Here is a 67639-nt window from a genome sequence, read left to right as displayed (position 1 = left end):
TTTGTGTAGACATGTAAATTTCGTTGCATACAAATGATGCATTACAAGGCTCTAAGTGACATATAACTCATCACAAATGGACAAGTCATCAATAACATGTGGCACAAATCAAGCAAGGGAAGAATAAAACTTCCCCAAAATTCGGCAAAAGGGGGAATCTCTCCTTAAAATTGGCAAGGGATCCAAAGTGCTCCTAAAACCGAAAAGCAAGCTAAAGCATCTTCATAAAACAAACAAGAATTGAAGATGGCTCACAAAATAGGCAACAAGCCCTATAGATTTTGGCCAAGCAAGGGGAAGTGGTTGAAATTAAGACACAAAACATGTCTAAATTCTTCCATGGACGAATCAAGACACAAATCAAAGCCAAATCCATCCAAATGCAAGCTTTGAGTCTATAAATACAAGATCCTCATACACACACAAAGGTCGACAATTTTATACATTCAAGGTCGAAATTCTCACATTGAGAAGAACCTCTGCACAAATCTTTGAAGTCTAATATACTGCCAAAACTCTCTTCGAAGAATGTACAACCAAAGTCGAAGCATTCCCTTGAAGAATCAACAAACACTTGTGCCGATTCCTTCAAGACTTTGTTACGAGTTCAAAACTTGTAACGACATTCGATTCAAGATCAAGTCGCCAAGACCCTTGAATCAACAAAAGCTAACATCCACATCATCTTTGCCGCAGCCCTAAACCTGAGGTGAAGACTATCCATGCATTGTTTCAAGCTCAAAGCTTGAAGCAATCGTTCAATTGTTCGTCTGAGATCAAGTTATCGTGACCCTTGGATCGACAATCAACCATCTACATCAAATTTGAAGATCGAATCAAAGGAAAAGTTGTAAACAGAGATTGTAACCTACAAATTCATTAATACAAATCTCCTTTGTACACGTGTTCTCGTCTCATTCGTTACAGAATTTTTGTGTTTACAGTTTAGACCTAAAATAAGTTCGGGCCTATACAAGGCCAAATGCCTTTATTATGTTACGACTAGTCCTGAAAATATTTCTATTTTATTCTTGAAGGTGTGAAACGACCAAAATGCCCCCTAGAAGGAAAAGTGTTAACTTGTGTTGACCATCGTGTCAAGACATTATGACGGATTAGCTGAGTATATTCTTATAGTGCTCATTAATACGAACGCGTGGACGCAAACAAAATATAATTTGAAGTTAAAACAAAAAATTCTACAGAACATTAAATTTGAGGTATTTTTGGTAATTTCATCCATTTATGAAGAATTCTATTGGATTGTATAGGGTTCACAGGGATCCACATGAAATTATTATTTTTCTTTTTATTTCTCTCTTTGGATGATCTCTACCTCATCGACACTTCCCCTCTCGGTTACACACAGTCAACACCTCTCAATATTCTCGAGGAATCGAACCACATCACCACCATTACTTCTTCTCCTCGTCACCATGACCTTGGGTTTTGATTCGTGAAAAATGAAGCACAAATGTTTTGTTTTTGGGAACTCACAAAAGAACTTTTCAGTAGGTCACCTATTCTGGAATTGCTCTCGTGCAAACTCGCTTAACTTCAGAGTTTCTACGAAATCCGAAACCAGTGAGCTCTCAAAAAATCTCGTGCTAGGTAGAGATGAGAATATACATATAAGGCATAGAAGATTCACTTCCCTGGACAATATAGGATGTTACATCTAACCCAATTATACTAAACTAAACAATTCCTAACAATTAAACTAAAACATAAAACCTCAATTTAAACCCCTAATTGGTGATTAAGACAATCACAATTCAATTATATAATGGGTTCATAACAATATTCCCCCCTTGAAAATTAGTCTTGTCCTCAAGGCTTAAAAAATGAACCATGGGAACTTGTTTGAACGAGCAGCACTTAGAACATGTCTTCAACGAATGATCGCACCAATTGGCAGCTAGGATTTTCTTTGCTACAGAGAGCCATTGGCCTTACCCACGATACCCTTCCTTCGTCATCGCCCACCCCTTTTGTATCTATTCATTCGTTAACAACATTTGCTTCACCAAATTAATATCAATGGTGTCGTGAATTCCCGTATCGAAAGCAAGCTTAAGCTTCGTCCAACGCCATCTGTGCAAACATATAGTGAGAGAGTCCCAATCAAGACTACTTGTTCTTAAATTTTAATTATTTATTTCTTATTTTGATTGTGAAAATTCCAATAAGATTGGCAAGCAGCAAGCCAAAGCAAAGTTTATTCTTCCAAATTTTCAGAAAACTATTTGGTCCTATTACAACTATTGATTCATGTAATTGATTTAGTAGCATATGATACTCTTACTATTTCTGTAAAACGGTTTTTAGAAGCAAGATTATATGATACTATTAACAAAAGCTTTGCATGCGTGATGGACTTCATAGTTTCCTTATGACCTTACAATGATTTTGAACCTCCAATTTGATCCAACATGTACTTAGTGTTCGGTATCGGTCTTGGGAGGGTGATTGAATTTAGTTATGCCTTTAATCAAATTAAAGTGTGTTTCCCTATTGGGGGTTGTACCTAACTACTCAAATTTCCATCCATATCCAACGAGACATAAAGGAGTACATAAAGTAAAGAAGGACTTATACCCTTTTACAACGTACTTGATCTGATCAAATGATTCAAATTACAACCAAAATCAAATCTACGAATTCTCATAGTTCAAAAAAATTTGATGACGGCCGATCACATAACTCAATCATCATAGGCTTAGGTTCATAATCACCATTTCTATAATTAACCAATCACATTAATCAATTAAACTATAATGACACAAATCAATTGATTTTTGGACTCATGGATATAATCTTAAGGGAACTAAGTACAAGAATCAAATTCTCATCAAATGAGAAACAATTTGCCCCTCATCAAACTTATGGCTTAGGTCTTAAAACTATATGCATACTACCCGAAGCTTTGTAATGTTCGATATTTGGTAAGAATTCATACGTTTAAACTTCTTAAATGATCAGTGTTCAGGGAACTTATTCAACAGATATGCACTTGTAGTAGCACGAGACCATGCTAACCTTAATGCGCTACCAACCATTCTTGATGGTCAATGTCCAGTTACTGTGCATGAAACCAAGAAGATTGGGTTATAGCGGTTCTCACAATAAAATACATCATCCGATCCAATTATATCGATTTTAGAATGTATGGATTTGATCGGAAAGTATGGATTCAACTGAATCCGGCAAATCGTTGAACCGGTGAAATACCCCTACTAGACCTTGAACACCCCTACTAGTAATTCCAACCGCAAGCAAAACTTGCCATAGTAAGATGCAGAAGTTACCATTGAAATTTACAAAATCAGAAACTAAAATCGGAAGAACTTGGATCGAAGTAACGTTGATTCAGTGTACGAAACAAGATTATTGTCAGAACAGCTCAACTTGAAACCCTGCTCGAGGGAAGAGACTCGAGAATTCCGTCTGATACATGGATTAAAGGTAAACCTGATTCCGGTATGTGCTGCCAGTTGTAAACTGACCCAATGTCCACCTTCGATTGCTGGCACTCCTTTCCATCTGTATAAGTTGCAACCGTTTGCCTGAGGAACCAACAATCGAAGCCTCAGCAAAGCGAACCAAGCACTGCCATTCCAATCATGGAAAATGGATCTATCTTTCAATAACGCGTCTGCTGTTTCTAAATTCTTCAGGCCCCCTGTCCTTGTCCCTCCCATAGTCATTAACCCTTCCACGCTCCTGCTTTCCCAATCCTTCTCTTCTAGGTCCCTTAAATTTATGTGTATCGGCCCCTCTGTTACTCATTCTTTGCCCATCAAAATTGTTCCCCCGAAATTCTTTGTTACTGCCGCGAGATCCTCGTGCTGATCTATCAAAATCATCATTGAACGAGTTCCTCCCACCACCCTTTCCAAATCCTTCTCTTTTAGGACCGTTGAATCTCCGTGTATCACTACCTCTGTTACTCGTTCTCGGCCCATCAAAATCATTCCCTCGAAACCCTCTACTATTACTACGAGACCCTCGTGTTGATCCATCAAAATCATCGTTGAAGGAGTTTCTCCTACCCTTCATTCCATTGGATTCAAATTGCGTCTCTCTGGTAAAGTTAGGGCCGCCACGACCTTTGAAATTGTTTTCTTTATTCCTTCTTGGCCTATTTTTATGAGATTGAAAATCATTGTCTGATTCTGAACCAGAAACTGAATCATCTTCAAAATCTAAATTTCCTCTCCTCTGAAAACCTTTTTTCTTAGAATCCAAATTATTTGATTTACCTCGCCTGGCTCCAAAGTTTTGATCTAGATCATCATCCGACAGCCCAAGTTCATCATCAGAACCGAAGCTTAATCTCTTGGATGGACCAGGTTTAGTTCTACCCCTGCCTTTTGATCTAGAATCAGCAACATGACTAGATTTCCAGTTGGGATGGACTGAAAGCTCTTTGTCAAAATCTACATCAAGTTCATCATCATCCGAAACAGAGAATGCTGCCCCTTGACGTGTAGGCTTAGATGGCTTATTGTATGGCGATTTTTTTCTTTGACGACCTTGCAAGCTATTGTCAGAATTTTCAATGTCTTCTGTTTCGGGCCCTTCAAACTCAGAAAAATCAATTGAAGCATCCTGTGCTGAAGTTTTATTGCGAGTGTCTAACTCGTAATTGTCAACATCATCATCTTCATCATCAAAATCATCAAACCCTCTCCCTGGCCTAATAGTATCAGCATCGGAGTATTCTTCATTGTTGACCCTTGGTACTCTGCTATCTTTACTCAAATTGTATTCACGGTGTCCAAAATCTTGTCCTTGAGCCTGGTTACCAAGAGAATTTTCATCCCTAACAGAAGAATCTGCATACTCAAAAGCAGCAACATCTGCTCCATCTGACTCATTGTCATCAAAATCAAAATTCCAGGCATTAGCATCCCCATGAAGAACAGCCGTCTTCTCCATTCTTGTCCTAGGGCCACGTTTCACTTCTTGCACTTTGTTCTCCAGGTATTCATCCGGTGGACGCTTGCAATCACAATGAAAACATGCCATATTTCTCCTGTAATTTAAGAAGTTGCACCTGCCATGTAACAAGACATAAGAAAATCAATAATCTCATAAACTAAAAATAGAATAATTTGTATTTGGGAGCAGATCTAAAAGATCGTGGGAGAGGCCAAAGGTGAAAAAATGCCAGGTGATGATGACAGCCAAGTATAATTGATATCTGAAATTTAAAAATACTAGAATGTACCCAGGGCATTCCCATTCTCCTGGAAGCAGTTGTCTCTTGGGACGTTTGGCATCACATTGAAGGCAGATGTTGTTCTTGGCAAAATTCATGAAGTCACACCTGATACCAACATTCAACATCGTGAGCAAATTGTAGAAATCATAACTTTCATTACAACAAAGTTTTGGAGAACATATTTAGCTAATTCAATTCAACTGTACTTCTTAACAAAAAAAAAATATTATCAATGAGATAAGTCAATGGAAAGCCATTTATGGGATCTAAACAACGTAACTATTAACGATTCCTCAACGAAAGTCAACACTACAGTCCCATTATTCTGGTCCGAAGAACTTCCAATGATGCCTAAAAGCTTGAAATGTAAAATATTAGACCTGGCAGAGAGAGATTTTTCCCAAGGAAAGTGGCATATAAAAGTATATGTATTTTCCATAAAATCACCACTGGAGTATTAATTGAACAAAACAAATAAATTGGCCATGATCCAGAAGAATAAAACTAAAGAAATTAGAAGAAACATACTTCGAGCATAGCCAGTCCCCTTTTTTCATCTCAATGTCATCCCGTCCAACTCGTCTTCTTGGAGGCGGAGGAGGCTGCTTTACTTTTGGTGGTGGCTTTTTGATTACTGGAGGTGGAAGATTAGGATCGATTGGAACTGCACTCAGCTTGACAACCTGATGAAGCAACTTACGGACCACGGTCTTAACAGATTTTTGTTTCAGAAGTGACTTATTGGCCACTGATCCATTAACAGGATCAAATCCATAAGTCAATAAAACACGCATTACATCAATAGTCCGTGCCTCGTCCTCTTTGTTAGTAATCAGATATGCTCTTTCACAAGAACTCCTTAAACTACAGGAACTGCAAACCTGGCATATGAATGAAATACTCATTACTTAAAAAGAAATCATATGTATGAGCCAAAATAAATATGAGGGCTGGGGCAAAGAAACTAGACCCTTCAGAGAAGCAAATTTGACAAAATGGCAGCAACAAGTAATGAGATGTCAGTGGTTAGACACAAGTTATATAAGCAAGCGATACCAGGAAATATTCGAAGTAAAACTCACATCTCCTTCATCAAGGTGGGTATGCTTCCTTAATAGTTTTGAAGAGAAAACCACCTTCTTGTCCGTACTCGGGCATCCAAAACCCACCAAAACTTGAATATCCTGTCTCGACAAGGACCTGAAATTACTCTACCGTCTCAGAATTTGTCAACCATACTAGCATTAAGCCCAACATACGAAACTGATCACATACATAAGCAACAGCTATATATAGAGAAGAGAGCACATTGTGATCTTATGGAATCAGTCAATCGATTAGTCGAAAAGAAACAAAGTTTTAATCATATCACTACTCCATTCACCCTTCTATCAGTCACTGAAGAAACTACGAAGGATATCGAATTACAGTTCAGTATTTGTTTTTCATAAAACCAAACTCAAACACCATTTCCTTTAGCATTACCTTATGATATCGAATCGGTCCTTCCCGAAATTAAGACACGCTGTGTGAACAGCCTTGAAATCTTTGAAATCAATACCTGGGGCATCCTCCTCTGCCGCCAAAGCATATTCAGTTGGATCAAAGCCGATATCTTGGACCATTCTGTCCTCGTCCACCCTCCTATGATCAAAGTAATTCTGCTGTACCAGCCTCTCCATCAGTTCAATCCACTCTGGCCACGGATGTACCACCTCCACCTCCTTCTTAGCCGCCACCGGCTTCTCCAGCCTCTCCGACCCGGCCAAAACAGATACAGAATCAACCAAATTATCATCAATTCCACTGTGATTGGCAACTCTCAACCCTAATTCCGGGTCAATTTGGGATTTTTTCGATTCGCGCCAAGCTCTGATTTTCTGGAGGGTCTGATCCTTCTCAGAGCGTGCTTTCTCGATGGCGTCAATTTGGTCGAAGACGAAGCTCAGGCGGGCGGAAAGGGAGGAGGGTTTTGGGTCCGGGGAGGAGGTTGGGGTCGGGGAGGTGGAGAATGGTTTTAGGAGAGAGAGGAGAGATGGAGGGGGTTTAGGGTTTGGGAAGCAGCGAGAGAGGCGTTTGAGGAGGAGCAGGGAGTATGGAGTCTGCGCCATTTTAAGAGAGAGAGAGAGAGAGAGAGAGAGAGTAAGCTCAAATCCTTAAACCCTCCATGGATAGTGAGGGAAGAGAGAGCAAGGAGAGGACGAAGGTAAGCTTAAACCCTACATTGGGCTATATTTTTGGACAATATACAATGGGCTCTTTTAGGGGAACAAGAAGCGATTTGGGCTTCTATTTTCATGTGCAACTTTGAGGTCCATGTTAGTCCATTTTGACTATTAGAAACCCTTGGGCACATTGGTGAAACAGTGTGGTTATTCATAACGTTATAAAAGTGTATACAATTCTGGAGGAGGACATCCTGGATTAACTCCGGGGCTCCTCATACCAACAACTAGCAAAAATAGAAATTAAGGCCAATTTAGTCATTCTATGCCGCAACATTGACGAATCTACAAACATAACAAATTATTGAGGCAAAAAAATCTGTCCTAAACTTGTCCTTAACTTATGATTACCTTACATGGTGCACACATGCCGATATTTAATGGAAATTTAGATGGAGTGCGGAGAAAATAGACAGTAATGAAAAATTGTCCAAAAAACATTAGTTTAAGTTCTTAATTTTGTAAACGATAAGTTATGCGGTGAAATTGGATGTTAGGGACAAGCTTTTAGGGGTGTTATGACAATTTACTCTTTAGTGAACCATACTCATCATGTTGATAATGAGAATGTAGTTAACTTCCTTGTACATCCCTATCAACAGAATTGAATCCGCTCCAGACCTTAGTGTCCGGAGCCTAAGGATCAATTCATCTGGACCGCTGATTGATATGTAAAAGAAATCAGAGCCATTGATTTTGTGTGGTGGGCCAGGAAAATGAGTTAATGGAGACCGTTGGATTGAATTTGTGCTGCCCAGATGAATCGATCCCTAAGCTTTGGACACTAAGGTTCGGAGCGGATCCAATTCTTCTATTAACCTCCATCTTCTTCTCTGTTTCACTGTGATTTAGGGCCCTACAGAGTGGAGGCCCTAGGTGGCTGGTCTACTCCGGTCACTTTCAGGGCCAGGCCTATTTTGTGAAAAAGTATAAATTGCAAACTCTCTCCCATTTTCTGTAATCTATTCAACTTAGAAGATCTCCTCCAGAGATTTCATACAAACTAAAGAAAGCTTTACCGTCCAACCAAAGAAAACCCAAAACCCTAGAGACCATCTCTCCATCCTATCCTGGCGTATAGCTTTGCAGGAAGCACTTGTATAAATAACAAAGGAAGGGAAAGATAGTAAGTCTTAGACTTAACATTTTCAGTCCGAGAAATATTCCGAAAACATGGTACAATGAAGCTTCGGATTTTCAACGTCGTTCTTCCACCGCTGAAAGAGTCAGCGGTGGACGGTTTTCTACAATCAGTTTCATAAACAGGGTTCTCCCCAATGCTACTTTTGCAGTCAACAGCTTTCAAGTCTGCGATCAATACAACTCCGGGTGGAGAATTTGAAGTCAACCTTCCTTTCCATTAAGCACCACTCTGAGCTGAGAATTCGGGTGCTCGGCCTAGGGGTGATATACGATCCTTGGTAAGCTCGTAGCATTCTGCAGTCATCTGGGAACCATCCATCACCTATTTGGCCAAAACCAAAACCAAAACCAAAGCCACATGCACAGGTTAACGTTTTTGTTTTAAAAAGCTCGTGAATATACAATGTATAAAACTCGAGAACCAATGGTTAATACGTCAATTACTACAGTCTAAGCATGCCTAGATTTCGCTGATAAGAAAATCGAAGCACATTTTTGTCTAAATCTTCTTCTGTACATCCATTTTTGTTCTCTTGTGTGTAAAATAAATAAGTTCACGAGGCAAAGTAAAAGAAACATATATCGGGCCGTACCTTGTGAAACAGCGTCCTTCTATCCGGCATGCATGCGTGGACCGAGTTCAGGAATCCTGCAAACAGCAAGACACAGTTTGCACAGTACGTGACTCAAATGAAGAATAATTCCTAGGGCGAGGAGAGCACAGCCTGTCGGGACCCAATGGTTCAGTCTGGCTGAATGACCCTGTAATCGCAGACAGAAGAAAAATGAGTTCCGAGTCTTGCACATGCTAAGCACTGAATATACAAATCAGAGACTCAACCTTCATATGTATAAGCACATGTCCGAAATGCACTCCCATAATCATGGAGAGAATTGCAGATATAGAGCTGCAGGTGGAAACAAATCCACATAAAACTTCTTAAAGTGTCTCATTATTAACATCTATCGGATTATCATGAAGCAAAGGACTAATATGATCTCTTGATTGTCCGAAACCAGTAAAGGACCGAGTGGTTAAACTCCGTCACAGGCAAGGGTTATATTTACCTTAAAGTTCCTTTGGGTTCAAAAGGAGCATGGCACAATGATGGGGCATTATTTCGGAATGGTCCTGCATATGGGGAATTCTCAGTGCAAGCCTGCAGCATTTCAGTGTCCTCCTATCCGGCATGCGAGGACCGAGTGCAGGAATCCTGCAAACAGAGAGACACTCAAGGAAAAGAAGAACACCCGAATCTGCGGTTTGCTCTTTTCTTGGATCTTCAACTTGGAAATCCCGAATCTCCCCCAACCCCACTTTGCCTTTGTCAAAACCCATATCCCCAAAAGCCCTCAAGACCCTCTTAACTTGGAGGCTGAGCAGGTGGGGCTTGTGAATCTGCACTAGACTGCTTAAGTCGAAATCCAGGAAAACATGTATGAGCGTTTGGTAGGGAAGCTGGTGATTGCCTGAACCTGCGATAGACTATGCGAGCATTGGAAGTCTTCTCGCTTTCATTCAAATTCTTCAGATGCCCCTTCCCAAGGCCTAATGGATGAATAATCACCATTTTCCTCAGGCTTTGAGCATCCTCAAGGATAAACCTTATGAACTCAATTTGGTTGCTCCCGTAGAAGTGTCGATTAAGGGCTACGGTTACTTCCTTAAGCTGAGAGAGGAAAGGAAGCTTGCTTGATCTCCAGTATTCCATGGTAAGACCTGAACACTGAGAAGGAAGCAGGTAGATCAATTGCAAAGTTCCAAAAACATATCAAGAAACTAATGATAATTGTCAAACCGAACATTTTACTTACTTCATTTAGAAGGCAACGGGGCGGCGTTGAAGACTTCACGTCCAAGATAGTTAAATTAGGCATTGCCCGAAGAATAGGGACCAATGCCAACACCAATTCACCACTAAAGTTTCCGATTTTCATAGAGAAATCACGAACGTTCTCTAAGGGTGGTATTCCTTTTCTGAACAAAGCCTGCAGTTTATTTAAAAAGAAGAATTAAACATCTCACTCTAAATTATGTTTCATATAACACTTTGCCAGAAGAGTAGTGCCTTTACCTTGATGGTATTGTGATTTAGAGTTAAAGCTTTAACCCGGTGCACGCTGGTAAGGAAGTCAACTGCCTTCACATCAGGTGACAGATCTCTACGTATGACATCGGCCAAAGAAAGCTCGGCCCTTTCTAAGGTCCCGAGCTGGTGGTTGACACTAATCCCATCCCACTCCAAATTCTCAACATCTGAAGCAAATATGCTTACTGTTGTACACCACTCCGAACGCCAATCTATGCGAACATCTTCAAGCTTATGACCGATGATTTTCAGTCGACGAACTGTCCAACTGTTGCTCGAAATACTGAGTGATTTTAGTGATGAGCTCTCAATGGTGATATCACCTACCCCATTTGCTAGATGGATCCTACGGATATCAAGGTCAAGTATTTCAACCTTGCACCTTAAAGCATTTTCGATCCACGAAATAAACCGACGTCCTACCCCCTCACAAATGCATGGGGTTTCATTTCCAAAAGTATGTTCACGGACGTCGAATCTAATACCAAAGTGAAGGATTCTGTTCTCCCCACGATGGTTTAAGAACCTATCCACAGCATTTGCGAACCTAGACCACTTATCACAAGTTGATATATCAACTTTAGACAAATCTAATCTGAAAGTGGGAGTTGACAAATGGAGCTCCTTGCAGCGTTTGGATAAACTCCCAAAGCGAGTGAGGTCTCCAAATGGAAGCAACGAGAGGATTCCATGAGTAATTTCGTCTGGAAGACTACTCAGCCTATCCACCCTAAACTCCAGACTAACTCTGGGAACCTTTTCACTACTCGTACTTGCCCTACAAGTCTCCATTTACCTGCTCGACAAAATAACACAGTATAAGGATGCCTTTGCTAGCCGGTGGAGAGATACAGAGAGAAAGAGAGGGGAAGAAAAGCTTACCTTTGCTTAACGGTCGCAAGAGGGTGAAGAGGATGAGGTTGTTTTCAAGGATTTGCAATGTGACGGGTGTCTTTCGGGAGTCAAGAGTCAAAGGTGAATAAATAATAAATATATATTAAATAATATAAAATATTATTATATTATTTAATAAAATGTTACTGTATATGTATTAATTAATATAATATTATAATTCCTTAATTATCTTGTTTTTTAGTCTGCTAAGTTAGTCCAATTCAATCTAATCTAAGCCAATGATCAAGCTACAAAGGGGCGGCCGCACATCCTCTCATCGGAAATCTAGCTCAGGAGCGACAGTCAGCCCCTCTGGGGTCGTCAGAAAACCTGCAAGGTGAAGTCGTGGCTGCTGTAGGCTACATATCTATGCAGGGGCTGCGTTTTCTTTTGTTATAAACAAGTCCATGAAAATGACGCATCGTTTCGTTTGCTTTTAACATTGTAAAAATAATAGACGTTGGAAGATGTTATTTGGGCATAAAAAATAAGAGAAATTAATGAAAAAATTTGAAAATTTTGAGTTTTAATGATATTGATAAAATAAAAGGTAAAGTGAATAGTATCAGGATTGACTTTTAAGTGTAAAAATGTACTTTTTCATTAAAATAAACAGTACCGTAAATTTTTCGTGAAAACTCTCGAAAAAATAACAAAAAAATAAACACAATCGAAGGGGGACCACTCGTCCCCATTAACCCTCGCATGTTCACTTCTCCAATTCCCACCCCACCGTCGTGCCCTTGTTGCCTTTTTAAAATTTAAATGGTTAATTCCTAATTTAACATTAATGTTTGCTTAATTGACTTTCTTTATAAGAATTAACGTAATATGTGTATTGATTATTGATATGAATCATATGATTATTGATGAATAAGTGGATATGTTCGTTCCTGCTTGGAATTTAAAGAATTAAATCATGAAGCATTTTTTACCTGATTTTTATTGTAATTTAGTATTTGATTTAGACTAGCTTTTTCACCAGTTTGATCCTTCATTTTTGCTGCTAATTTCACTGTGGGAATCAGATGGTGCCTCAAACTCGTAGATTTTTAGGCAAAATTTAGCTACCAATTTTCGAAAGGGTGTAGCTTTTGTCAAAATTTAATGCTTGGAAAGGGTTGATGCATCAACTATTGGTTAAAGTTGCAGTTTTTATTTTGAAAAAAAAAGTTAATTTTTATTAGGTAAATATGTTTGCAAAAAACTCAAATTGATATGATAAATCACTGTTTTCACATTTGGCATATCACACTAGAGTTGTTTGTATAGGCTTCGTTTGGATTATAGGATTTTATTTGAATGGACAAACCTGTAAATTCGATCCTCTTGACCGAATGAGGCCTTATAGTAATATGATCAAGGAGATGGACATCACTACAATGCCCCCTTCCCTTAAAGCTATTGAACGAGTAGCAAATTTACAGCATAAAACTTCATCAGCACTTGTTTGTCTTGATAAATATATGAACAAAATTAATTTTGTCTATTATATAAAAGAACTTTGGTTGTCTACATTTATTTTGGAACCCTTTACTTTTTTAAATTTCACCCACATTAGTAAGTGGATGTCACGTGTTGTATTTTAGAGAGGCTACGGACACAACGTGGCTTTTTGGGTGCAGAAGATTTTCGTCTCCCTAAAATTCATACATGATCACTTACCCGCACACTTGAGTTCACTCGCTTGCCAAGATCCGCTACGGCCTTACCAGCACCTCTCTCAGCTCTCCGATCTCGATGCTTTCCTCTTCCGGGTCCTCAATTCTTCCCCCCGCGATCTCACACTGACTAATCACGCAATGCTGCAATCCATTCCTCCCCCGGGGAGTTCTATCCGGCAAAGGCTTTCATGGCGGTTTTGGATATAAGAAATGTGCTCGATAGCTTGAGCGTATTGTATTTGATGTTTATATAGAGATTACAAGTAGTGTTTGAGTGAAGAACAAACTCTTCAAAGTAAACTAAAGATAATTTACAAATAATACAAATAATAAATAATCTATTTAAATTCAAACATCATTCAACAGCCAGAGGATTTGACTGTTGAGAAGTTTTAGCCAAGTCTTCCTTTTGATTGATTCGGTTTTGATCTTCAATGAGTGTTGTGGCGGGAAGCTTAGATTTCGAACTTTGTTTATCACACCCCCCAAGCTGAGCGGTCACCGGCGAACAGGATTTTGACATGGATGCCTAGGTTTTAAAAATTTGAGATTAAACATTTATGCTTTTTTAGAGTTTTGATTAAACACTTTCCTACAATTTAGGTGCCACATGGATTAGAAGTAGTCTTTTTTATAATTTAAATTCCCAACTTGCCATTAAATAAATATACCTTTTAATTCCTAGATAATACATCAAAACTCCTAAAATATTGTAGATAAATATTATAGAATTTAATTCCAATAAAAAGTCTTTCAAAATACTGTGACATCCCACATCGCTCAGGAGAGTGATCCTTAAATGTATATTCCCATCCTTACCTAGCACGAGGCCTTAGCTCACTGACTTCGGGTTCCATAGGAACTCCGAAGTTAAGCGAGTAGCGCACGAGAGCACTCCCAGGATGGGTGACCCATCGGGAAGTTCTCGTGTGAGTTCTCAGAAACAAAACCGTGAGGGTGTGCTGGGGGCCCAAAGCGGACAATATCGTACTAGGGTGGTGGAGCGGGCCTGGGAAGTGGCCCATCCCGGGCGGGGATGTGACAATTTGGTATCAGAGCCTAACCCTGGTCGTGGTGTGCCGACGAGGACGTCAGGCCCCTGAGGGGGGTGGATTGTGACATCCCACATCGCCTAGGAGAGTGATCCTTAAATGTATATTCCCATCCTTACCTAGCACGAGGCCTTTTGGGAGCTCACTGGCTTCGGGTTCCATAGAAACTCCGAAGTTAAGCGAGTAGCGCATGAGAGCACTCCCCCGATGGGTGACCCATCGGGAAGTTCTCGTGTGAGTTCTCAGAAACAAAACCGTGAGGGTGTGCTAGGGGCCCAAAGCGGACAATATCGTGCTACGGTGGTGGAGCGGGCCCGGGAAGTGGCCCATCCAGGGCCGGGATGTGACAAATACCCATGAATGCAACTTGCCATTATGTTTAATATACCTTTTAATTTTCTTAGATAATATCTCAAAACTCCTAAAATCTTGTAGATAAATATTGTAGTATTCAATTTTAATAAAAAGTCTTTCAAATTACACATGAAATGTAAATTTCTTCTTGGTACATATTTGATACGTTACTTAATATATCATCTTGGTACATATTTGGTATGTTTGTTTTCTTCTTTGTATGTATTTAGTACGTTTATATTTATTAAAAAAAAAACATATTTGGTACATGTATTTCCTCTTGATTAAACATATATTTTTCCTTAGTACATATTTGTCACGTTACTTTATATATCTTCTTGGTACGTATTTGGTACATTCATATTTCTTTTTTGTATGTATTTGGTAAATTTATATATTATTTTGGTATGTTTATACTTATTTAAAAAACAAATTTGGTACATTACTTCATATATCTTCTTGGTACGTATTTAGTACGTTTAAATATATTATCTCAATGTACTAGCCTCAAGCTTTCGAAAATAGAGAATACGTCTAATTATATCACATGATATCAATATAAAATAGTAAAAACAATCACTAATTGAAATGGATAAGTCCATTCAAAATTCAAAAATGAGAATCACAGAATTCTAACGTGGGAGAAGAAACCATATGGCTCAAACGTGGGAGAAGAAACTAGCTTCCTAAAAAAGAGGCCATGTACAAAAATATATCAACCTAAAAGGATATATATGGAATTTAATAATTAACATTTTAGATTAAAAAAACACAATAATTACATGTAATTTAAATAAATATAAAAATATTGATATGACTATTGTTTAGGCGTCCTAATCAAATTTCAAAATAGAACCAATGTTTAATCTAAAGAGTATTAGAAAAGTGCAGGGATTCTAATTTTCCCATAATCAAACCGATAAGTAGACAACCCTTTTGTCAAGAAGTCTGCAACCTGATCTTGGGTAGCGGCCTAGCCCACCTGAAGTTCACGGCGAGTCACCTTCTTGCGGATATAATGGTAGTCCACTTCAACGTGGCATTTCCGGGCATGGAAAACTGGATTGGAGGCCATGGAAATTGCAGAAATGTTGTCACACCAGAGCTTTGGTGGAGAAAGCCGTAGATGAAGGTCATTGAATAACTGGCGAAACCATGAAATTGTGGCGGCAGTAATAGCAAGCTGGCGATACTCGGACTTTGTGCTTGAACGAGAAACACCTCTTTGTTTCTTGGAACTCCAGGAATCAAGGTTAGAACCAAGAAATATGCAATAGCCTCCAGTTGATATGCGGTCATCTGAATCTCCAGCGTAATCAGAGTCGGCAAATGCAGAAAGAGTTAGAGGTCCAGGTTTATAGACAAGACCATGATCAGGTGTGGATTTCAAATAACAAAGAATTCGCTTGACGGCAATCCAGCGTGTAGTATGAGGACATACTGAGAATCTTTTTGATGGCTTGTGAAGTTAAAACTGTGAAGCTGAGTGTTATCGGACTTTCGCGCTTACAAAAGCTAATATCTCATGACGCTGTTGCTCCGCCAGCACTGAACGAGATTCTTTCTACGCCGAAGGAGGTAAGTTCATGTTAAGAGTATTTTTCTTGCTCATTATGCTAATCCCAGTACCGTCTTAAAGTTATTATTTTTGCTTTTTCTGACAGCAAGCCGAAATGGCTGATGAAAGTGTTCAACCTAAGACCCTGCAGACTGTATTAATCATACGGACGAGTTTTACATCTTATGCTGAGGCAGTAATTCATAGTATATGCTATAGCTGGATTTATCCTTTAACATAGATTGAATTAAGGGGGGCAATAAGGAAAATGTGAAATGTCATGTGCAAGCCAAGCTTTTTAATATACCAGCGAAATCAATATGCAACGGTTATAGTTTCAGACAAATCAGTGAAAAAAGTAGGGTTTTATAATCTTATATATAATCATCTCATCAAATTTCTCCTTGAGTACTTACTACTACTTACTAATGTGTCAGTGGGTGTTGGTCTATGTGATTGCTCAAAAAAGTTTGTCTTTTGAACGTTTCTACTGGATTTGGTAATGCCATACCATTTATGGGCACTGAGAGATATTTCTGACCATGTTACAAGAAAGACACTTCACTGCATCCATTAACTCAGCTTTCGTTTCCATTTTGTCATTGAATTCTTATTATCTTCTGTTTTAAATAGCGGTTGGGCATTGTATTCTTAATTGTTCAAGCTCTTGGTATCTGCCTTCGGCTCCTGGAAAACAACCGGTCCTCTGATGGTTTGCTGCCCCAAGTCATATTACGTTGTTAGCGATTATAGCTGGCATTTGAATCCGTTGGTCTGTCCTGAGATGGATTGATTGGACTCCATACGGTAATCCTATGTGTTTGCGCATCAAGGAAGACTCACTTAGTTTGTATAATATTTTCGACAGCATGCCATATGTTGATCATGGATCATGTTTTGACACAGACCTCAGAGATTTTACATGCAAAGTCATATTTTCATTCCTACAGTTATGGGCATGTTCTTTTCCTGAAACTTGCTGCTACCAAGGGATGCATGTCACATCTTGTTAGTAATTCTTTCTAGCGAGATTACTCGGCAACTTTCAGTGCTCTACCTTGTCAGCTTGCATCTACCCTCAACTAAAACGTGAACGATCTTTATGCTTTTTATGAGAATAAGGCACATTTTTCTGTTTGGAGAAGTAAATTCATAATGTAATCACTTTCTAGGTTCTATTTTTTACAATTGAATTGACATTAACCAGAACGTGCAAGGATAGCTATGGTTTTCTTCGAAACCGAATATAAGTAAATAAAATGCATGTAAGATCAACACAGGGAAAGTAGCCCCTATGAACTAAATAGTTGAAAAGATATATTTTCCAGTCCTGGTTTATCACGCATCATAGTACCTACTAAATACATTTAAACCAAACAATGACATACCAGCACCATTGACATCAGATTCTCCAGATGCAACAGCTTCTGCTGCCTGCCTCAATTCCATGGCCAAGAATTCTGCAGATTCCAAACGTTCATCATCTTGCCATTACAAATTTTCTAATAGACCAGAACCCTCTTTGGCACCTTGCACTTCTCTAACCTCGCAAACATTTTTACTCTTGGTGCTATCAATCTTCTCATCAGACCCAGTAACAGAGCAACCGACTTCATTTTCCGCTGAAGGTTTACGAAAAGGTTTGTGGATACCGCCAAATGTATCATAACCATTCATTCTATGTTCCACCTTCTCGTCAGCCCAAGTAATGGAGCGATTAAGTTTTTTTGCCCCCGAAGGTATACGAGAGGATCTCAGCATTGGCTCATTTGATTTATCAGTCTTCTCACCATGGAATTCCTCTCTTGCTTCTTTAGGACTTCTATTCATAAAAGTTTGAGAAGACTCTGAAGTTGAGGACGCCTCCCGAATGCCAACATCATCTTCCTTGGAAATCTTACTTTTCCCCCCTCTTGAGTGTCTTGATTTCTTTTCAGAATCATTCTTATCTGCACTTCACTCTTTTCTTGAATCTTCAACTTAGCCCCAATCTGCACTTTGCTCTTTTCTTGGATCTTCAACTTGGAAATCCCGAATCTCTCCCAACCCCACTTCGCCTTTGTCAAAACCATATCCCCAAAAGCCCTCAAGACCCTCTCAACGTGGAGGCTGAACAGGTGGGGCTTGTGAATCTGCACTAGACTGCTTACGTCGAAATCCAGGAAAACATATCTGAGCGTTTGGTAGGGAAGCTGGTGATTACTTGAACCTGCGATAGACTATGCAAGCATTGGAAGTCTTCCCGCTTTCATTCAACTTCCTCAGATGCCCCTTCCCAAGGCCTAATGGATGAATAATCACCATTTTCCTCAGGCTTTGAGCATCCTCAAGGATAAACCTTATGAACTCGATTTGGTTGCTCCCGTAGAAGTGTCGATTAAGGGCTACGGTTACCTCCTTAAGCTGAGAGAGGAAAGGAAGCTTGCTTGACCTCCAATATTCCATAGTAAGACCTGAACACTGAGAAGGAAGCAGGTAGATCAATTGCAAAGTTCCAAAAACATATCAAGAAACTAATGATAATTGTCAAACCGAACATTTTACTTACTTCATTTAGAAGGCAACGGGGCGGCGTTGTAGACTTCACGTCCAAGATAGTTAAATTAGGCATTGCCCTAAGAATAGGGACCAATGCCAACACCAATTCACCACTAAAGTTTCCGATTTTCATAGAGAAATCACAAACGTTCTCTAAGGGTGGTATTCCTTTCCTGAACAAAGCCTGCAGTTTATTTAAAAAGAAGAATTAAACATCTCACTCTAAATTATGTTTCATATAACACTTTGGCAGAAGAGTAGTGTCTTTACCTTGATGGTATTGTGATTTAGAGTTAAAGCTTTAACCCGGTGCACGCTGGTAAGGAAGTCAACTGCCTTCACATCAGGTGACAGATCTCTACGTATGACATCGGCCAAAGAAAGCTCGGCCCTTTCTAAGGTCCCGAGCTGGTGGTTGACAGTAATCCCATCCCACTCCAAATTCTCAACATCTGAAGCAAATATGCTTACTGTTGTACACCACTCCGAACGCCAATCTATGCGAACATCTTCAAGCTTATGACCGATGCTTGTCAGTCGACGAACTGTCCAATTGTTGCTCGAAATACTAAATGATTTTAGTGATGAGCTCTCAATGGTGATATCACCTACCCCATTCGCTAGATGGATCCTACTGATATCAAGGTCAAGTATTTCAACCTTGCACCTTAAAGCATTATCGATCCATGAAACAAACCGACGTCCTACCCCCTCACAAATGCATGGGGTTTCATTTCCAAAAATATGTTCGCGGACGTCGAATCTAATACCTAAGTGAAGGATTCTGTTCTCCCCACGATGGTCTAAGAACCTATCCACAGAATTTGCGAACCTGGACCACTTATCACAAGTTGATATATCAACTTTAGACAAATCTAATCTGAAACTGGGAGCTGACCAATGGAGCTCCCTGCAGCGTTTGGATAAACTCCCAAAGCGAGAGAGGTCTCCAAATGGAAGCAACGAGAGGATTCCATGAGTAATTTCGTCTGGAAGACTACTCAGCCTATCCACCCTAAACTCTAGACAAACTCTCGGAACTGTTTCACTACTCTTACTTGCCCTACAAGTCTCCATTACAGAGAGAATCAGAGATTTTAGCAGATGTATACGATCTATTTGGCTCTCCTTTTACCTGCTCGGCAAAATAACACAGTATAAGGATACCTTTGCTAGCCGGAGGAGAGATACAGAGAGAAAGAGGGGGGGAAGAAAAGCTTACCTTTGCTTAACGGCGGCAAGAGGGTGAAGAGGATGAGCTTGTTTTGAAGGATTTGTGATGAGCTTTACACCTGCGTTTTGTAGAAAAAAGAGGGAGGAAAGAAGAAATGCGGAGGAGCCAGAGGGAGAAGAAACGAAAAGATGCTTTGTAGAGATATTTTTCAAATGTATACATGATACATTATGTATTATTATACAAATGATAAGATATTTTCGTTAAAAAGTTAATAATTTAAATATTAATTCCGATTTTCTTCCACTGTCACCCTCAAGTCTATAAAAGTGGGAGGAAGCACAGAGGAGATTGACGGCAAAAGCACACAGAAATTGACAAAAAATAAAAGAGGACGAGGAGAAGGGAGCAAAAGCAGTAAAAGTTATTTTACTCTTTCTTTTCTTTAGAACTTCGCAGGTGAACATTTTATATTCATCTTCTTCAAAATAAGAAGAGCCTAGGGTGGGCTCCGCAAATTCATTTCAGCGAATTCAAATTGTATTCTATTATTCAGAAATTCATGAATTATATTCGTTCATTGTACTATTGTACTGTAAATTATTTTAAATATTTTTATTTAAAATTAAATAAAAATAATATTTAATAAAAATTAACAATGAACGAATTTAATTTACAGATGCTAAGAATCCTCGCCAAAAGGATCCGGAGCGGATCCTGTTGGCTTCTCGGCAGCTCCTCCTTCCTCATCAAACTTCCAGGGACTCTTTCCCTCTCTTTTCTCGGCAAAAATGGAGTAAAACAAGAGGAAGGCTTCCTTGCTTCTCCCGTGAATCAGCACCACCGTCTCGGTTCTCTCTCTTTCTTCTCTGTCGACAACAACAACAACATCAACAACGGGGTATCCATCATGGTGATTTCGAACCAGAGTATAAAGCCGTAGGCCCTTGGAGTTCGGCAACTGAAGGAAGGTTCAAACCAAGCCTCGCAACAGGAGAGGCAGCAACCTCCCCAGTTCCCCCTGTCGCTGCGTCACTGGTCACAAGCAGCGGCAGCAGCAAGCTTGTCATTTCCTGGAATTCCGTCAACAAAAGGAATCCCTGAATCAGCATCATCATCGTTGCAATTCGGAACCAGAGCATAAAGCCGTAGGCCACTGAAGATGCGTGACCTGCACCCGCAACCGAATGGTACAAAGCCGGTCTCAAATGGCACAAAGCCGCTTCAAATGGCACGAAGCCTCGTCAACTTTCAAATGGCACGAAGCCATGTCTAGATTCAAATCGCATGAAGCCACGTCAAATGTCAAATAGCACGAAGCCGCGACAAGTATGGGATTGCTAATCCCGTCTTTGTGGGCCCATTAGTATTTTACTAAAAAACATGTTACTTGACACATTTGGACCCTACTAATATTCTACAACATCATGGCTAAACACATAAATACACTAAAACTAAAATAAAAAAAACTGATACGACCATACAACAACAACGAAACCTTCGGCCAAAGAGTAGAAGAAATAGATTTTCTTGCAGTCTTCAAAACCACTCCACCATGCATTTCGGGTAGAAACCGGTTTCTGCAGCAACAGAAGCGAGCCCTTGTAATTCTTTCTGAACCTTACGCCTCTCGTAGAACACCGAGCATCCAAGAGAAGTGCATTTAATGCCACTTCCTATGACCCAGTCCCCTCCTCCACAATGTCGACAGATCTGCATGAGAAGAGAAGTGATATCCGTAAAAGCGAATTTCAATAATATATGTCAAACAATGTAACAATCCATTTGAAGGATACAAAAGCAAAGGTTATAAGAATGAAAAATTGGAGAGGTTATGTGTCGTAAACGAAAAACTAAAAAAAAAAAAAAAAAAAAAAAAAAAACTGATCAAAGAACTTACAGCAGCAAGCTGCTGCATCTCTCTCTCCAGTTTCGAAGTTCTTCCAATTACAGCTACAGCAGCACAACTTTTGTTTTCAGAACATTGATTGCATAGATGGGCTGATCCCTGGACCAACTCCCCGCACAAGATACAATGCCTCGAAAGATAGTAATAATCAATTCTGGTTCGGTGTGGATTGGAAGCATAAAAGGCGCGTTTACCAAAGGCTTCCCTGGCTGGCCGGGGCATATCTGAAAACCACTCGTTCAAGTCAGCCCCAAGAAGCCCAAACACTCGCTGCAAAGCTGGGATTATCTGTTTATGGATGTAATAAAGATCATTTAATCTGTATGGTGAATCAATAGCCAAGAGATTCAATGGATCCACGACCATGTCAACCAGACGAGCCCCAGGCTCCCCGTGGATCACAACGTAAGGTATTCGCTCTGCATAACGTGGTTCTGCCCTCGGGTCAGTTTTCATAGCTTTTGTGGCAACAACTGCAGCTGGTGGAAGTGACGAAATAGAACTTGCCCGATAGGTGCCTAGGCGAACTTCCTTTGCAAATACAAAATCCTGAAGAGACACCCTTCCCGATATGATTCGCTTCCACTGACGCTGTAAGTATGTTTTGACCTACGCACAAAAACAGCAGTGATCACCCAACCATGGAAAATAAAGTCAACAAAACAATATTTCCGGTAAAATGCTCCGGCAAATACAAGATAGCTATGAAACTAAAGAAGTAACATGGGAGCATGGATTGACTTGCAATCAATGGATGTCTCACCACACAGAGTATTTCTAATTTATTAGGCATCTTGTTCTTTTTCCTTTTTGGCCTTGATTCTTATCAAACCAGTTGAAATATAATAAGAAAAGGAATTCATGACGCATGTGCTTGTACCTCATACATGTCCTGATGTTCAAAGAAAAGTCTCAAAGACTGCTCCATTGTCTTGGCAACAGCCGCACATGTATCCCTACGAACTGTCTCAATACCTTTAGCATCAAAAATAGGTTCGATCTGTTCAGGGCTTTCATAACTGTAACCAACATAACGCTTCTTGGTAAGGAGGAAGCACGGGCTGTAAACTTTTTCCATCTTCAAAGCAACTGGATTTGGATTCCTAGCACTAATTTCAGATGCAATCTCGCGTCCAATCTTAAAAGAATCTTCAATAGTGCGTCCTTTTAGGAGGACAAACATGCTACAAACATAAGGCCAGTTAATTTTCCCATCTCAGCACAAATAAAAGAGAAAGAACTGGTACAAAAATCTCCATTGATCCAGAAGCAATCACACAAATAGACCAAATCACACCAAACTAAACTCATGATGTGTCATGATGCATAATCAAGAAAAATTGATCATAATTTTCATCTAATTCATCATAAGAAATTGACTGATACCTGTCTGTGTCGCCATAAATAACTTTTGCCTTCCACTTGTCATGTGCATTTATGAATGAAATAGCCTTTTCCAGTGTACTACGGCCACATTGAACAATACTGTCTGCAATCTCGGCACAAGGCATGCGGCCACTAAACCCAGCAGCAGTATAGCCATACGTTACATTTGATATCAACTTCAGAGCAAGCTGTCTTGCATTAAAAATCTGGAAAAGAATGTGATGCCTTGTAAAAATGATAAATTACTTAAAAGAGCACAATCCATGGAAAAAGTAACTTCCAATATGTCACAACTTATTGTATCTTTGAGAATCAACTCTTTCAAAAAGCACTAATGAAGTTGTAAATTTGCATCATCTTTTAAGGCTCCCTTGATAAATTATGGACCCACAACATGTTCGACCGAAAGACATTTGTCGCTTCCCATTCAACAACACATTTCAACTGAACCACATCCACACCAGACATGCATTCCAAGGAAGGATGGCAAAATTAATAACAGAATATAAATCTAAGCTTCGAAACTTTGCGATTGAATAAAACTTCTTTCGTTTATCATGGTATGGGTCACAAAAGATCAAACGTTGGAATTCAGAAGAGTATGAATCAGTTAACAATTGAAGCATATGCATACATTGTAAGGGACAATATCCATATATCAAACAACTAGTGTTGAGAACTAAGAGGAACCACACAAACTTTATATTCTAGAACGCAACGTACCCTGTGAAGAACTTGCTGCGAAGAAGACAGCTTTTTCATAGCTTGTTTAACCATTATTCTCGTTGACAATATTTCATCTAACAAACGGGGTAGTACACCTTTGCGAACCTGTATCACATGATTCACAGCAAGAAATGGAAGTTACTCTCTCCTCCCTCTTCTGAGTGCATGATCAACTTGTAATGCATGCTCCATATGATTGCATTAAATCTGTAAAACAGAAACAACTACGAAAAGAGTACCTTCTCGGGGACATACATGACACCATTTGGAGTAAGCAGAATCTGATCTTTTAAAATATGAAGGTCATGGGGATCTGGTGAAAACGAACTGACTCCAAGTGTATTTGCCTCTGAAGGTACAACTTTTCCAAGGCATGTAGAATAGCAAAGGTTGTATGCAATAATCATTGACGGATAAAGAGACTGAAAATCCAATACGACAACTGGATCTGCATAAAAACCAGACTCTGGTTCCATGACAAGAGGTATGCACTCCATCGCTGGTTGAGAAGCAACCTACATAAGATCAATCATCAGAGTCATCAAATGGTCTAATATATCATCCACGGCTGCATAAGAATCCAATGCAACAATAGAAAAATGCAATCCACCAGCAGGCATCATTAGGAGAGAAATGAAAGAGTAAAAGATAACTTGTAAGAACCTGTTTACTCCCAGGGGATATGGCAACATAGTTTTGTGCATGGGCTAGTCTCAGAAACATGGATTCAACACGGTATTGTGAACCTCTAGAGAGAACTGAAAAAAAGTCAATGCCAAAGACACGTGCAAGTTCTGATGTTCGATTTATCTGCAAAAGCAGTCATGATGAACTTAATAAAAAAGGCAGTGGAATAGAAAAATATAAAAGAGAGTAAACATTACTCTGACAAATTATCAGCTCAATAAAGCTAATCAGATACACATTTATTTAGAAGACTAATCAGATAAGCATAAAAATAAAAAGTTTAATCTCAAAAGACCAAATGGAAGAACTATTGGGACGATTGAAATACTTTAATCATGCCCAAATGGAAAGAAAGGACATAGAAGTTATATAAGAATAGGCCAATCTAACCAATGAAATGCAGGCTTGAAAAAAAGGATAAAGGGCACCTAAAAAGCAACCTCTTAATATCATCGCTCAATGCTCATACATATGAAACACACATACAAGCGCACACAGAGGAAGCAAGCTAGAAATTAATTACCAAAGCAAGAAGTTACCATACCATGTCTAACTGATTCATTATTTCAAGGCTCAGCTTCGCTCTCTCATTTACATATTCAATACATCGATATCTGGCTTGTCCAGGGCCACTTGAAAACCATTTTTCCAGTACTTTATTAGAAATATACGGGACTTTTCGCCTCAACACAGCTTGAGCAACAGCCTCAACTGTGTACATATTGAGCTTGACCTCACCACGGATCAGCCGCCATACATTAAGGATAATTCTACCACAAACATGGACACCGCTGGCATGAGTTCTTCCCCATTCATCCTCAATTAGTGGATCTTCTCTTACAACTGAATTGGCAATGACCGCCTCAGGAATTATTTTATCTTGTATTGCTTTCTCCAAAACTTCTAAATCTTCACCCTCCACCTTGGATTCAGACGGTGCCCGAGATATCTTGTTGAGTAAACCTATACCAAGATATGAAGCCCTTTCTGCCAAAAAGCCAAGAGAACCACCTTGTATATCCCAACCCATCAAAACATCTGGGTCCAATGAGCACACAATTTTCATAAAATGATCGAATAAGTACTTCTCCTCATAAAAAACCAACACCTTGCAGCGAGAAATTCCATCAAGACTCCTGCAAAAGAAACACACAATAAGCTACTGTAAAATGCCAGCCAACACTACCTAATGGTATTGATATGTATATCTTCATTGTTCTTAAATATTACAAAAGGTTTTATAATGTTCCAGTTATTTAAGCATATTGCCCGAAAAATTTAAGGCCACAAATTCCACTGTATATAAAACATCCAAATTGTCACTACCAAATGAAACAACCATTACAAATATCCCAACCAGGATGATGCACCATCATACTCATTGTAGAAGAAAGATCTGAAGAAAGATAAGTATTTAAATCTCAGTATAAATATAAGATTTTACCTCTTAGAACCTTCAGCTTTACTGTGCAAAAGCACATGAACTTCAACAATAGGATCACTATCATTCTGAATAGCAAGAGAGATAAAATTGATGGCATCAAACCGAGGATCAGGTCGAAGATCTCCTCTTGATTCTGCTTGAACCTGTCACCAATGTTGCATTCAAGTTGTATCAATGCAAATGCTAAAGAGCAAGAAAAATAAAAGTAGACACTAGTACTGCTATCTGTTTTTATAATACGAGACTACTACTTTATATACCTCTATGCTTAACAATGTCAGCTGTTGGCCTGCACCAACACTTGCAGGGTCCCTGAATCCAATTTGACTAAGAGGAGTGGGCTTTGATCTCCCATCTGGGCCAGAAATCTGAGAATTATCTTGTGAACATTCGGAGTTTGTTTGAACTTTAACAGCATCTCCTTCTCTTTGCGCTATTCCCATCCTGTCAGTGCAGAAATGGTTCCTTTCTTCTTCATGATTTTCATGATTCTCTTGAGGTCCTTGGGGCAGAATAGGTGGAACGTCATCTACGAACCACATCCAGGTGAACTTTAGTCCCAATCATTAAGCAAAGAACTCTGTAAACTAGTCAGACTCCTAGAAGATCGTAGAAAATGTTTACACATGAGAAAACATTTGTACTTTCTAAGGTCTAATATCTTTCAAGAAAAGAAATAATTTATCATTTTCAGATTCACACATTGATAGTGGCACATTGCTATCAGAAGTAGCACCTAGAAGTCCATAACAAAAATTTAGAGCTAATTGTAATAGCCTCAATCTACAAAATTCTAGCAAATACCTTTTTCATCACTTGACAACCATCTATTCACCTTTTCGGCAGAAGGGGGTGAAGTTGCAGGTGTTAACAAATACAAGTAAGAGCCATCAGTTTGATAGTGAGTAGGGACACCCATAACAGATTCTTCATGAGAGCTAGATTCACTTCTAACACACTTGTTCTGAATTTCTTTCTCGTCTGGGAAATCTCCCACAAAGAAGGGGAAATAGTCATCCGTAGCTCTTCCTTGAATAGAAAACATAGGCTGGTCAGCAATAATTTCTAGCAAAGCACTACAGCATGACATCAGAACCCATCCAAATCAACAGAATAATTCCTAAAACCTAAGCATGATGAATGAACCAACTTAATGTCAGAGATAGAATCAATGGTAACAATATTAAAGGATGCAAAGCACAAGGCATTTATGCTAATATCATAGGTCAATATTTAAAAGTTTTCAACTTCCACTCTTTGAAAAACATATTTCTTAACCCAATGCTAGTAATACCATCGTATAAAGATGAAGTGTCTTTAGATGCCCTGTCCTTCCAGTCTGGAACAGGAGGCTTCTTGTGGAATGTCATTCCAATTAAGTCCCCATCATCCGGATAGATGACCTCGGACGGTGAGTGTCTGAGCCCAGATGAAACAGAGTCCCTACCCAGTTTTTGGACACCAGACCTCTCATTGTTTAGAACAGCACCGACAGTTGTGGCATTTGCATCCATGGGATTCTCAAAAGACATTTCATATACTCCACCCTTGGAAGATAAGCTTTCAAAGCCACTTTCAACATAACGATCTCCATCAGCCACTTCATGCTCAGCAGACCAAGTCTGCATTCTTTTGTTCACAGAAGGAACTTGAGAAGGGCCTGTAATCAAGGAGTTCCGAAATTGAGCCATTGCACAAGCACCAACTTCTTCACCAATCAACACATTGGAATCCAATTTTCCATCTAACGTACTTGCATGTAAAATGTTGTCATTGCTAGAACACAGTGGAAGTTTACCATACATTGAACAACCAGGATTGGTTGGTTTAGCATCATATTTATAAGCCTTATAACTTCCTGATTGTTGGTCAACTAATGATAGCCTGAAGTTAGATGACTCGTGAGGCTTCCTGTCATGCTCATCAGTACCTGACACTCGAAAATCTAAACGCTTTGCGCAGAGAAGTGTGTCTTTGTTTTCCTCCCTCCCACTACCTTCAGGTGGCTCAACTCGGTAGGATCGCTTTCTCCTCATCAAGTCCCTCACAGAGCATCTTGCCAACATACTACTGTCTTTTGCGTCACAAGTTCCAGTGCCTGCACGTTTTCCCACTTCATTTTCAGAAGAACTTGTACCACTAGGGTCCTTTGTTTCTATGTGTAAACGGGCATGTTCCCCTTCTGTCTTCACCTTTGAGGTCTCAGAGAAAGGTAAAGAGCCCCATAATTTTTTCCTTTTGTGCTTATGATTGAAGCTGGAGCTAGCATCTTGCACCTGATGGCTGGAGGTCCTAAATTCACTCTTCCCCTCTATTTCAGAAAAGCCTCCAACTGATCCATCACAAGGAGTTGAGAAATCGTCATCCCCACAACCATCCACCTGGTGAATCACATACTCAGACGAACTTTTTGAAGAATTCTTTTGATCTGAAGGGTAAGAATCTCTTTCTTGAAATCTTTCAAAGTCAATCATATCACCAACCGAATCAAGTATGTCCTGACACTCCTTTTGGGATTCAGTCTCATAATCCACATTAGCTTTGTTTAGAACATTGTCAATGGTTGTTGCCGGCAACAAGGGACTAAGAATTGTCTCACAAACAAGTTCGTCATCAGAGTTTATATCTTCAGCGGCCTGAGAAGTAGCAAGCCATCTAAGAAGACCTAGTGCTTCACTATCTGTAACCTGAGAGAAAACATATGATTCCTATCATTGCCAAGACACAAAATATATCAGAAGTAAAGGCTCCACCTAAGAATCTAACCTCTAACAACATACAAAAGACATCACAGCTATGCAGGTTGAATCATTAGTTGTTAAGAGTTACACGGTTCCAAATAACTTGCAGTAATAAGTTCCATAAAAGGAAACGCAATAAACTCGCCAAGCCCCTGTAAATTCACAGGGCCAAGATAAGAATTTCCCAAGAGTGAAAAATCTGCATCAGCGATAAAAGAGATGCATAATCAGGATTTTTATACCTTCATGTTTACCGTCGGGATTACTAGTGATGATGGAAGTTCCTTATTCAATGATAGTTTGGAATTTGGAACACTATCTTTAGTAGAATCTTGTGTTGGCAGAGATCCAATTGTTTCTCCATCAATAAGATTATCAGTTTGGGGTCCAGCAAAGTTTCCTTCATCTTTTCGAGATGCCATCTGCTCCACAGACCTTACATCTTTCCTTAATTGAGTTCGACACAGAGAACTTTCAGCTTCACCGTGCACTTTAATAAGCTTCTTGTCAAATTCAAGACCAACTGAGAGAGTTTTCAAAGCATCTTCAGGAAGTGGTTTGGCAGGATCAGGTGGTATTGCTGCCTCATGTATTCCAGTCCTTTCACACTCCTAAGGACCAAAAAAGAAAGGAACAAGTAAGACGCATAACAATAAATTAAATATAGCAAATGAATGAGACGAAGACAACCTCCAAAATTGGTATAAGTGACTGAACCATCTTCACATCTGAACAAGTTTGTGAGAGGGAAGTATACATCTTAAGCTGCTGATTAAGAATCTCTGTGAAACCATAAAGTAGTAAAGATTTGATCAGCTAAAGAACAGTGATGAAGAAAGATAATGCAATCTCTGTGGCATTACTGAGAATAAAAACAAACCATCTACAGTAGAATCGCCCTCAAGTTCACAAATACTTTGACGTCTAATGCAGTTAATGTCTGGATGTGAGGAACCTTCAAATTCACCAGGAGAATTCCATGTCCAATCAACTGGAATTGTGGAAGATATCCAAACAGGTGAACCCAAAGAAAGATGACCACGTATATCTGCCTGATATGAAAATCCAAAACGTCATACAAGAACATTATTCAAAGTTACAATCATGCTCATCAAATCCTGGCCAAAAGCATAAATACCAACAATGTCAATTCAAACATATGAAATGCAGAGAAGAGAAAATGTTGACCTGCAAATCAGCAGACATGCAAGTCGTTTTATCCATGTCCTGACTAGGCTGTCCATTGTAAACAGACCTTCTATGGACGAAAACATCTGGTATTGGATGACGGAATTTAATCTTTGATACATGCAGATGACCCATCCCATACAAGTTGTAGTCAACCTACCAAAAAGGATATGAATTTATAAGTGAGGATGTAAGGACAGTGGCACATTTTGTGTGGTTACATATATGAACCTTTTCAAAACAACCTAATCAGATGTGTAAAAATATTAAAAAAGACAAATACATCATAGTTAAACTTTGGAAGCACTTAGTCCTCTAGCAACCAAATGCTAACATGTACAATTTTATGAACTGACAATCAAAGAAAAAAAATAATAGGCAGGAAGTTATATACCATAAATTGAAGAATGAAGGGAATGTGAGATTCATGAGGCTGTAAGCATTTATCAAAAACTGAGCTTCCCTGAAAACCGATGATAAGAATGATAAATCAAGCATCCACTCAGTCCACTTTATAATACAAGCTAAATCAAGACCAAAAAATAATGTGACTCACAAACATAAACCCATATAACGATCCATGATCATCAAATTTCATTTAAATCTAAAGAAGGTCAATAAAAGCTCAACGAAAATCTGATTGAGAAATTTGCGCAAGGGTTATGATCACAAGTAAGAGGCTCAATTCCATACAGAAAGTGAAATCTTGCAAAGAATCAGTTTTAAGGCCCACAAGAATCAATATCTTTGGTTGACAAAAGATTTTACAGAGGTACACATGATACAAAAGAAATAGTTTGAACAAGTCTAACACTTGGAAATATAAAACAAATAAAAAGACAGAATCAGAAGCATCATTGAGAACTCATAACCTCCAATGAAATGCTTCCACTTAAAAAATGTCCAAGATAATAAAAACCCGCATTGTTTACTACTTTATAAACTATAAAATTAGAATTGATAGCACATAAAGAGAACTTCACATCAAAGAATCAATAACCACAACGAATGGGGAAGAAATCTCTAACACATCAACCGTCAAAACTCAATAGTAAGAATAATACATCTCAAACAGACAAGAGACATCATGAGGATAGTACCAGAAGAAGACTTGCAGCACGAGAGACGTCATGGGGATAGTAGCTTAGTTTCTTGTTAAGGTGTTCAATTGTATACTCCTAGACCACTAAGGATATACATCCATAGAAACAAGATTAGGATACAGGTATATCTTCACAAACAACTCCTCCGATGAGTGGTAACCATAAAGCTTCCTAGCCTGGACAAGGCTGCAACTATGTACATGTTGTCGCTTTGAACCAGCATTACCTTTGAGCTGTAAGTGTTCACACCAAACACATTAAAACTGTATTTCAGTACCAGACATGTGAAGCAGGGAACCGTAAACCAGATAACATGCACTACATAATAGTATATTTGATCTGATTCAATGAGGCATACCTTCAAAGCTTTCTCTATAGCAAGAGCTACATCATGTGTGTACAAATCACCTGTGTGGTCAAACAAAGAGGAAAATAATATATTGCTGTATCAAATCAGACTTCAAATGACGTGCTAAAGCATAACTACAGAGGAAGGTCAAACTTAACAAACCCTAAACTTCAGACAAGAATGAACACAAATGTATATTCTCCTCAAAAAAATGAGCTTTACAAAACAAAATTCCAGCAGGTAAACAGAACACAGTAAGTCTAAAAATAACACCAACCCAGTAAAGCATTCAACTTTTCGGTGCTGGCCTAGTTCAAAACACACTATGTACCTTTCTGGTGCAGCTGAATCGGGATATCAGCGCATGGCACATATAAGTACGGTAATGCCTGCACATTATAAAAGATATTAATTAGCCTGAAGAAATAAGCGCCAAAAAGGCAAAGTAGCAGCACAACTATATAGAAACATGTATCCCGTCAACCAATACGCAAAATTAACGTGGCAATTTATGATCCGAAGACAATAAATAAAGCTATCCAAACTCTTCAATTTGCGTACCCGAAAGCAGGGAAAGAAATACCAAAAAAATTATACTTAGAAATGAAGAAATAAGCAACAATCTTACTCTATGAATGTGCAAGCAAGTCTTCTGACCAGCAGGCGTGGCGCCGAATATTCTTATAACTGGCACCTCATTCACCTTCCCACCTTCAAAAATAATTGAATTGAACCACAATTAACAACAAATTCACACAAAAATTGCAATTTTCAACGAACAACCAATTTCTCTAATTGGAAGATTAAACCCTTAATTATCAGTTTGTTTGCACAAATTGTTGACAAAAATCAGTGAAATTGAAATCTACTTTCCAAAAATTGAAGAAATTGAAGTCCAAGTTCAATGAAAAGCAGAATGAAAAAGGCTATGAGCTTAACCAAGCAAACGGCGTCGTTTCTGCTGGGAAAATCGTACCTTGGAAGCTACTGTAAGAGATATCGAGGCCTGGGATCGGCGGCGCCATGTAGTAGTCGACGGAGACGATACGTACGCTGAAAGAGTCCGAAGCCGCCATTGGATTTTTCCAAAATTACGTAAATGAACCCGCCAGCAGAAGCGCAAGGAAGCAGGAAGGATGGTTATTTAGCAATTTAGTGGAGTTTTTGACTGAGGATTTAAAAATTGGGGAGCTTTTTCTCCTGAAATGTGAAGAGGAAGAAGAAGCACCAATTTTTGGCGCAGGAAGTCGGCGGTTATGTTTGAAAAACAACTGTTTTTGTAGTTCTGTATCCGACATGGTTTTTGTAACATCCAACGTGGTCCCAAGGACTGGATCTTGTAAACCTTATAGGTATATTTTTATCTATACCTAACACTAACATGAGGGTGAAAGCAATCCTATGATGGATGATCCACTGATAAATTCTCATGTGAGTTCCCAGAAATAAAACCATGAGGGTGTGGTAGAGACTCAAAACGAACAATATCGTGCTACGATAGAGTTGAGTCCGGAATGTGATGGGAGTCCGGACCGAGATGTGATAGTTTTCGGCTAAGATAAAGCTACCAAATTTTTTAAATCAAATGATACATTTGCTTATTTTTTGTGAAAAAAGATATAGTTACTTCTTTATTATTAGTGATATATTATTTAATTTACAAATTTAGTCTAACATTTTGCTCTTCATTACCCTTTTGGTGAATAAAATGAATTGAATTTTTTTTTTCTTCATTTGGTAAAGAAATTGATTTTCATGGTTATGATGCTTAAGGCTCGTTTAAAAGTATTTTTTAAACAACTGAAAGCTTTTTTGGTAAAATTATGTTGATATCAATCCTTAACAAGATGCAAAAATAACTGGTGGGTTTGGACTCGCGGTGGACTGCTAGAACTGTTTGTTCGAATGCTCAAATGGATTCAGTGAGTGTTACTCTTACTACTGCCCACCACAATTTCTTGATTTCTTTCCTTATTCCCCATCAACGTAGCATCATTTTACAACTGAAAATCATTTACTTTAGAAAAATTCATTTGATTTGAAGACGTTTAGACATCTATATTTGTTGAACAAATGGACAATTAATGTAACAAGTGATACATTGTAATTTTTTTTTTCATTGATTCATATATGACTCAACGATTTCAGAAACGCATGAGCTTTAGACAATGGTAAAGAAAATCAACGATTTCAATTATAACTCAATCCTCGAGATAATTGTATAAAGATTTATGCCTTGGCATACAAGTAAGCTAACTTATCGCACAAGTAACAATCACAACTAGGACTAGGAAAAAAAAAGTACTAGGACAGGAAAACCTAACCCAGAGGGAAAGGGAATCCTAACCGGATTCACTCCCTTTAAACAGAGCAGTTACGGCAGTATTGTCCGAAAAGGAGGTAATATGACATGGTTTCTGATACCCTTTTCGTCTATTCAAATTTCAAAAAAGGCTTGTAGCTAAAATCTTTATGAATACCGAAATCAATATTTGTATTTCTAAGTTTATTCTTACAAACAAAAAGAATTACATATAATCACTCAGTATTATCGTCTGGTGATTTCCTCTTCACTTGAAAGTGAGAGGTATTAGGTTCGAATCTCGTGAATGACGAATTCGATACCAAATTAGGCTGCCAATTGTGTGGTTTTGCTGAACTCCTCTTCCCCTTAATGTAAAAATATCGTTGTACCAAAAAAAAAAAAAAAAACATATAAGATGAGTAAAATACAATATAAACAAAAAACAAAAGAGACGATCTAGATGTTGATACTGGTGGGAATTCCCTTGTTAGTAAGTCCAGGTTCACTAGAAGGATACAGCAAAGTGTAAGGGATCTTTGCCGGTCCGAACCGGTTTTTCAATCTCTCATCCTTGTTCATCTTTTCAATTTTGGCCTCAATCGCTTCCAACTTCTTTTTAAAATCCTCAGAAGCCTGCAGTATGTCTGCATCCGTTGTCCACTCCGCGGTGTCACGCTGTCCGAGATAGAGCTCATCAGCCGGGTGCCTTGACAAGATTTCCACCGTGGCCATTCCAAGAAGGGTCGGCAGCTGAGGTGCAAACGTTTTCAAGAATGCCTTGTCAGGGTTTGCCCTCAGCTCCTCATACTCTGGAGTGCCTTCTTCAGGCATGAACCGCCGGCTTATGGTTGGGCGGTTTGGGACGAATCCACCAATCGAGTACTGACCGTAGTTGATTGCTGCATGATGGGCTGAAGCAATATATATGATAGTTGTGCATGATTCTATCAGCTCGTCACGAGTCTGCATTTTAGGCCACCAGGGTTCATCTTTCTTGTCCCCGTGGCCTACCTCGCGGAGTTCCTTCCACCAGGATTGGAGTTCCGAATCATTTTGAACCGTTTGATCATTTTTGTAATAGAAGGAGCAATAGTCTTTAACCCATGTTTTAATTGCAGACCATAATTCAAGCCCGTCTGCAGCATATGGATAGTCCTCTATCAGTAAACGCACACCGTGTGATGCACTTGAATCTTCAACCGCCATTCCTCTGAACATAGAAAACGGAACATACTTTCAATTGCCATCGATTGTAGATGAAAAATGTACTTGAAAAATGCTACTAACCAAGATATTACCTTTTGATAAGATCCATGGGGAGTGCTTGATCAGGAAAAGTCCAGTCCTTGTACATTGCCGATGACCATTCCATCGAAAACTTTGAAGCAAAGATTATTTCCTCTATTACTCCACCAGCGTTTGTGAGAACCTGTCGCGCGGCTGCATTTGCATTCATAGTCTCACGAAAATGAGGATGCAGAAGTTTATTAATTGGGTGAAGCACGCTCAACTGCCTATTTGCCGCTATCACAAATGGCTCAGTCACTGCATGAGCTCTCAACCTGCAACAAACATGAACATAAATTTAAAATTTTACGAATTTATTTTGCTATTGCAAATGCTACGATTCGTTTTTCTGTTATTTCTTTGAAAGGGTTATACCAGTGGCTGAAAAGCTGATGACAGCCGGAGTCATTTACAAGTGCATAAGCTTTAGCAAGTTGCCAAATGGAACTCTTGATGCCTTGGCTAGACGGAGTATAGACTTTGCCAATGCAGCCAAACTGATCTCCATCCGGATGTGGCAAGCTGAGTTCAATAGCTATTGGCTTCAAAGTCCCATCATTGTTCAAGAAAACGAGTGTTCTGCTTGCGTATGCTTTGGTAGAAGTTGTGTTTATCCGCCTCAGGTACGGCATCCATGCATCGTGGTGGTCTAATATGAATAGCTGCTTGTTCTTGATTGCCTCATCTATGCTGAGTCCATTTAAGTTATGTTCTATATGTTCTTTGGTTATTTGACTTGTTTGATCCCCGTATGCTTCTCGGTCTAGCTTGCTAGCCGGTGGATATTCCTGCAGTTAATGCAGAAATTATAGCGATTAGGGATGAACAATTGGGAAAAAACAAATGTATACAACATAATAAATCATGAAAGCTAAGATTACTTGGAGACGACGTATTGTAACAGGATTTACTCCGGCCAGCAGTTCCCTTGCAAATTCTTCGTCAGTTCTCCATGCCGACTTATCCTCTAGTAGAAAAATCATTAAAATACCAGGATCGGTTAAAAAGAAAAGCAGATATGAAACTGAAGGCACATACAACATTATACTATATTACCTTTGATCACTTGAGGCACGGGAAATTTTAGGAACTTTTCGCCGTCAGTTCGAAAAAGTTCCTTGAATATCTCCTCCGGTATGCTATCACTAACGTATTTTAGTATCCCATCAGGCAACTCTAATCCTCCTTCATAGAGTTTAAGTACGTCTTCCATGGTTTCGAACTCGTTTTTGTTACCGAGGAGTAGAGCTCTTATCTCAGGTTTAAGGACCTGAGGGATGGATTTCAGGACATAAGCAAGCAAATCTGACATCTTTAAGGGTCCAAATCGTTCATCTCTCGGAACATATACATTTAATCTCTGGATAAGCTTCAGCCTGCTCTCGGTGTTAGGATCTATCAAGACAAGTATAAACATCTTAGTGACTATTCTTTTTTAATAATACCGAGTTTGAGTAGTGACGGCGCGAGAAGTGAATTTTATTTACTGACCTGTTTTTGTTGCGGGTCTTCCTGTTCTTCCCCGGCGAGGATATGGGTACTCAATAGACCCTCCGAGAACTGGACGCGCATATTCGGTACCCTTATCTGGATTCCCCAAATCATTGTAGTATGCATAGTCATAGACCCTGTCCCATTCCTGAAGCTCTCCTTGTTCTTCATCATCTCCTCGCAGGTTTACTAGCTCTTCTTCTCTGAATTTCTGTAGTGATTTTGGTGTATCACCTGGAAGATAAGTCTGCACAAACACATAAACCAATCTGTTAATTACTGGGGGACTTCGTGCGATTGTAACGACCTTGTAGGAAAGAAAACGGTCTTTTTTGTACAAATATACGAACCAATCTATTGATTTAGTGGGGGACTTTTGCGCATTGAAATGACTATTTTCAGTACCTTGTTAGCAAAGAAAACACGGTCTTTTTTGTACTTGTTAGCAGGATATACCCATGAGTTGCAAACGAAGTGGACTCGACCTTCGCCAGGAACATCTTCGAGGGTGACAGTCTTCAAGTAGAACTCACTGTGATGATAATTTCTAACTATGAATGCTCCCGGGACGCCAATTTCCTCATCCCAATCGAAAGTAACATCAAATGCAGTCTCCCCCGCTGTTAAGGGGGTGATTGTGGTCACCCAATTCTCCAAGTATGCTGGCTTTCCAACTTTTCCTGTCGACTCATTTTCTACAAAAAGCAACATATCAAATTAAAAAATCCAAAAAACGTCGATTTTAAGTATTTAAGAAGTAAACTAGGAGCTTATGTATCTAATCTACGAACTTAAAAGGCAAAATACTATGTATTCAGTTCTCACCAGGGTCACCATTAACCGAACTAATGAGCCTTAGAGAAACCGCTTTGCCTAACAGCTCGTGAACACGATCAAGAATCGAAGCTTTAAGGTCGTTCAAGTCGAGAACAATTTTCTTCATCAACACCACTCTCCCTTTGATCTTCTTGCCTTCATGTTTCGGCTGCGTAGCAACTGTGGTGTCCTGGGATGATGCCTTAACAACCGTTGAAGATAGCTTCAACGGTTGAGATCGTGTAATCATAGGCAAAAGTATTGGTCTCATGTGATTGAGTGATGAAAGGTTGTTGCCTGCAACAACTGAGTTCTTCATCCGATTCTGAGATGGACATTGTCTCCGAAAGCTCGAAGGAGCTGTGAGATACTTGGAATGCAGCATCTCTATCGAAATCGAGAACGGAAAATGTTAACAGAAGGAGAAAGGTTTCAAGATCTTTGAAGTGTGATGGGAGGTATTTAAAGGTCAATGAGTTCAATAATTTTCAATTTAATCCAGCCATTATTTTTTACATTTTTAAAGACTTTTGTGCTACCTGCCATGCCTGCATGTGAAGGTTTTCGATACGTAACGAATTTATCCAGCTACTTTTCTTGCAGTTTTTAGGGTTTGACTTAAAGACCAAGTCATGAATTTGCATGGTTTAATTTGACATGTGCTTCCTCTCTGTATGTGTGATTCCCCTCACAATTTAGATTAGTTTACAATTAAGTTATCCAACTACGTTTCTTCCCATTTCTAGGGTTTGCATGTCGAACAAGTCATGATTTTGCATTGTTATGATTCAAAGAACTACAGCCCTCTTTGTTTTTGTTTTTGGGTGAACAAGTCCAAATCTTTTGAACCACTTTTATTGTCGTTTTGCATTGTTTAAAAATTCAAACAACATTAATCAATTTTTTTAATAGATGGGGACGTATTTATATTGGATAGAGTGGATATACTTATCTATGTGTTACATTCAAATCCCCTTTAAATTAATTTAAAGTAATATCATTGGCATGTCCCGTTGGACACCACAATGACCACATGCTGGCCGACCTCCGTAAGGTGACGCAAGCCATCATCATTCCTATAAGCTGTCGACAGGGCAAATCCCACCACAGATATTCATACTTCAGATATGAGACAAGATAAAATTCAGATAGACAAACGATTGAACAATCGTGCCGAAAGACATTCCTACTCCAAGGCTCTAATATCGTAATAATATCAAGACTGACACAATGGTGCAGAAGAAAATCCTATCGTGCTTATGCTCTAAACATCTCCATACATTCTCATATTTTTATTTTAAAGATGTGTACTTTATTTATAAAAATTATGTTCGACACAAATTTGCATGCATATTCACATTAGGTCTTCTTATAGCACCTTTTTTTTTTTTTTTTAATTATCAAATTAGTTGTACAAATCCTCTGTTTATAGTTTTCTATTGACCATGTGTGATTTGGTGATAGATGCTTCACTTTCAAGTACCTAATCAACCATTTCTATCTTAACAAATTTTAGGCTATCTACCAAACCAACAAATATAGACAAATGTTAGCAATCTTAGATTACGTAATGACACCCTTTGGGGAAACTCATGATGGACTACTATTATTGGGTGTAGAAAATACTAAGGAGATTATCTTAAAAGTGAGACTCGCTATGGACTGTTTGTCACCTTATTTTTTAGCACAATGTTTTATAATGTTGGTGCGGAAATTAAAGTTAAACTGTGAGGTAGCAAAGAGTCCATAAATAGTCATACTTTGAGAGAGTTTTCTTAACATTTCTAGCTAGCGTAAAGCAATCAAATATTTTGAAACGATTGCTGGCTGCTAAACTGTTACACAATTTTGTAGCGCTTGCTATTAAATACTGGGACTCGTAATGACCTCAACAATTATTTTGTGTTAGAGCAAACAAGTCTTTAACTTAGGTGGCCCGGTTAATAGATTGAAGGTTGGCAATAGAACTGCCATTTCTCTCTCTCGTTTTAATTAGCATGTTAGCTAGTTGGCTTTCTTTTATGAAACTGCAATACACCAAATCCTCTTATTACGTCTTTGGTGTTGATGGTGCAACAATAGCACTTTTTATGGGAGGATTTGATGTATGAGACGAATGTCGTTGATGTTGGTGGTGGTCAATAAATATGGTCGATTTGAGGTATTAGTTGGAGACAAATAGCCAACGTCAACAGTAGTTGCCTCCAACTTTTATGTTAGAGATAAACAAAACTATTGTGGCCACGATTTTTAATTATTCCCTGCCCGTTAAGAGCTATACAGGTGTACCTGTTGAATTGTTCAAAGAACGAATAACCATACTCAAAACCACTTACCTGTCTATCTGTAAAGAATCAATTATCTTGCCCAATCGTCCCCCATTTCTTTTAAAAAGACCTATGTGCTACTTGCCCTGCATGTGAAGGTATTTTTAGACGTAGTCGACTTAATCCACCTGTATTATTTTCTATTTCTGGAGGTTGACTTTTAAGACCTAATCATTTTGCGTTGTTTATAAAATTAGGATGAGAATTCTCTTCAGATCTTCTTTGTAGGGCGATAAAAATGTGTGTTAATAATTGTGTAAGAAAAGTAGTGCACATTTGTACATATCAATACAAGATAGTGGTCCAATACTTTAGAAAAAGACTTGGATAGTTTTTTCCAGGTCAGCCTTTGTCCTCATGTGATGGTCGTTGTTGGATTTGGATCTTCTTCTGAGTTTAGGAGGCTGAGCCTCTTGAGCAAAGCACATTGGCTGTTAGATTTTGATCCAATAGCTACAATTATTATAACTTTTAGAGGACCCTTTGTTTGTAGCCGTTGAATTTTGATCCAACGGTCCGTGTGCTTTGCTCAGGAGGCTCAGCCTCCTAAACTCAGGAGAGAATCCAAATCCGTCGTTGTTTACATTTCACCAACTTAATCCATCCAATAAATATTAATTTTTCCCTTTGACAAAAAAAAAAAAAAAAAAAAAAAAAGAGTTAATTTTTCTTTTTCTAGGGTTGACTCAATGATGACCTAAACATCCGGTCTTTTTGTACTGTGAAGAATTTTACCAGTGTCTGTTGTATGTGCAGCTTATCTCCGGTTTAGACTTGTATATATTTAAGACAATCATTATTTCGACAGTTATGATTCTCTTAAATACATGTATTCATATGAATTATATTTAATCAGATGATAATCGTATTGAATAGATGCAAGTATTGTAGTTTTGAATATATTTGACTGTTTGACGTCTTGACCGTACCATTGAAATTTTTTTTTTTATTAGATACAAGTGATATTAAGAAAGAGAACATTCAAACACATAATTTAATATGCAAGGACAAACGCTCTATACCGCTTTAAGTGATATTGAGATAGGGGCATTGCTCCAGAAAGCTGGCTTTAAGGTCGACATTTGTACACTGATCACTCTCCGGTGAAATTCAAGGACGGAGCAAGAGGAAGACAAGGCGAAGAAAAGCGGAATTGATGACCATCTTATAGAGTAGTGACAAGGAAGTACTTGATCATTGTTTGCAGAGAAATTACACGGATAATTTTGGTTTTATTCTGACAAAAAAAATTTATATACTTATATATAGCAAGCCAAGAATAAGATACAAATTAGATAAGCATTAGATTGAGACACTGTTGGGAATTCCCTTGCCAGTAAGTCCGGGATCACTCGAAGGATAAAGCAGTGTATATGGCATCTTGGCCGGTCCAGAACGGTTCTTCAATCTCTTATCCTCGTTCTTTCTCTTTATGCATTCCTCAATTTCATCCAGCTTCTTTCTGAAATTTTTAGAAGCTTGCAATATGTCTGCGTCCGTTGTCCATTCTGCGGCGTCTCTATGCCCCAAATAAACCTCATCAACCGTATGCCTTGATAAGATTTCGATTGTGCCCATGCCAAGAAGGGTCTGCAGCTCCGGTGTGAATGTTTTCAAAAATGCCTTCTCGGGGTTTGTCTTGAGCTCCTCGTATTCAGGAGTGCCTTCTTCAGGCATGAATCGCCTGCTTGTGCTTGGTCGGTTTGGGGGGTATCCACCATAAGGGTACTGCCCAAAATTGATTGCTGCATGATAGGCTGAAGCAATCCATATGATAATGGTGCACAATTCTATCAGCTCTTCGCGAGTTTGCATTTTTGGCCACCAGGGCTCATCTTTCTTGTCACCGTGACCTTCCTCGTGGAGTTCCTTCCACCAGGACTGGAGTTCCGAGTCCTTTTGGACAGTTTCATCCGTTTTATAGTAGAAGGAGCAGTAGTCTTTAACCCATGTTTTAATTGCAGACCATATCTCAAGCCCGTCTGCAGCATATGGATAGTCCTCTATCAGTAAGCGCACACCATGAGAGGAGCTTGAATCTTCAACTGCCATTCCTCTGAACAAAGCAAAGGGTAGATGCTTAATCACCTTAAAGCTATCATCTTTGCTTCTAAATGCACGTATGATTAATGTATTGTCATAATATTTACCTTTTAATCAGATCTGCGGGGAGTGCTTGTTCAGGAAAAACCCAATTCTTATACATTGCAGACGACCATTCCATTGAAAACTTTGCAGGAAAGACCGTTTTCTCTAGTATTCCAGAAGCGTTAATGAGGACCTGTCTTGCGAGTGCATTTACATTCATATTGTCACGAAAGTGAGGATGCAGAAGTTTATAAATCGGGTGAAGCACGCTCAACTGCCTATTTGTTGCTATAATAAATGGCTCCATCACTGCGTGAGTTCTCAACCTACAACAAAACAAGAACACATAAAAGATTCATTTGAAAAAAAAAAAAAATGCTATGAACTTATTTAGGCTTTTTTCATGTGTTATACCAGTGACTGATGAGCTGATGATAACCAGTATCATTCACAGCCACGTAAGCTTTAGCAAGTTGCCAAATGGAACTCTCGACGCCTTGGCTAGAGGGAGTATAGACTTTGCCAGTGCATCCAAATTGATCTCCGTTGGGATGCGGCAAGCTTAATTCAATAGCTAATGGCTTCAAAGTCCCGTCATCTTGTAAGAAGAGGAGTGTCCTGCTTGCATATGTTTTCGTTGAAGTTGTGTTTATGCGCCTCAGGTACGGCATTATTGAATCATGGTGGTCTAATATGAATAACCTGTTTTCATCGATTGCCTGTTGCAGAAAGTAATTTTCAGTAATTATTTTGAATATGAATATAACGAGAATAGAAGGATGCAAACTTGCAAAGCAACCTCAGGACTACTTGGTTCAAACTTCATACTCAATTTCGAAAGAAACTAGTCAATAGTATTACCTGGTCTATGCTGAGTCCTTTTAAGTTATGAGCTATGTTTTCTTTGGTTATTAGACTAGTTTGATCCCCATATGCTTTTCGATCTAGCTTGCTAGCAGGCGGAAACTCCTGCAGTTTATTCAAAAATAATAACTATCAGGGATGAAAAGTCGAAGTTATTATGATTCAAATGTAAAATTTCTAGCGTCTCATATTTTCTTCAAAACAAAAGAAGACAATAGCTTACTTTGAGACGACGAATTGTAACAGGGTTTATTCCTGCCAGCATTTCTCTTGCAAATTCTTCATCAGTTCTCCATGCTGATTTATCCTCTAAAATAAATCATTCAAAAGACCAGTCAGGTAAAAGAAAGAAGTAAATGAAGATACATTGAAAGTAAAATCTTGTACTTTTGATCACTTGAGGCACTGGGAACTTGAGGAAATTTTCACCATCAGGTCGAAAAAGTTCCTTGATTGTCTCTAAAGGGATGTTATCCCTAACAGATTTCTGTAAAACCTCGGGCAACCGTATTCCTCCTTCGTAGAGTTTAATTACATCTTTCAAGCTTCCAAACTCGTTTTGTGAGGCAACTAGAGTTGCTAGCTCATCAGGCTTCACAAGCCGAGATACCGATTTCAGGGCATAAGCAATTGCGTCTGACGTCTTTAAGTGGCCAAATCTTTCGTCTCTTGGAACGTACACAAATATGTTCACGGGAAGCATCATGGGGCTCGCTGTTAAGATTAAAGCAAATTAGTCATAATCACACAACACATCTTTTCATGTGAGCAGTGACTGAGAAATAGGGAAGATTGACTGACCATTTTCAGTTGTTTGTCTTCCGATTCTAACTCTGCGAGGATAAGGAAAATCACTAGACCCTCCAAGAGTTGGACGCGCATATTCTTTACCCATATATGGTTTGCCCAAATCATCATAGTAAGCATAGCCATAAACTCTGTCCCATTCCTGAAGCTCTCTTTTTTCATCATCGTCGTCTCCTCTCAAGTTCTTGAGCTCTTCTTCTCTGAATTTCTGTAATGGCACTGGTGTATCACTTGAAAGATACGTCTGCGCAAATTTATATAATTCGTAAACCTTACTCGTGGCTTTACCGAAGACTATCGAGCATAACATAACAGTCCATCGGCTAAAACATAAAATTCAATTGGAAGTTAAGAAACTCATGCATCCTATATATCGTTACCTTGTTAGCGAAGAAAACGCGGTCTTTTCTGTACTTTTCGGCAGGGTACACCCATGAGTTGCAAACAAAGTGGACTCGACCTTCACCAGGAACATCTTCGAGTGTGAGAGACTTCAAGTAGAACTCATTGTGATGCTCATTTCGGATTATGAATGCTCCCGGGACTCCAATCTCCTCGTCCCAATCGAAAGTAACATCAAATGCAGTCTCCTCTGCTGTTAAAGAAGTGATTTTGGTAATCCAATCTTCCAAATATGCCGGCCTTCCAACTTTTCCTTGCGACCCATTTTCTACATTAACATATCAAATCAAAACCGAGAATTGAGATGTGCTGTTTTCTGTTTTTGGATTCTGGCATTAAGATTTAAAACAACATATTTTTTCAACTGATTATTTACTTCTTTACCAAAATAGTACAACAAAAACTATGGAAGCTTAAAAGCCGTTGTTTTCCTGAACACGCAAAATCGGAGCGATTAGGACGATGAGTGGGAGTAGGCTACAGATTTAGGGTTCGAAACCTCCTTTCTACTAAACCTCATATATTTTGTGGACGAGATAATTGGAGCAATTGCTCTCCTTCAACTTTAGGACAATTGGAGTTTTATTCTCTGAACTAAAAATTCGTGAGTATTGATGTTTGAACTTGTTATAATGTGGAGAAATTGTCATTTTAGCTAACACCGTTAGAACATTCATCTATTTGTGTTCCCTTAAACTCTTTATTTTTAATAAAATTCTAACGGAGTTAGCGAAAATGACTACTGCCCATATTATTACAAGTTAAAAGGACCATTACTCCATGAACTTAAAAAAAAAGGTAAATTAGTAAAAAATTCTTACCAGGGTCACAATTAACAGAACTGATGAGCTGCAGTAAAACTCTTTTACCCCGCAGCTCATCGAAACGATCAAGAACTGAAGCTTTGAGGTCGTTGAGCTCCAAAACGTTCTTCTTCATCAACACAACTGTCCCTCGGAGTTTCTTCTCCCCAGTTTTCTGGCGATAATCAACGTTGATGGTCTGGGATGGCTTTGCAGCTGATGAAACCACAGTCAAAGGCTGAGATCGTGCCACATCAGTCATGCACAAGACACCAGCTGGGAATACTTTCATGGGATCAGTCGTTTGAAGCAACCCTGGTCTGCCAATGACCGACGTGGAACGATCTGGATTGTTGGTTGTTGCTGCTGCAACAACAACTGAGCTAAGAGGACTGAGTTGCTTGAGAAGAACATGAAGCATATTTGTCTGCTTCAAGATATGAAAAAGTTGCAAGTAATATTAGAAAAGGTGTTTGAACTGAAGATCTCACTTCACCGACAAGTATGAAGAATGTGAAGGAAGGGTTGGTGGTATTTATAGGAACCGGGAGCTTACTGTTCAATGATTATAGAATAATCCTCCAATTTTTTAATGGGTCATTCAGTTTTTGTGAAATTGGAAAGCTTTTCATGTCCGGAACACGGAATGATACATGACACGTTATTATACAAGTGATGAGGTACTTGTGTTGAAAAATAAAACTTTCCTCTACTTATATAATAACATGTGGTGTATCATTTTTGTTCCGTGCACAATGAAAATTTTCTGGTTGAATTGGAGAGATTTTTTAGTGTTTCAGAAAACACAGCCCAGTCTACAAAGCGTTATTATACAAGTGGTCAAACCATTTGTACTATTACACTTATCTCCAATTATATTATAACACTTGGTGTACCAGGCTGTATTTATGGTACATTGAAAAATTTCTCGTTGAGTTGAGACTAATTTCCATGCATGGCTATACTAATATTATAGCATTTTCTGACAATAATACAATTATATGTGAAAATTTACATATCATTGTAAATTGATATGAATCGTCACGGAACGATATATCTTTGTTATAACAGTCTTTCTCATTTGAATGAATGAGTACTAGAAATCTTGATTTTTCATGTTTTGGTCTTTAAACGGGAGAAAGTGGATAGTCTTTAAACTTCACCAACTTATTCGGTGTTTATCTGTTTCTAGGGTTGATTTAATGTTTTAGTCCTTTTAAGGTAGCTTCAACCCTCCCTATCAAGGTAAAATTTTCGGTTGAACTGTCTGATTACGTTAATGATTATATTAATTTTACAAAATAATAGGATCTCTTGTATTTTGATCTCGTTAAGTGTAAAGATTGTAATTCCACGTCAAAAAATGAGCCAATTAATTTTGAGTTATATGCTCAAATTTTAATACGTAATCGCGTTAGTTCTATCCGGTAAGAGAATTGCCTTAAGCAATAACCCTAGAAACTCTCATTTACCACACCAACAAATATAGACAGATTTCAACAATAGTTAGGTTCTCTAGAAAATAGGCAATTACAGATCGTCTTCTCTTTCACGTTCTTTATTCAATACTTTGTAGAAAGTTACTTGCATAAGTTAAAAGCCTAAAATACACCATTTAGTTGCACCACAAATTCACAAGTCGGTGACAGTATATAATTCAAAGTTTCCAACATGGTATATTTGGAAATAAATCGTGAGTACACGTTTACCTAAGTCCATAGAGATTTATAATATACAAAATATATACTAGTCAAGCGACTAGTTGTACAAATAAACCTAATATAGATGAATTTATAAAATCTAGTCCAAAAGAATTCTGACCGGATTCTCCTACACTAATAAAATCATCGAAGTTTTGTAGTATTTGGTGACAATATAATTGATATTTCTGTCACATCAAAGAACAATTTGTACACTTAATCAATTTAAAAAATTCTTAAGTAGAAACTTCTGTAACGCGTTAGTTACTCATCAAAAAACATACATAACGAGAACCATGCATTCAGATTCCACGAAGACCCAGTTTTAATAGAGTCAATGAAGAAACCCAACAAAGTATATTTCTCATCAATGTGGGGTCTTTGAATTCACCAACTTAAAAGGCCCACTCTTGCATTTTGGTGATAGTATCATAATAGTCTGAACTTTCAATGATAAATGATGATGGTGATAACTCCTAATGTTTACATATGTGTTTCAATGGAAATGGGGTTCATCTCCGGATTCATTAAACAATTTGAACTTTTAAAATTTGATTAAACCATTATAAGCAGAAGCCTATTCTAAAAATTATAATAATTTTAACCGTCTGATTAAATTTTAAAGATTCAAATTACTTGATGAAAAAAATTAGGTGAAAGGGATCTGAGAAGATCGCTTTCCGTGTCAATTGTTTACAGCTCTGTCGCCTCACATAAAGAAAAATTTCTGCGGTTTCATAGTCACACTTTCCAACACGTAAGCATTATTACCAACTTAAGTATTATAATATAAATATAATACATAATTAAAATTTCATGACCGCCACACAAAATTTCGGATAAATCTGATCAACCTAAGAATGCTGTATCCACATAAATTCTTTTCTGTTCTTTATTTCGTTGTCAGAGACTCAGACTCGGAATCAACATTATGGATTCATATTGTGTCCTGTTTAAAGGTGTAATTGTCATCCTTCACCTACCATAAAATATTTTCTATAAAAAATCTAATATTGATAAAATAAAAATTCAACGAAGCTGTCATATTTTAAAAAGAATTTTCACAGGTTTTAAATCTTATTTGGGTTTTCTTTATTCATTTGAAGAATCCAGTGTCTTTGTGAGTAATGCATGCTAGAAGATGCTATAGAGATTAAATTTGTAAATTATTTTTGTATACTACGTGATTTGGGATTGATGGTCAAAGTCATTTTTTAATAATTTAAATAAAGAGTTCAACTATCAATTGTCAAATCATCTAGTTTACGAAAGATGATTTAAAAATTTGATCTTTATAGCGTCACTCGATACATGCCTACCCAACAACTATATATAAATCAAATATTAAAATGCTTAATAATCCACATAAGTAGCTAGGCTTTTTTTTTTTTTTTTTTTGGTCAAACGATAGATTTTGTTAGATTAGAAATTAGATTAGCTACTGACAGAGTTTGAACACACGTCGTCACGCAAGGACTCAACATCTTTCCACTACTGTGGTAAAATGCCACCTGCTTAGGTTTTTTTTTTCTGTTTTTATTGTTTTTTTTAATAGAAAAAATTGTAGAAATAGTCCATTAACTTTAACTCAATTGGTGCAATGGTCTCTCAACTAAATATTCATGACCATTGGTCCCTTAGCTCATCAAAACGTGCAACTTTTGTTCTTTTCGTCAACTCTATCAGAATTTTGTCAAAATAAGTCATGTTGGGAGGACCATTACTACAATTAGATTAAAGTTGAAGGACCATAGCTCTAATTGGGTTAAAATTGAGGGATAACTTCTCCAATTGGGTTAAAGTTGAGGGACTATTGCTACAATTTTGTTTGATTTGGTTTTCATATTTGCCCCTTGATTCAATCTCACATGCGTGGCACGTGACTTATTTTGATGGAAGTTCTAACAAAGTTGACGAAAATGATTATAGTTGCACATTTTGATGAGTTAAGGGACTAATGATCATAGATTTTTAGTTGGGGGACTATTACTCCAATTGAGTTAAAGTTGAAGACTATTACTCCAATTTTTTTTTTTTTTTTATAGCGACAACGTCAATCTAACTCCAACATTACTATTATAGAAAGTGACTACGAGATGAATTTATTAATAAAAAAAATACAATAAGTCAAGGCGGACTTAAAGTCAAACTCTCACCCTTTAAAAATTCATCAAAACCAAGTCAAAACCACTTTTAATAAAACCTATCACATAATTAGCTATGTTCTTCTTCTGCACTTAAAATATAAATAAATAAATATATATATATATATATATATATATATATTGATTTTAGGTGATCAAATGTCAATGGGAATTAGACAGACAGTTTACATGCAATAGGTATGAACTTATGAATAAATAATGCAAAAGCCTTAGCAAATTGTGTTCCCATTTGTATCAACATCTATGAAGTTGAAGAACATATATAACTTGTCTGAAACAAATTAATTTACTGATTAAATTAAATTTAAATAATGAAAGTCGTATCCACCTCAGCTTTCACATTATAAGTTTATAGTCAAGCCACATGGTATCGTTCAAAAAAAAAAAAAAAAAAAAAAAGTCAAGCCACATGGTAGAAGACAACTAGACCAAGTCAAGTAAAAGTGTAAAACCCTAGATATGCAATGAAATTGCAAAGTTCTTTTCTTGGACTTGTCAAGGTTTCACTCATTAAATATTTAAACACTATTAACCTATATTTACGGGGTGGACCATGGCGCAACCTATTTTACACAATTTTTAACATATGTTTTTGTGAGGCACATACTTAATGTATTTTAATAATTCGAATTATTTATTTTTCAGAATATTATTTATAAATCATTTAAAGAAAAAAATTATATAGATCCAAAATCATTAAAACATTCATTTGTAGTGCAGAATGGACAAATACTGTTATACAAAGAAACCCTAAACCCTTAATCCAATGGTCATATGGTTTCAGATTTGAGTGATTTATGGTACAAAATAGACATGATCTGTGAGGGAAAACTTAAAAGATAGACGGTTCGGATAGCTAAAGTACATTTTGAAATATGCTCCACAAAAACGTGTGTCAAAACTTATGTGAAAAAAATGATGTGACGGATTCATGCCTATATACATTATCTTTGAAGTCTTACAAATTGACAGTAGTAATCCAAAGCAACAACACAGATGTTTGTGTTGGACTCTCACAAGGTGTAGGACTCCCCATTATTTTATGGTACAATGGTGAGAGTTTGAGACAAATTTAAACCATTTTATATAGGCAGTTGACTGTTTCAATTTTTAGTGTTTTTGGTTTTTGCAAAATCTTTTCTCTGTTGTGATGATTTTTATTTTAATTCTGAAACAGATAGAGAGAGAGGCATTCAGAAAAAAAAAAAAATCATACCAGGGTATAAACTACCAAATTTCTGTTATGCTGAGACTGCTTTGTTTTTATAATTTAGTAGCTTAAGGGCCCAAAAACTAACTCAAACAGTTGTTATTAGCAGAAAGAATCACAGAAGCTTTAGATTGAGACACTGTTGGGAATTCCCTTGCCAGTAAGTCCTCCTCCGCTAGTAGGAAACAGCAATGTGTACGGCACCTTCACCGGCCCGACCCGGTTCTTCAACTTCGCATCATTGTTCATACTTGTAATTCTGTCCTCAATCTCAGCCAGTTTCTTTCCAAAGTTGTCGAAAGCTTCCAACGGCACGGCGTCTGCAGTCCACTCGGGTGTGTCTCGCTGCCCTAAGTACACTTCATCAGTTGAATGCCTAGACAGAATTTCAATGAGGGAAATGCCAAGCAGTGTCTGCAGCTGAGCAGTGATTGTTTTCATGAACGCCTTGTCGGGGTTGGACTCAAGCTCTTCGTATTCAGGAGTTCCCTTTTCGGGCATGAATTTTCGGCTTATTGTAGGGCGGTTGGGAAGGTATCCTGCGTAAGGGTACTGTCCAAAGTTGACAGCTGCATGGAGGGCAGAAGCAGTCCATATGATGGTTGTGCAGATTTCGACTAGCTCTTCGAGAGTCTGCATTTTCGGCCACCAGGGCTCGTCTTTTTTGTCACCGTGCCCTTCCTCTACTAGCTCCTTCCACCAGGATTGGAGCTCGGTGTCTTTCTGGATTATGTCGTCGGTCTTGTAGTAGAAAGAGCAGTAGTCTGCAACCCATGTTCTTATTGCAAACCAGATTTCAATCCCATCAACAGCATACGGGTAGTCCTGGATCAGTATGCGAAGACCGTGTGGAGAATTTGCATCCTTCACTGCCACTCCTCTAATTTGATCAAAGGCAAAGCATTATAATTAAAACAAGAAATGAATATTATCACTATGGTAAATAATTTCCGCGCCTCGTTTTCTTCTTCTGCACACCACTGCTTATTAATGCCCCTTTCTCTTTTGATTTATTCAATTCAAAAGTTAGAAATACACAGGGTTTGCCAGCAGAGAAAAAAAGTGTGCGGAAATAATTTTAAAGTCAGAAATCATAGATTTTGTGTTTGCCTTTTGATGAGATCTGCAGGGAGAGCTTGCTCGGTGAAATTCCAATCCTTGTACACAACTGATGACAGCTCCATGGCATACCTAGCAGGGAAAACTGTCGTCTCAAGGATACCGCCAGCATTGATGAGGATTTGCCTGGCTAATGCATTGATATTCATCGTATCACGGAAATGAGGATGCAGAAGTTTGTAAATTGGGTGAACCACGCTTAGTTGCCTGTTCGTAGCAATTACAACTGGCTCACTCGCTGCATGAGTGTTCAACCAGTGACTGATAAGCTGATGGTATCCAGAGTCATTTACAGCCACATAAGCTTTAGCCAGTTGCCATATGGAGCCTTCTACACCTTGTTCTGCTGGTGAGTAGACATTGCTAATGCAACCGAATTGGTCTCCATTGGGATGAGGCAAGCTCAGTTCGATCACCAATGGCTTCAAAGTTCCATCATTTTGCAAGAACAGGAGAGTTCTGCTTCCGTAGATCTTGTTTGAAGTTGAGTTTATCCGCCTCAGGTATGGCATCAGAGAATCATGATGGTCCAGTATGAATAACTTGTTGTTCTTGAGTGCCTGTTCAACCAAATAATTTCATCGTTACAATTTGATGCAGAACCAACATAATAATCTAATTTCAAAGTAACAGCATTGGTATGTGAGTTTTTTTTCTCTTAACTTTCAAACGAAATGAATCAAAGATTTTACCTCATCCACAGTTAGTCCATCCAAGTTGTTCTTTATATGTTCTTCGGTTATTGTACTGGTTTGATCACCGTAAACTTTTGGATCTAGCTTGCTTGCAGGCGGAAACTCCTAAAATTTGATTAGAAGTAAGTGTGATTAGAGACGAAACGAATAATAAACTTGACATTTAGATTGTTATTTATTGCTCGGGTCTCTTTATTTCATTATCATTGCAAAAAATCACACAAAAGATACATGAAGATTACTTGGAGGCGACGAATGTTGACAGGATTCACTCCAGCCAGCATTTCCCTTGCAAATTCTTCATCAGTCCTCCAAGCAGACTTATCCTCTTTGACAAATCAAAGCATCGGAGTTAGAACTTAGACGAAAGAAATAGTGCTTTATTTTTGTAGGCCATTGTTTGTAAGCCTCTAAGTTCAAAATGTTGTTGTTACCTTTGATCACTTGAGGCATTGGGAATTTGAGCAACTTTGCATCATCAGTTCGGAAGATCTCCTTGAGCATCTCCAAGGGGATGCTGTCTCCAATATGCTTTAATAAACCTTCAGGCAATGGAATGCCTCCTTCGTATAGCTTAAGGACATCTTCAAAGCTGTCAAACTCATTAGGAGTTTGATCGAGCAAGGATTCTAGCTCCGGTTGAATGAACTGAGCTATGGATTTCAGGGCATAAACCAGGAAGTCTGACAACTTCAAGTGGCCAAATCGTTCATCCCTTGGCACATAGATGTTTAAGCTCTCAGCAAGCGGCAGACGACTCTCGCTTTTTTCATCTGTTGCAATAAGATCAGAAAAATTAGTGATCGTAACATCTCCAGTTCATTAAAATCCAAATTAGTATATCGAGTCTTACACTTTTTGGTAAACATTAACACTAAAGATAATCATCATTAATCGAAAACTAGATAAACTATGGTAACTCTAAAAATAAAGGAGTAGTATTTACAAATGGCTAACCTGTCTTAGTTTTTTGCCGGCCAGTTCTTCCACGGCGAGGGTAAGGGTACTCACTAGACCCTCCAAGAATAGGACGGACATATTTGGCACCCTTATCAGGATTCCCCAAATCGTTGTAGCAATCATAGTCATAAACCCTGTCCCATTCTTGGAGCTCTCCTTTTCCTTTTTCATCATCTCCTCTCAAATGTACTAGTTCTTCTTCTCTGTATTTGCGCAACGGCAGTGGTGTTTCGCTTGGAAGATAAGTCTGCACAAACATATAGCAGGCATGAGCTTTTACCATATATTTTAAACCTCACAAAAAAAAAAAAAAAAAAACTACATCAGACACTAATGAAACGTGCAAATCATTTGTTACCTTGTTGGCGAAGAAAACACGGTCTTTGGTGTATTTTTCAGTAGGGTACACCCAAGAGTTGCAAACGAAGTGTACACGGTCCTCGCTGGGAACATTTTCAAGTGTGACAGTCTTGAGGAAGAACTCACTGTGGTGATTGTTTTTTATTAAGAATGCTCCTGGGACTCCTACTTCCTCTTCATGGTCAAATGTAACCTCGAATGCAGACTCTCCTGGTGTTAAAGATGTGATTGTGGTAATCCAATCTTCCAAGTATGCTGGCTTTCCAAGTTTCCCCTTCAACCCATTTTCTACAAAAACACATCTATTATTTAGTGATAAAATAATTATCATTCAAGAGTTCCTTTTTTTCATCTTTTACAACCTGATATTACAGACTACTTTAATTTACCGGGAGTGGAATTTGAACTCGACTGCAAGGGGTTAACACACAGCCAAACTCGCTCAAGTTTTATTATGAACAAATCTGAAGTTGTTTCTGTTGAGAACGAGTCCGACATTGATGGGAGGAGGGGTCTTGTATGGGCTTATAAGTAAGTTGGACTACTCCCTATATTGTCAATTGGTTTTATGGTGGAACCTCAACTTCATTCATGGTACCAAAGCATGTTGTCCCACGTGTGAAGCCAAACGGTCACATGCGCTCCACGTCACCATTTGTGTTGTCTACATGTTAGGCGCTATTCCCCATATTACCCATTTATTTTATGGTGGAACCTCAACTTTCTTCGGTTACTTAGGAATATTCAAGGAAAAAAGGAATTGGATGTGGTAAAAGTTGTAAACCGTAGTAAAAAAAAAAAAAGGTTTGAAAGCCATGTCCAGTTGCATGGTGTTTCATTTTCAGGTTAAACCGGTGGCTTAGACTGGTAGTTGGCTTCCAAAGGTAAGAGTTTACCCGTCTAATCAGTTAGACTGGTAGTTGGCTTCCAAATGTTCTGTTTTCTCTTTTCGGGTTCTGGTATGAAAATGTAAAGCAGCATTCTTAAACAGATACATACTTACTCAACAATTTACGAATAAATATTTTTATCAAGAAGGGAATCTCACCGGAACTAATAAGCTGCAACGAAACCCCTTCACCAAACAGCTCATGAACACGATCAAGCACGGACGCCTTAAGGTCGTTAAAGTCCAGAAAATTCTTCTTGATCAACACCACTCTCCCTTTGATCTTCTTGCCCTTGTAACCCGTCTCAACTTCCATCTTCTTCTCCTCCATTTCTGTGGGGCGTGGCTCATCAACAGTCGTGCTGTTCTGGGATGTCTTGGCAGCTGCCAAAGCTAAAGTCAACGTTCGAGGAGATGTCGTGACATCGGTCATCGACGAGAAACTATGCATTTTCATAGTACTCGTAGGCAACAGAACTGGGAAGATAGATGGGCGGTTTAGAGCTTGCTTGTTAGCTGGGCGAGAGAATAGAAAGAAACATAGAGAGATTGTGTTGGTTGTTGCTGCAACAACTGAGTTCGTCTTGAAGCTCAGAGGATTGAGATACTTGCAATGCAGCATCTTTGTCCGCTTCAAGAACTCAAAAATAAAAGTCGAAAATATAGAGAAGGTTTGAAAACTTAGGTTTGAACTTCTCACTTAGTGTGAAGAATGAGAGACGGATGTGTAATTGTGCTATATTTAAGGAATTTGTGAGCTCATGTTCAATGTATGTATGTGTAGAAAAATACTTAGGTGCTTATTTCCAGGTCAGTCTTTGGCCTAATGTGATGGTCTTTTTTTACACTTCACCAACTAATCTATCCAATAAATGTTTAATTTTTTTTTCCGGTGTTGACTTGGTGATGACTTAAACATCCAGTCATTTTGTAATCTTAAGAATTTTACAAGCGTGTGTTGCCTGTGCAGCTTAGGTCTGTTCTAGTTTTGCCACTTCAGACTTGTTGGTTTGATTTTCTGGATTTGGCTACAATATTTATATGTATTTAATACAATCATCATCTAAACGGTCAGTCCGGTCGGATAGTGATTGTATTAAATACATACATTTATATGAATTATATGTGACTATCAGATAATAATTGTATTAAATACATGTAAATATTGTATCTTTGAATTTGACGTTTTGGCGTCTTGGCTGTAGGGTTGAAGTTTTGTGTTTTTTTTTTTTTTTGGGGATATAAAGCGGTATTGATAAAGAGTGATTCAAACGTAGAATCACATATGCAAGGACAAACGCTCTTGACCGTTTTAAGTGATATTGAAGAAGTATATAATAAACTTTGCTATTTTGTTATAAAAATAAGATATAAAGCATTGGCAATGAATCATATTTGTTGACCTAACACAATATAATCATATTTTAGCCGTTTAATTGAAGAGTGTCATTGCAATCATCCTCCTACCATCAAAATCTATTATATAAAGATGAGGAAAAATTAGTATTCTTTCTCTAGCTGTTCATGTTCTGTTGATAGACCTTATTAGTTTTCAGGTTTTGATCGAAATTCCTAAATTTAATGTATTAATGTATTTACTTGTCAGTTATATAACTTTTTTTTTTTTAAATAAAAATTGGTTAATTGATTTAGGACTTTAATATTCACACCTTCATTAATCTGCTAATTAATTCTCAATTTAAAACATTTTACAAAATTAAAATAAATTTATATAAATTTGTACTCATTTATTTTATATAATTTTTTGGGAGGTTTTTGACACACCCCGACCCGAAATGTCCACTTAGACACCAGAATCGCGATGTGCTAACTGACACCTAAGAGGTGACGAAGCCATAAAAGTGTAGTGATGTGGAAAATATGAATAAATTAAAGCCCAAAAGTGACTAATTTAGAGTGTGCATGTGAGCAGGGATTGAACCCATATCACACAAATGATGTCAGAGCATAGACAAATTGCAATAAATGAAGAGTAATAACATTTATACCGAAAGGAGAAGTCTCCTACATAGCAGCTTTTGCCAACCATCCTCGTCGTCAAGAAACCTTTGCCACTAAAATCCTGGAAGGGCGAAAAACAAGGATGAGTGGGCCTAAAAATAAAGTTTTGTAGAAACCTTTTTGAAAAGTGTAACCCCTCTAAAACAAGTATATGGTTTTCCAAAAATATTATAATAATAGTATGTAGTAAGATGTAGGATGACAAGATGTCTCAACATTAAATCTCAAATCGATATCACGAGAAAACAATACTCATTAATTTATGTAGGCACACAAGTCCACTACAGAGATATTCAGACAGTAGAATAGGTTGGGTGTTGGTTTTACATTCTAGTACTATATCACGTGAGCTACGCTAGTCGCATCACATACAAGTCCAACACATCATACAACAGGACATGCTGGCACCTAACTGGATCCAAAGTGATGTAAACGGTGCATGTGAACTACACGTGAAGCTAGTCCTTGACCCAGGACAATACAAATAACTAAGAGACATCGTGCAAACATGTAGTAATGAGCAGATAAAACGTAAGAATGTCATGCCACAGTTTATGCTCACAGATAATATTAAAAACATAAAGTGCACTAAAAGTCTATTTGTAAAGGGCATGGCACATCATAATATATTGAAAAGCAGTTGTTCGGAAAAACACATATACATATATATACGTTAAATATATATATATATATATAATAACATAAATAAAAAGTTACTCTTTTTTTAATGACAATAAGGAATTAGTTCAATTAATACTTTTAATAAAGCTGCAAATTAAAATACCATTGTAGAAAATTAGTTGTTAGCTAGCTTAAGTGATTACTTTGATTGATGATTTCAAATTCTAGCATATTTACGTGGGTTAATTTTCTTATAGTCACAAAATATTTTTAACATTGGGATTAAGTCGATTAACGTTGTGTGCTTTTTAAGGAGAATGTTTTTCCTCTCAAAGAAATTTATTAGACTAAAGTTTCTTATTTTCATCTCATGCTGATATATGCAGATTGCAGAATCACATGTAACCTTGCTTAATTAATAGAATTAAGAAAGCCCGAGTTCTAAACGGCCCGAAGGGCCTTGGTTCAAAAGGATTTGGGCTTGAAAGCCCGGCCTGAGTTCAAAACATGGGTCGCCGGACCCAATTGAAGAAGAAGGCCGGATTTTAGCCGGAAAATGGGATAAACTTTAAACGTTTATAACTTTGTCAATACTCAACGAAATCAAGTGATTCAAAAGAGAAAATCATAGTGTTCAATGAGACGAAGAGAATGGTACCTCACACGACGTCTAATCTTTATGGTTTGGCCGGAAAACGCCTTGAAAGTCTCGGAGGTTGCTGGAAACTGGGTAAGATTCAAATGGTTATAACTTCTTCAATACTCAACGAAATTGGGTGATTAAAAAAGAAAAGTTGTAGTACTCAGCGAGACGAAGAGATTGATACCTTGCACGCCGGCCAATTCATCGTGGATTGGCCGGAAATTGCCTCGAAAGGGGCGGTGCTCGCTGGAAAACTGGGGAAGTTTTCCCCCGTGAGGTTCCTACGTCCAAACATCGATAAAACTTCTTAAAACCACTTCCAAACATACACTAAGACATGATCTATAACTTTTGGACGAGGTTCAAGGCTTACCTTCGCCGGAGGAGGAGAAAACTCGCCGGAGAACTTCGGTGAACAGTGTAGGACGAGAGAAAGGGAGGGGTTCGGGATGTTCTTTTTCGATTCTAAGCTCACTAGGGTGTTAATGGAGATGTTGATGTTGTTGTTTGTTGATGAGAAAAGCCCGCGGAGGGGCTGAGATAGAGAGAGCCGAGGGGGGGCGATAAGGGAGAGTGAGGTAGAAGATAGAACTGAGAGAGAACACAGAGAGAAAGGTCGGGGGACACAAATCAGGGGGTGGGCCCTTGGCACACCCATTAAGACCAAAAACAAATTTTAAATGAAAAAAATCTAGCCCAGATGAAATTTCACGAAAATACCTTAGTCTTTCCGTTAAAATTGGAATAGATTGTTACAGGTGCCAAGTCATCGGTATTTTCTTTGGAAGAAGTCTACCACAACTTATCAAAATTACTTGTAGGGGTGGCTAAGTGATGGAGACCAAAATCCATCAGGTATGATTTTTTATGAAATATCTAAAAGATAGACGATTCGGATCGTTGAAATAATTACGAAGCGAGCCCCATAATGACGTATGCCAAAAAGTTAAAAAAATGATGTCATAGATTTGTTCCCTATATGCAATCTTAACATATCTCTAATTTAAAAAAAAAAAAAAACTTCCTACTCTCACATTCTTTATCACTTTCTTCCTCTCTTCTTTTATTTTAAAAACAAAAATAAAAAATTTTCTCACGCACATTGTGTGTGCTCATATGCGAGTATATATAGATAGAATCAAGAGACAATTATTTTTACACTCTATTTAGACCCTTAGGTTAAACTCGTTTTAATGGTTATGATTGCATTGATCTATCGAATATTTTGAAATAAAAAAACTTACAAATATTTTGATTTCTCTCTCTTCTTATATCTTAAATCCGAAAATAAAACTGTCTTTCTGAACATGTTCTGGTTCGTAAGTTTTGACATGTCTCTTAGACATAATCTATACTAAACTACGAACACAAATCTCACCACTATCATCAAAGTTTTCCTTTCTACGGTCGTCGGTTTGAAGTCCATCTGCCTATGTCACGACTGCCCAAGTCAGCCTAACGGAAGAAACTGAATTCCGACCCAAGTCAAAACCTACACTATACGTGGCACTTTCCAAGAGCCGTTCAGAGCGATTCCACATGCTCTCCGCCGCACCACATTATTCCAAATCTCCTACATGCTCTCCGCCGCACTAAATTATTCCAAATCTCCAACAAGCCCGCTAAACCGTCCTCTTTCTCTCTCTCTCTGTCTCTCTGCGCGTCCCGGCAGCTCGATTCCAGTTTTCGCGCTATTTCTCTCTCTACGAATCCCTAATTTCCAATCCAAAAATCCCAAATCGCACGTATCGATTCAGTTTATAGGGTTTTTGAATGGGTCCCACCGACGCAGCCTCGTCGAATTCCACGGATTCCTCCGTTTCCGGTGAGTTAATTCGCACGCAGCTTCTTCAATTCCTTTCATAATTTTCTCTGCAATTACACAATCACATTGTGGGGGTGTGTAATTTTAAATTTTCGGGAAGCAAAAATAATAATCTGGATTTAATTAATTAATTTTTATAATTTTGTAGCTAATTATGAAAGGGGAAATCAAATGGAAACAGAAGGTTTCAATTTTTGTACGTTTTTAAATAAAATGGAAATCAAACTTTTATGGGTAGGTAAATAAAAACAAAAAGTTTGCTTCTTTTAACTCTTTAAATGTGTAATCAAATTCCAATTGAGGAAAGTAGTTTTATTTGTTTCACTTTTCAGATTGAAAATGTGAAGGTTGTCTGTAATCTTTGAATTTCGCAGGACTCCGGTTGAAGCATCACCAGGAACTAGAAAATTTAACACTTACAACACAGCCGTTAAAGACATTAAAGTATTTCAATTTGGCTATTGGCCAATATGTTCGGCGTTTTATGGCGAGAGGTGGTTGGTTTCTGCTTCTAATTATGTTAGCAGGAGGTATAGGAGTGATCACTGCGACAGTTGGTGGACCTCAACAAGAGGTATTTACTCGCAGGGCTACATTTTTGTTCAGTTGCATTTAGATTTTTAGTTAGAGTAACCGTTGTTTGATTAATATAGTTTGCTTAATATTGTTTGTATGAGCTGTTGGGATAAAGATTTCCCATGAATGTTGCATTATATATGCATTATCGGGCATGTTTCTTGCATAATGTTGATGTACTTTTGGACTTTCCTTTATTGATTTTATAATTAATCAAAATGCAGCATATCCAGGAGCTTATTCGTTATTTGCAATTTGGACTCTGGTGGCTGGCTCTTGGTGTAGCATCATCTATTGGTCTTGGTAAGTGCGAGTTATATTCAAAATAGCATGAAAACTGTGAATTTCAGGTTGATGGATTTGCGCTGTCTCCAAATTCTCGTGTAGAAACATATTTATATTACACACTAAACCAAATGGAGAAGTAGCAATTGATTTTTTTATTTTTTAAATTCTGCAGTAGCACGTTTGTCACAAAACTCTGAATGATTTTTGTTGTATCACTATTTTGTGCAGGATCTGGTTTGCACACGTTTGTGCTGTATTTGGGGCCTCATGTAGCTCTGTTTACCATGAAAGCCGTGCACTGTGGCAGAGTTGACATAAAAAGTGCTTCATATGACACCATTCAGTGGAGAAGTGGTCCTTCATGGCTGGATAGAGAATGCTCTGAATATGGTACACCCCTGTTGTTATCACAGCACGGTTCAAGGGTTCCGCTTAGCAGTATATTGCCTCAGGTTCAGTTAGAGGCTATTCTATGGGGAGTTGGAACTGCACTGGGGGAGCTTCCTCCTTATTTCATATCAAGAGCTGGTGAGTACAAAACAAGAAGCTATGTTATTGTGCCTACTATTTAAGTATGTTGTGGATAAGTTCTGTCATCTTTGTATTAAGCAATATCTAGTCAAGAACAACCTGTTAGAAAAACTTCATCTAGTATAATGTTTCACATTATCTATGTTCTATTTGTATATATGCATCTCTTGCAAGTACAAAGATCATAACGTGCCTTAACATTCTACATTTCTAAAGTATCAATTTTTATGTACTTCTGGGTAGTTGAGAGTTTCATAATCCTGCCGTTGGTTGAATAGTTTACTACAATTTCAATTTGTGGACATATATCATAGGTACCCTGGTAGCATTTCTATCTGGCTATTACTTAATTCAGAACTGTAGGCAATATAATGAAAATTGTGTATGTGTGCACGCATGTGGCGATGTTCATATTTTACTTCATGGCCCTTTTCAAGTCAGGATAATTTTCTGGATTCCTTAATCTGACTGCATACTGCAAGGATCAGTGAGTTGGATATGTTTGAAATTTTAAACCACTAATTTTTCCCTGAACAAATTTCTCAATTTCTCCTTATCTATACTTAAGTGCAGCTAGTATATCTGGTCAAAAATTGGAAGTCATGAAAGAATTGGATTCTTCATCAACTGAAGACAGTGGAATGGTAGCTAGTCGCCTCAACCTGATGAAATCATGGCTTCTTTCACATACACAATATCTGAACTTTTTAACTATATTGGTTCTTGCTTCGGTAATTTTTCTTTCTTAATGCTACTTATACCCGTGGAGTTGCAACGTTCTTTCAACACATGTTGTACTTATCCTTTTTGCAGTGCAGCACTTTTTTATTTTCTTGGCTCTTTTTTTTTTTTTTTTTTTTTTTTTTTTTATTTTTTATAAATATTTTTGAGACCTTTAAGGATGTTTATTCAAAATAAATTTCAGGTGCCCAACCCTCTATTTGACCTTGCTGGTATATTGTGTGGACAATTTGGCATTCGATTTTGGACGTTCTTTCTAGCAACATTGATTGGAAAGGCATTTATTAAGACCCACATACAGGTTTGTTAACTTATAAGATATATCAAATTTTGAAGCCTCTTGATGCCTCATCGTCCTGGCAGAGGTTTTATCTTGTTATTTTGAGGTGTTTTGCTTCATTTATGATGAGTTCTAAGAACTGTTTCTAATACAATCTGTGCACCACTGATTGGATCGAATCAGATGTTTAAACATTGCTTTGTTTTTATATCTACCGAACGTGCTTACCGAGGTTTATAGTTTCCTATTTAAAGATTCCTTGCATTCAACAATGCATAACTTTACATAAATTGAGGCGGTTATGTTGCCCTGTAATTGCAGACAGTTTTCATCATCTCAGTTTGCAACAATCAGCTTCTCGACTTGTTAGAAAATAAATTGATTTGGTTGTTCAGCTTTTTCCCTGGATTTGGTTTGTTTGTGCCCGACCTCATCACCAAATTACATACTGTGAAAGACAAGTATATACACGCCTCACCTCCAGTCGCCTCTAACAGCGAGGTAGTGTTTTCTGAATTACGGCTTTAGCATCCATATGTTGTGTTTAAGTTCATTTTCCATCAACACTGTTCGGGCATATTTTGGACCGAAAGTGGGGGAAGGCAATCTATTGGCCAGTTGGTAAATTGAATTCTGTATACATGTTCCTGAACCCGAGGAATTTGGTACTTCTGTTTCGAGTACTTAACAACCGGGCATGCTTGTCCTTAACGTATAACTTTTCCGCATTTTTTGCTTTCAGGAGAAGAAGTGGGGCTTATCATTTAGTTCGATTTGGAACACTGTTGTGTGGCTCATGCTCATGAACTTTTTCATCAAGATTGTGACAGCAAGCGCACAGAGCGTTCTCAAGGAAGAACATGAACGGGAGCTGACTGCGTTGTCGAACAATCTGCATACATCCAAACAAAAAAGTGGTGCTAGTTGCGGCCAAGCCTCTGATTGAATCTTCCGAAGGCTGTTCCGGTTTGATTATCTTTTCTCCTTTTCTGGTATTCACAGCATTGGAGTTTAGCGGCAGAATTTTTGTATCTGCCGCGATTATTTCTCCCGTAGCTTCCACCCGTTTATCTCTCTTTCAATTTGTACGTATAAAACATGAAATGAAACATAGGTTAACCCGTAGAAGTATCTACATGTATCATATTTGTAGGGGGAAGTTTATCGGCGATTCCATATCAACCGTCATTTCGTTTATTTTAGTGACATCTAGTCTCTACTTTGTTGGAGGAGATTCTAAGTTCAAATTTCATGAACGATAGTTAAATCAAGAAACGAAAAGCTGAACATTATTCTCTATTCAAAACAAGAAGCTTTCCATCAATAACAACGTTTCGACATTAAAATTACAAATCACAAGACTTACATACACTTGAAGTTGATTCATTGGCTGATAGAACACGCATTACAAGTTGAAATTCACTTAGCGAAAGCGCTACTGGCAGAAGCGCTTATGACACAAGCAGTCCCGAACCAGCCCTAAGCAAAGCCAGGGTGGGTATTGGTCTCCCACCTAAGGTCTTGGGAGAACTGAGAGATTGCAGCCCTTGGATCGCCATTGGCAATGGACAAGTAGTAGCTTGCAGTTGCATCATCGACTCGCAGGCTTCTCCTCAATGATTCAACCACTCTTTTCTTGCTCTGCAAAACAGAGCATGAAGAGATGCTGCCGCTGTTTATGGTTTTCGGGCCGGGGCCGCCCTCCAAATACAACACAGCCACCTCTCTCTTAGCATAATTGTCCACTTCAACATAGCACGTAGCTTCCGAAAGGATCTCCGCATTGCTTACCGGAATCAGCAATCTCTCCCGCGAGTATATTCCGTGCTCGCTCATCATGTTGTTCAATCGTTTGATGTCCATCACCTGAAAGAAATTGAATTAAGACTATGTTTGGCCGGAAACTTAAAATTGCTTATCTGTATAGAAGTACTTATGTGCTTCAAAGCAAACAGATGATAGGAATTAAGAACCAAAATGCTTGCGTACCTGAACGGAATACTTGACGGCGAGGCTGGCGACGCTGTCACCGCGGACAATCCGGTGAGAGATGGCGAATTTTCCGATCGAATTGTCCCTCCAGAAGCTTAACGACGCCGGCTTCCCGATCACCTCCTTCAAATTCCAAGGAGCTTTGAAGGCTTTGGCGACGATCTCCTGATCGGAGGCGACGGAGCTCCAGACTCGGCAGACGCAGCTGGAGCGAGCGAGGTCGGGAATCGGGAGCTTCTCGAAGATGAGGCGGAGGGTGTCGCGGCAAGTCAAGGCCGAGAAGTGAGAGTTCATAGGGGATATGGTGGTGGTAGAGTTGGAGGATTCGCCGACGCTTGGGGCGGTGGTGTCGGTGGCGTCGGCGTAAGGAGGGTTGAGGATGTCGTCGTCGTTTTCTTCTTCCCCGCAGCAACCCATTGTCGTTTAAAGAAGCTTAGGGCCACAGCAATATAGAAGGACGAATTTTGCACTAACAGTCCCCGCATTTTATTCGGATTTTCACTTTTCTTTTATGTACCTTTTTCTTATCATTTTCGTCTTCATAGTTTCTTTTTGTTTCTAATCCACCAACTTAAGTTTTCGATTGAAAATTATTAATTTCTTCTTATAATGTTCCAAGCAAATACTTTAGTCCCTGCTCTGTTTTGATTGTGTTGTTTGAACAAAGTTAATTTTACGTAGTTTCAATTGTCGCAATTTAAATTCTTGTAATTTTTCAAATATGATAGCATAATGACAATAGTTTGATTTTATTTGAGGATAGATTGGACTTTCTAGCAATATAAAATCCCATGTATATACTTCGATTGTACGTTAACTATAAAACAATTTATGACAGATTTTGCTTCAGTAAGACATATTTATAATGAATCTTGTCTGTTTTAAGAAATTTCTTTTATGTTATTTTTATATTACAATTTGATATGTATAAAGTTGTTGGCAATGAAAATTTACCTTTTCTCAAAAATAAAAAATAAAAACTTTCTTTGCCCATTGTATAAAGTGGAGGAAAATCTAAATGGGGGAAAAAGGAATGGCAAGGGGGAATTATAGGGAGAAAGAGGATTCAACTAAAGACAAGGTATATATCTGCAAAAAAGAATACTTATGTTCCCCCATTGGGAATGCACATCTCATATTTTACAAATAACATATCCTCATCATATAACTCCATAATCGGACGTTGAACTTATTCTCCAAATTAGAAATCGTTTAGTCGTTCAAATGTATAAAGTAAATCAACAGTTCATCTTGAATATATCACTTGGTACTCATACCATCACTTTCTTCCGTACACTTCGAAGACTAAATAATCTCCAACTAGAATGATTTTTACTAGAAATAATCTTCAACCAAAGATTAAGAAGTTGAACGATTCTGACTATGAAATTGATATAATGAATATACGTTGTTAGAAAGAAGTGGGAGAATGAGAGGTCGTACACTCTTACTACATACAAAAATAGAGAAGTATCATATTTGATCATATATATCAACCAGATAAATTCAGAGTACAAAATACAATACATCACAAGCTTGAAAGACTCAGCAGAACAAACGTCTTCATCGAGAAATATTGTACAAACAAACAACAATGCCTTATTCCACTAAGTGGGGTCGGCTGATCGAGGAATATTCTACGTTAGATAAAAACTTCCAAGCGTTGATGGCAGAGCAAAAGGATTAATCCAGTGGCCTGAATCTACTTTCCACCTCAACCGCATGGTGACTTGGGAAAAAAGTTGAAAACACAATAAAACTCATCAACTTGCCAATCCATGACCATGGCCAAGACCGTACGCATCAGGATAACTAGCTCCATGACTATGATGATGGTCATGCCCGTCACCATGGTCATGGTGATGATGGTTGCTGATTTTTGCTTCATCAAGCATTTTCTGGATATGCTCGGGGATCGGCTCTTCTTCAACCTTTCTGACAGTTGCAGGCAATGAGGACACAAAATAAGAAATATTTTCAGCTACCTCATCAGCTGCGTCCTCCTGCATCAACCAAATAAATAGAACAGCTTATTAGAACTTCCACAACAGGCAATGAGAACACCTCGAAACAGAGCGATTTCTTGAACTACATGGCATATTGTTCAACACAGGACGAAGTTGGTCCGTAAAAATGGAAAGTAAAATCAAATTCCTTTGCATAAAGTAGGCAAAATCATTAAATATTTTTTATTTCACTAACAACATTGTCCCAATACACTAGGTATCCTAACCTATCGACTACAACATTGGTAAGATAGGTATAAATCCTTCCACAAACCGCACAACTACATGTTCAATCAAGAACTATCTGGTTGTATTGATTCAGCTGGCTGTCCAAGAGCTAGCCTCCTCCACCCAGCAACTGATGCCCTTTGTGAATATACCATTATATCGTAATCTTTAACAGCAATTTTAAGTCACAAATTTCTAGTGACATGCAGTACAAAGTCAATTTCACAACCAAACAGGGACATTGTCTTGTGTCCCCTGGAAACAAGTTTAATCGCTAAGTAAGTTTCATAATTTCCACCATATAGAAATTTTTAACAGTATTATTCCAAGGAAACCAAGACCTAGGCAAACGTATCCTAAATATTGAGATTTTTAGCCCCGTCACATACAAGAAAAACAAGCAGTAGTTCATGAATATATCGAATCCTCACCTGAGGCCACCGCCCGCCGGAATGGGTGACAAAAGTTGCCTGTGGAAGTGCACTAGCAACACGGTTTCCCTCTTCACTCCATTCCTTGGACCAACTGCTAGACCAAAGCACCTGCATTGGCACACCTTTCAATCCATCCGAACCCCCCCATTCTGCTATATCAAAGCTATGATTCAACTTCTTTCCCATCCCAACAATGGCCCTAGTCCCATCCCTACCCTTCAACAGAAGTCTATGTGCATCGACATCCGAAACATCAATCCCCCTTGAGCAACTCATTTTAACCAACCAAGCATAAGCATGTGAAAACCTCAGCACAAACTCCCTAATCATTGGCACTCCCAAAACCCACAAAGGCAAAGCACCCGTCGATCTGGGTGAGGTATCAACGAGCGTTACACTCCTCACCGATCCCACATTTTCCAAAACCCAATTGGCAACCATCCCCAAAGCTGAATCATGCAACACCAAATGCACAGGAGCTAAACCTGTCGTCTCAATTACTTGCCCCAGCACCTTACCAATCTCCTCAGGACCCATTTCAATCGGCTTCACAACCTTCTGTTTCGAAACCCGAGCTTCGATTTCCTCATACGGCATCTGCCCTGTTTCGATTATCCGATCAAATGCCCAAAACAAACCCTTTTCCTGAATTTCATCATATATATTCCAAAACCTCCCTAAAATCCCAGTTTCCCCCTCTCCAACCTCCACCACCGATTTGTCCGAAAACCCGTTTCCGGGCAAATCAAACGCAACCGCACGAACCCCTTTGGACCCTAAAAATTTAACAACTTTTCGAAAAGAGTAGGAGCTGAGTCCCAGCCCATGAACAATAACAACATTTTCCGATCCCACAGAACCTTTCTCGGTACAAAAAACTTCAACCGGGTTCTGATTCGGGTGAGTTTGTACCTTTATGGTGCGACCCTTGGAGTAGTGCTGGCGGAGAGCGGCTGGCAGGCTCAAAAACCAAGACTTCGGGTCTTGCGGGGAAAGAGAGGAGAGAGAAATGAAGACGACGGTGACGAGAGAGACAGTGAGAGTGAAGTAGAACCAGAAAGCGAATGGATTTTGAGAGTTTTGCGGTGGTTTTGGCGGCGGCGACGTGCGTTTTGGTGGTGGAGTTGGCTTGATCTCTTGTGGTGACGACCGTTTCGGTTTCGGTTTCGGTTTCGGTTTCGGGTCGCGGCGGTGTTGGTCTTCGTCTTCCTCTGTGATGGTCACCATTGATAAAAGCTTGAAGCTTTCGGGAAATGGGGAGTTCGAATTGAACTGGGATTTCGGTTGGTTTTTGATCTGCGGAGTAGAACTGGAAAGTAAAGTGAGAAAGTAAGAGAGAGGGAGAAGAAAAAAAACGCAGAGGTCCGACTTTTTGTGCGTGCTTTTTCGTTGGAGCTCTTAGGTGAGAAGGAAACGGCATGTCGTTACGCTGTGTATACACATACAGACTGACATTCTCCAAAAGCCCCGCTCTTGACCATCCGAAATTGCACCTCTCCATCTCCGCCAAGCCTTCTCCGGAGCTCCGAAATAAGACTTCCGGTTCGGAGCCCCGGTATTTACCTTCCTTACCAAAGAGAAACATGCATGTTTGTTAGACAGATGGTTTTCAATAATGTCATTATTGATTAAACAAAACAAATTTTTTCTCATTATGAGCAATGACGAGACAAGCACACTTCAATTTTAATATTGTATTAAGTGAGAAAATT

General features: G+C 38.4%; 10 protein-coding genes across 14 annotated transcripts; 1 reads left to right on the top strand and 9 right to left on the bottom strand.

The window, feature by feature from the left end:
• Window positions 1-3237: 3237 nt before the first annotated feature.
• Window positions 3238-7428, bottom strand: LOC103965339. The gene is made up of 5 exons (XM_048568469.1): window positions 6713-7428; window positions 6310-6427; window positions 5756-6108; window positions 5234-5332; window positions 3238-5059 (listed from the first exon to the last, which is right to left on the bottom strand). The coding sequence occupies exons 1-5, from the start codon at window positions 7336-7338 to the stop codon at window positions 3637-3639; spliced, it is 2619 nt and encodes an 872-aa protein (XP_048424426.1). The 5' UTR covers window positions 7339-7428; the 3' UTR covers window positions 3238-3636.
• A 1141-nt stretch (window positions 7429-8569) lies between these two features.
• On the bottom strand, window positions 8570-11642 carry LOC125470054. 3 transcript variants are annotated; one of them, XM_048568471.1, is made up of 7 exons: window positions 11568-11642; window positions 10671-11481; window positions 10411-10584; window positions 9664-10322; window positions 9437-9503; window positions 9189-9357; window positions 8570-8917 (listed from the first exon to the last, which is right to left on the bottom strand). In XM_048568471.1, exons 2-4 carry the CDS (start codon window positions 11475-11477, stop codon window positions 9960-9962), a joined length of 1344 nt encoding a protein of 447 aa, XP_048424428.1. In that variant the 5' UTR covers window positions 11478-11481; window positions 11568-11642; the 3' UTR covers window positions 8570-8917; window positions 9189-9357; window positions 9437-9503; window positions 9664-9959. The 3 variants fall into 3 exon arrangements, with proteins under 3 accessions (XP_048424428.1, XP_048424427.1, XP_048424429.1); XM_048568470.1 differs by having other exon boundaries at window positions 10671-11571; XM_048568472.1 differs by lacking the exon at window positions 9437-9503 and having other exon boundaries at window positions 10671-11571.
• A 5714-nt stretch (window positions 11643-17356) lies between these two features.
• Window positions 17357-20199, bottom strand: LOC125470055. The gene is made up of 4 exons (XM_048568473.1): window positions 19968-20199; window positions 19016-19880; window positions 18756-18929; window positions 17357-18667 (listed from the first exon to the last, which is right to left on the bottom strand). The coding sequence occupies exons 2-4, from the start codon at window positions 19820-19822 to the stop codon at window positions 18407-18409; spliced, it is 1242 nt and encodes a 413-aa protein (XP_048424430.1). The 5' UTR covers window positions 19823-19880; window positions 19968-20199; the 3' UTR covers window positions 17357-18406.
• Window positions 20200-21163: 964 nt separating this feature from the next.
• Window positions 21164-32735, bottom strand: LOC103967965 (DNA polymerase zeta catalytic subunit). The gene is made up of 23 exons (XM_048568467.1): window positions 32429-32735; window positions 32081-32163; window positions 31784-31841; window positions 31462-31511; window positions 31224-31336; window positions 31101-31143; window positions 30395-30463; window positions 30001-30156; window positions 29693-29864; window positions 29503-29594; window positions 29055-29423; window positions 27366-28758; window positions 26876-27100; window positions 26332-26600; window positions 26072-26214; window positions 25172-25763; window positions 24604-24750; window positions 24180-24455; window positions 23938-24045; window positions 23215-23420; window positions 22709-23012; window positions 21820-22437; window positions 21164-21632 (listed from the first exon to the last, which is right to left on the bottom strand). The coding sequence occupies exons 1-23, from the start codon at window positions 32526-32528 to the stop codon at window positions 21459-21461; spliced, it is 5760 nt and encodes a 1919-aa protein (XP_048424424.1). The 5' UTR covers window positions 32529-32735; the 3' UTR covers window positions 21164-21458.
• A 1194-nt stretch (window positions 32736-33929) lies between these two features.
• LOC125469992 (probable linoleate 9S-lipoxygenase 5) lies at window positions 33930-37803 on the bottom strand. Its single transcript, XM_048568307.1, has 8 exons — window positions 37361-37803; window positions 36941-37230; window positions 36536-36782; window positions 36101-36439; window positions 35926-36011; window positions 35420-35832; window positions 35056-35319; window positions 33930-34967 (listed from the first exon to the last, which is right to left on the bottom strand). The coding sequence occupies exons 1-8, from the start codon at window positions 37734-37736 to the stop codon at window positions 34214-34216; spliced, it is 2769 nt and encodes a 922-aa protein (XP_048424264.1). The 5' UTR covers window positions 37737-37803; the 3' UTR covers window positions 33930-34213.
• A 3021-nt stretch (window positions 37804-40824) lies between these two features.
• Window positions 40825-45157, bottom strand: LOC125470075 (probable linoleate 9S-lipoxygenase 5). Of its 2 annotated transcripts, none has more exons than XM_048568524.1 (9): window positions 44661-45157; window positions 43818-44107; window positions 43432-43681; window positions 43018-43344; window positions 42854-42939; window positions 42628-42735; window positions 42181-42485; window positions 41829-42092; window positions 40825-41734 (listed from the first exon to the last, which is right to left on the bottom strand). In XM_048568524.1, the coding sequence occupies exons 1-9, from the start codon at window positions 45061-45063 to the stop codon at window positions 40981-40983; spliced, it is 2787 nt and encodes a 928-aa protein (XP_048424481.1). In that variant the 5' UTR covers window positions 45064-45157; the 3' UTR covers window positions 40825-40980. The 2 variants fall into 2 exon arrangements, with proteins under 2 accessions (XP_048424481.1, XP_048424482.1); XM_048568525.1 differs by having other exon boundaries at window positions 43432-43645.
• A 4563-nt stretch (window positions 45158-49720) lies between these two features.
• On the bottom strand, window positions 49721-57656 carry LOC103965340 (probable linoleate 9S-lipoxygenase 5). Of its 2 annotated transcripts, XM_048568546.1 has the most exons (12): window positions 57400-57656; window positions 57211-57307; window positions 57042-57109; window positions 55750-55823; window positions 53900-54217; window positions 52850-53139; window positions 52489-52738; window positions 51966-52304; window positions 51774-51859; window positions 51529-51636; window positions 50828-51396; window positions 49721-50597 (listed from the first exon to the last, which is right to left on the bottom strand). In XM_048568546.1, exons 5-12 carry the CDS (start codon window positions 54195-54197, stop codon window positions 49844-49846), a joined length of 2694 nt encoding a protein of 897 aa, XP_048424503.1. In that variant the 5' UTR covers window positions 54198-54217; window positions 55750-55823; window positions 57042-57109; window positions 57211-57307; window positions 57400-57656; the 3' UTR covers window positions 49721-49843. The 2 variants fall into 2 exon arrangements, with proteins under 2 accessions (XP_048424503.1, XP_048424502.1); XM_048568545.1 differs by lacking the exons at window positions 55750-55823; window positions 57042-57109; window positions 57211-57307; window positions 57400-57656 and having other exon boundaries at window positions 53900-54649.
• Window positions 57657-58351: 695 nt separating this feature from the next.
• LOC125470065 (vacuole membrane protein KMS1-like) lies at window positions 58352-62464 on the top strand. Its single transcript, XM_048568498.1, has 8 exons — window positions 58352-58851; window positions 59226-59425; window positions 59652-59730; window positions 59944-60243; window positions 60820-60977; window positions 61172-61288; window positions 61589-61768; window positions 62010-62464. Exons 1-8 carry the CDS (start codon window positions 58800-58802, stop codon window positions 62211-62213), a joined length of 1290 nt encoding a protein of 429 aa, XP_048424455.1. The 5' UTR covers window positions 58352-58799; the 3' UTR covers window positions 62214-62464.
• An 80-nt stretch (window positions 62465-62544) lies between these two features.
• On the bottom strand, window positions 62545-63727 carry LOC103965345 (F-box protein At1g55000). The gene is made up of 2 exons (XM_048568499.1): window positions 63257-63727; window positions 62545-63133 (listed from the first exon to the last, which is right to left on the bottom strand). Exons 1-2 carry the CDS (start codon window positions 63674-63676, stop codon window positions 62747-62749), a joined length of 807 nt encoding a protein of 268 aa, XP_048424456.1. The 5' UTR covers window positions 63677-63727; the 3' UTR covers window positions 62545-62746.
• Window positions 63728-64722: 995 nt separating this feature from the next.
• LOC103965346 (protein AUXIN RESPONSE 4-like) lies at window positions 64723-67169 on the bottom strand. The gene is made up of 2 exons (XM_048568547.1): window positions 65925-67169; window positions 64723-65262 (listed from the first exon to the last, which is right to left on the bottom strand). The coding sequence occupies exons 1-2, from the start codon at window positions 67152-67154 to the stop codon at window positions 65023-65025; spliced, it is 1470 nt and encodes a 489-aa protein (XP_048424504.1). The 5' UTR covers window positions 67155-67169; the 3' UTR covers window positions 64723-65022.
• Window positions 67170-67639: the final 470 nt, after the last annotated feature.

This window comes from the organism of the source record quoted next, unplaced genomic scaffold, assembly GCF_019419815.1.
Source record: "Pyrus x bretschneideri cultivar Hongxiangsu unplaced genomic scaffold, Pyrus_bretschneideri_v1 Contig48, whole genome shotgun sequence".
Classification (NCBI taxonomy): domain Eukaryota; kingdom Viridiplantae; phylum Streptophyta; class Magnoliopsida; order Rosales; family Rosaceae; genus Pyrus; species Pyrus x bretschneideri.
Note: the sequence above shows the minus strand (reverse complement) of the source record. Positions and strands in the feature narration are given on the sequence as shown.

Excerpts from the sequence above, each read along its gene's own strand:
- LOC103965339 (XM_048568469.1), bottom strand. The coding sequence starts at position 7,338 with ATGGCGCAGACTCCATACTCCCTGCTCCTCCTCAAACGCCTCTCTCGC. Across the intron at positions 6,109-6,309 it reads CCCACCTTGATGAAGGAGAT|GTTTGCAGTTCCTGTAGTTT; the intron begins GTGAGTTTTACT and ends TTCATATGCCAG. Across the intron at positions 5,060-5,233 it reads GGAGAATGGGAATGCCCTGG|GTGCAACTTCTTAAATTACA; the intron begins GTACATTCTAGT and ends GTTACATGGCAG.
- LOC125470054 (XM_048568471.1), bottom strand. The coding sequence starts at position 11,477 with ATGGAGACTTGTAGGGCAAGTACGAGTAGTGAAAAGGTTCCCAGAGTT. Across the intron at positions 10,585-10,670 it reads TAAATCACAATACCATCAAG|GCTTTGTTCAGAAAAGGAAT; the intron begins GTAAAGGCACTA and ends AATAAACTGCAG. Across the intron at positions 10,323-10,410 it reads CCCGTTGCCTTCTAAATGAA|TGTTCAGGTCTTACCATGGA; the intron begins GTAAGTAAAATG and ends CTTCCTTCTCAG.
- LOC125470055 (XM_048568473.1), bottom strand. The coding sequence starts at position 19,822 with ATGGAGACTTGTAGGGCAAGTAAGAGTAGTGAAACAGTTCCGAGAGTT. Across the intron at positions 18,930-19,015 it reads TAAATCACAATACCATCAAG|GCTTTGTTCAGGAAAGGAAT; the intron begins GTAAAGACACTA and ends AATAAACTGCAG. Across the intron at positions 18,668-18,755 it reads CCCGTTGCCTTCTAAATGAA|TGTTCAGGTCTTACTATGGA; the intron begins GTAAGTAAAATG and ends CTTCCTTCTCAG.
- LOC103967965 (XM_048568467.1), bottom strand. The coding sequence starts at position 32,528 with ATGGCGGCTTCGGACTCTTTCAGCGTACGTATCGTCTCCGTCGACTAC. Across the intron at positions 32,164-32,428 it reads CTCTTACAGTAGCTTCCAAG|GTGGGAAGGTGAATGAGGTG; the intron begins GTACGATTTTCC and ends TTATTTTTGAAG. Across the intron at positions 30,157-30,394 it reads CCTTCATTCTTCAATTTATG|GTTGACTACAACTTGTATGG; the intron begins GTATATAACTTC and ends CCTTTTTGGTAG.
- LOC125469992 (XM_048568307.1), bottom strand. The coding sequence starts at position 37,736 with ATGCTGCATTCCAAGTATCTCACAGCTCCTTCGAGCTTTCGGAGACAA. Across the intron at positions 35,833-35,925 it reads TTACAATACGTCGTCTCCAA|GAATATCCACCGGCTAGCAA; the intron begins GTAATCTTAGCT and ends CATTAACTGCAG. Across the intron at positions 34,968-35,055 it reads CCCATGGATCTTATCAAAAG|AGGAATGGCGGTTGAAGATT; the intron begins GTAATATCTTGG and ends TTCTATGTTCAG.
- LOC125470075 (XM_048568524.1), bottom strand. The coding sequence starts at position 45,063 with ATGCTTCATGTTCTTCTCAAGCAACTCAGTCCTCTTAGCTCAGTTGTT. Across the intron at positions 42,736-42,853 it reads TTACAATTCGTCGTCTCAAA|GAGTTTCCGCCTGCTAGCAA; the intron begins GTAAGCTATTGT and ends AATAAACTGCAG. Across the intron at positions 41,735-41,828 it reads CCCGCAGATCTGATTAAAAG|AGGAATGGCAGTTGAAGATT; the intron begins GTAAATATTATG and ends TGCTTTGTTCAG.
- LOC103965340 (XM_048568545.1), bottom strand. The coding sequence starts at position 54,362 with ATGCTGCATTGCAAGTATCTCAATCCTCTGAGCTTCAAGACGAACTCA. Across the intron at positions 52,305-52,488 it reads CCGGCAAAAAACTAAGACAG|ATGAAAAAAGCGAGAGTCGT; the intron begins GTTAGCCATTTG and ends TTATTGCAACAG. Across the intron at positions 51,637-51,773 it reads TCAACATTCGTCGCCTCCAA|GAGTTTCCGCCTGCAAGCAA; the intron begins GTAATCTTCATG and ends ATCAAATTTTAG.
- LOC125470065 (XM_048568498.1), top strand. The coding sequence starts at position 58,800 with ATGGGTCCCACCGACGCAGCCTCGTCGAATTCCACGGATTCCTCCGTT. Across the intron at positions 60,978-61,171 it reads CTATATTGGTTCTTGCTTCG|GTGCCCAACCCTCTATTTGA; the intron begins GTAATTTTTCTT and ends AATAAATTTCAG. Across the intron at positions 61,289-61,588 it reads TTATTAAGACCCACATACAG|ACAGTTTTCATCATCTCAGT; the intron begins GTTTGTTAACTT and ends CTGTAATTGCAG.
- LOC103965345 (XM_048568499.1), bottom strand. The coding sequence starts at position 63,676 with ATGGGTTGCTGCGGGGAAGAAGAAAACGACGACGACATCCTCAACCCT. Across the intron at positions 63,134-63,256 it reads CCGTCAAGTATTCCGTTCAG|GTGATGGACATCAAACGATT; the intron begins GTACGCAAGCAT and ends AATTTCTTTCAG.
- LOC103965346 (XM_048568547.1), bottom strand. The coding sequence starts at position 67,154 with ATGGTGACCATCACAGAGGAAGACGAAGACCAACACCGCCGCGACCCG. Across the intron at positions 65,263-65,924 it reads CCGGCGGGCGGTGGCCTCAG|GAGGACGCAGCTGATGAGGT; the intron begins GTGAGGATTCGA and ends TGGTTGATGCAG.